Here is a 72,089-nt window from a genome sequence, read left to right as displayed (position 1 = left end):
ATGAGAAAAATTATCCAATCTTGTTTTACCCATAACTTCTTCATTTTAAATCCGTTTTGAGTGAATCAAATTGCTATGGTTTCATATTGAACTCTATTTTATGAATCTAAACAGAAAAAGTATAGGTTTATAGTCGAAAAATAAGTTACAAGTCGTTTTTGTAAAGGTAGTCATTTCAGTCGAAAGAACGACGTCTAGATGACCATTTTAGAAAACATACTTCCACTTTGAGTTTAACCATAATTTTTGGATATAGTTTCATGTTCATAATAAAAATCATTTTCTCAGAATAACAACTTTTAAATCAAAGTTTATCATAGTTTTTAATTAACTAACCCAAAACAGCCCGCGGTGTTACTACGACGGCGTAAATCCGGTTTTACGGTATTTTTCGTGTTTCCAGGTTTTAAATCATTAAGTTAGCATTTCATATAGATATAGAACATGTGTTTAGTTGATTTTAAAAGTCAAGTTAGAAGGATTAACTTTTGTTTGCGAACAAGTTTAGAATTAACTAAACTATGTTCTAGTGATTACAAGTTTAAACCTTCGAATAAGATAGCTTTATATGTATGAATTGAATGATGCTATGAACATCATTACTACCTTAAGTTCCTTGGATAAACCTACTGGAAAATAGAAAAATGGATCTAGCTTCAACGGATCCTTGGATGGCTCGAAGTTCTTGAAGCAAAATCATGACACGAAAACAAGTTCAAGTAAGATCATCACTTGAAATAAGATTGTTATAGTTATAGAAATTAAACCAAAGTTTGAATATGATTATTAACTTGTATTAGAATGATAACCTACTGTAAGAAACAAAGATTTCTTGAGGTTGGATGATCACCTTACAAGGTTGGAAGTGAGCTAGCAAACTTGAAAGTATTCTTGATTTTATGTAACTAGAACTTGTAGAATATATGAAGAACACTTAGAACTTGAAGATAGAACTTGAGAGAGATCAATTAGATGAAGAAAATTGAAGAATGAAAGTGTTTGTAGGTGTTTTTGGTCGTTGGTGTATGGATTAGATATAAAGGATATGTAATTTTGTTTTCATGTAAATAAGTCATGAATGATTACTCATATTTTTGTAATTTTATGAGATATTTCATGCTAGTTGCCAAATGATGGTTCCCACATGTGTTAGGTGACTCACATGGTCTGCTAAGAGCTGATCATTGGAGTGTATATACCAATACTACATACATCTAAAAGCTGTGTATTGTACGAGTACGAATACGGGTGCATACGAGTAGAATTGTTGATGAAACTGAACGAGGATGTAATTCTAAGCATTTTTGTTAAGAAGAAGTATTTTGATAAGTGTATTGAAGTCTTTCAAATGTGTATAAATACATATTAAAACACTACATGTATATACATTTTAACTGAGTCGTTAAGTCATCGTTAGTCGTTACATGTAAGTGTTGTTTTGAAACCTTTAGGTTAACGATCTTGTTAAATGTTGTTAACCCAATGTTTATAATATCAAATGAGATTTTAAATTATTATATTATCATGATATTATCATGTATGAATATCTCTTAATATGATATATATACATTAAATGTCTTTACAACGATAATAGTTACATATATGTCTCGTTTAAAAATCATTAAGTTAGTAGTCTTGTTTTTACATATGTAGTTCATTGTTAATATACTTATTGATATGTTTACTTATCATAGTATCATGTTAACTATATATATATCCATATATATGTCATCATATAGTTTTTACAAGTTTTAACGTTCGTGAATCACCGGTCAACTTGGGTGGTCAATTGTCTATATGAAACATATTTCAATTAATCAAGTCTTAAAAAGGTTGATTGCTTAACATGTTGGAAACATTTAATCATGTAAATATCAATCTCAATTAATATATATAAACATGGAAAAGTTCGGGTCACTACAATACCTACCCGTTAAATAAATTTTGTCCCGAAATTTTAAGCTGTTGAAGGTGTTGACGAATCTTCTGGAAATAGATGCGGGTATTTCTTCTTCATCTGATCTTCATGCTCCCAGGTGAACTCGGGTCCTCTAAGAGCATTCCATCGAACCTTAACAATTGGTATCTTGTTTTGCTTAAGTCTTTTAACCTCACGATCCATTATTTCGACGGGTTCTTCGATGAATTGAAGTTTTTCGTTGATTTGGATTTCATCTAACGGAATAGTGAGATCTTCTTTAGCAAAACATTTCTTCAAATTCGAGACGTGGAAAGTGTTATGTACAGCCACGAGTTGTTGAGGTAACTCAAGTCGGTAAGCTACTGGTCCGACACTATCAATAATCTTGAATGGTCCAATATACCTTGGATTTAATTTCCCTCGTTTACCAAATCGAACAACGCCTTTTCAAGGTGCAAATTTAAGCATGACCATCTCTCTAATTTCAAATTCTATATCTTTTCTTTTAATGTCAGCGTAGCTCTTTTATTGACTTTGGGCGGTTTTCAACCGTTGTTGAATTTGGATGATCTTCTCGGTAGTTTCTTGTATAATCTCCGGACCCGTAATCTGTCTATCCCCCACTTCATTCCAACAGATCAGAGACCTGCACTTTCTACCATAAAGTTCTTCAAACGGCGCCATCTCAATGCTTGAATGGTAGCTGTTGTTGTAGGAAAATTCTGCTAACGGTAGATGTCGATCCCAACTGTTTCCGAAATCAATAACACATGCTCGTAGCATGTCTTCAAGCGTTTGTATCGTCCTTTCGCTCTGCCCATCAGTTTGTGGATGATAGGTAGTACTCATGTCTAGACGAGTTCCTAATGCTTGCTGTAATGTCTGCCAGAATCTTGAAATAAATCTGCCATCCCTATCAGAGATAGTAGAGATTGGTATTCCATGTCTGGAGACGACTTCCTTCAAATACAGTCGTGCTAACTTCTCCATCTTGTCATCTTCTCTTATTGGCAGGAAGTGTGCTAATTTGGTGAGACGATCAACAATTACCCAAATAGTATCAAAACCACTTGCAGTCCTTGGCAATTTAGTGATGAAATCCATGGTAATGTTTTCCCATTTCCATTCCGGGATTTCGGGTTGTTGAAGTAGACCTGATGGTTTCTGATGCTCAGCTTTGACCTTAGAACACGTCAAACATTCTCCTATATATTTAGCAACATCGGCTTTCATACCCGGCCACCAAAAATGTTTCTTGAGATCCTTGTACATCTTCCCCGTTCCAGGATGTATTGAGTATCTGGTTTTATGAGCTTCTCTAAGTACCATTTCTCTCATATCTCCAAATTTTGGTACCCAAATCCTTTCAGCCCTATACCGGGTTCCGTCTTCCCGAATATTAAGATGCTTCTCCGATCCTTTGGGTATTTCATCCTTTAAATTTCCCTCTTTTAAAACTCCTTGTTGCGCCTCCTTTATTTGAGTAGTAAGGTTATTATGAATCATTATATTCATAGATTTTACTCGAATGGGTTCTCTGTCCTTCCTGCTCAAGGCATCGGCTACCACATTTGCCTTCCCCGGGTGGTAATGAATCTCAAAGTCGTAATCATTCAATAATTCAATCCACCTACGCTGCCTCATATTCAGTTGTTTCTGATTCAATATGTGTTGAAAACTTTTGTGGTCGGTATATATAATACTTTTGACCCCATATAAGTAGTGCCTCCAAGTCTTTAATGCAAAAACAACCGCGCCTAATTCCAAATCATGCACCGTATAATTTTGTTCGTGAATCTTCAATTGTCTAGACGCATAAGCAATCACCTTCATTCCTTGCATTAATACACAACCGAGACCTTGCTTTGATGCGTCACAATAAATCACAAAATCATCATTCCCTTCAGGCAATGACAATATAGGTGCCGTAGTTAGCTTTTTCTTCAATAACTAAAACGCTTTCTCTTGTTCATCATTCCATTCAAATTTCTTCCCTTTATGCGTTAATGCAGTCAAGGGTTTTGATATTCTGGAAAAGTCTTGGATGAACCTTCTGTAGTAACCAGCTAGTCCTAAAAACTGGCGTATGTGTTTCGGAGTTTTCGGGGTTTCCCACTTTTCAACAGTTTCTATCTTTGCCAGATCCACCTTAATACCTTCTTTGTTCACTATATGACCGAGGAATTTAACTTCTTCCAACCAAAATGCACACTTTGAAAACTTAGCGTACAATTCTTCCTTCCTCAATACTTCTAACACCTTTCTCAAATGTTCACCATGTTCTTGGTCATTCTTTGAGTAAATAAGTATGTCATCAATGAAAACAATGACAAACTTGTCAAGGTATGGTCCACACACTCGGTTCATAAGGTCCATGAACACATCTGGTGCATTAGTTAAACCAAACGGCATGACCATAAACTCGTAATGACCGTAACGTGTTCTGAAAGCAGTCTTTGGAATATCATCTTCTTTCACCCTCATTTGATGATACCCGGAACGTAAGTCAATCTTTGAATAAACAGACGAGCCTTGTAGTTGATCAAATAAGTCGTTGATTCTCGGTAGTGGGTAGCGGTTCTTGATGGTAAGTTTGTTCAACTCTCGGTAGTCGATACACAACCTGAATGTACCATCTTTCTTCTTGACAAACTAAACAGGAGCTCCCCACGGTGATGTGCTTGGTCGAATGAAACCACGCTCTAAAAGTTCTTGTAATTAGCTTTGCAGTTCTTTCATCTCGCTGGGTGCGAGTCTGTAAGGAGCACGAGCTATTGGTGTAGCTCCTGGTACAAGATCTATTTGAAATTCAACGGATCGATGTGGGGGTAATCCCGGTAATTCTTTCGGAAATACATCGGAAAATTCTTTTGCAATGGGAACATCATTGATTCTCTTTTCTTCAGTTTGTACTTTCTCGACGTGCGCTAGAACAGCATAGCAACCTTTTCTTATTAGTTTTTGTGCCTTCAAATTACTAATAATATGTAGCTTCGTGTTGCCCTTTTCTCCGTACACCATTAAGGGTTTTCCTTTTTCTCGTATAATGCGAATTGCATTTTTGTAACAAACGATCTCTGCTTTCACTTCTTTCAACCAGTCCATACCGATTATCACATCAAAACTCCCTAACTCTATTGGTATCAAATCAATCTTAAATGTTTCGCTAACCAGTTTAATTTCTCGATTCCGACATATATTATCTGCTGAAATTAATTTACCATTTGCTAATTCGAGTAAAAATTTACTATCCAAAGGCGTCAATGGACAACTTAATTTAGCACAAAAATCTCTACTCATATAGCTTCTATCCGCACCCGAATCAAATAAAACGTAAGCAGATTTATTGTCAATAAGAAACGTACCCTTAACAAGCTCCGGGTCTTCCTGTGCCTCTGCCGCATTAATATTGAAAACTCTTTCGCGGCCTTGTCCATTCGTGTTCTCCTGGTTCGGGCAATTTCTAATAATGTGGCCCGGTTTTCCACATTTATAACAAACTACATTGGCATAACTTGCTCCGACACTACTTGCTCCGCCATTACTCGTTCCGACACCATTTGTTCCTTTCGTTCTATTAACCCCTGGTCCGTAGACCTCACACTTCGCCGCGCTATGACCATTTCTTTTACACTTGTTGCAAAATTTGGTGCAGAACTCCGAGTGATACTTTTCACACCTTTGGCATAGCTGCTTCTGATTGTTGTTGTTGTTGCGGTTATTATTGTTGTTGGGATGATTGTTGTAGTTGCTGTTGTTGTTGTTGTTGTTGTTGTTGTTGTTGTTGGGCCGTTTGTTGTAGTTGCGATTGATGTTGCGATTGTTGGGATAATTGTTGCGATTATTGTTGTAATTGCTGTTGTTGTTTTATTGGTGATTCTTATCACCGTTTTCCTCCCACTTTCTTTTGACTTGCTTCACATTGGCCTCTTCATCAGTCTGTTCTTTAATTCTTTCTTCAATCTGTTTCACTAGTTTGTGAGCCATTCTACATGCCTGTTGTATGGAGGCGGGCTCGTGTGAACTTATATCTTCTTGGATTCTTTCCGGTAATCCTTTCACAAACGCGTCGATCTTCTCTTCCTTATCTTCAAATGCTCCCGGACACAATAGGCACAATTCTGTGAATCGTCTTTCGTACGTGGTAATATCAAATCCTTGGGTTCGTAACCCTCTAAGTTCTGTCTTGAGCTTATTGACCTCAGTTCTGGGACGGTACTTCTCGTTTATCAAGTGCTTGAATGCTGACCACGGTAGTACGCATCGTCTTGTCCCACTTGCTCTAGATAGGTATTCCACCATGTTAACGCAGAACCTGTAAAGGTATGCGTAGCGTACTTCACTTTGTCCTCTTCAGTATACTTACTTATGGCAAACACTGATTCGACCTTCTCGGTCCACCATTTCAATCCGATCGGTCCTTCGGTTCCATCAAATTCCAAAGGTTTGCAGGCAGTGAATTCTTTGTAGGTGCATCCTACACGATTTTCTGTACTGCTAGATCCAAGGTTATTGTTGGTATGTAGCGCAGCCTGTACTGCGGCTATGTTTGAAGCTAGAAAAGTACGGAATTCCTCTTCATTCATATTCACGGTGTGTCGAGTAGTCGGTGCCATTTCCTTCAAAATAGTCAAATGGAACAAGTTAATCATACAGAATATTAAGAGTAGTTAATAGTATTTCGTAGCATAATATGAACTCATTTATAAAAGCTTTTTCTTCATATTAGCGTTTTATAAGTTTAAATTCGGGTAGTACCTACCCGTTAAGTTCATACTTAGTAGCTAATATACAATTCAACTACTACAATTCTATATGAAAAACTGATTATAATAATATTTCGCGTTCAAACTTTTACACAATATTTTATAAACTTACAATACCGCTTATTTTACATATAGCATGAAATATAGCACACAATAAATTTGATACAAGATGGTTGTGAAGATAATTCTAGCTAGTACACAAGTCGTTCAGCAAAGGCAATAAAGACACGTAATTCATATGTCCAGAAACAAGTCATGCATTCTGGTTTTACTAGGATTACTTCCCATCCTTGGTCTTGTGGAACATAACCGTAATGGCCGTTGATAAGACAGCGTGTTGTAACGTCGTCAAAGGGACGAGGGTTACGTAATGTCCAACAGTCCCGTAACAATCTAAAAACCTCATTTCTTACCCCAATTACCGACTCCGTCACTTGTGGGAACGTTTTGTTTAATAGTTGTAGCCCGATGTTCTTGTTCTCACTTTGGTGAGAAGCGAACATTACTAATCCGTAAGCATAACATGCTTCTTTATGTTGCATGTTAGCCGCTTTTTCTAAATCACGAAGTCCAATATTCGGATATATTGAGTCAAAATAATTTCTTAACCCATTGCGTAAAATAGCATTTGGGTTCCCCGCAATATATACGTCAAAGTAAACACATCGTAACTTATGGATTTCCCAATGTGATATCCCCATCTTTCGAACGAAAGCCTTTTATAAACCAAGGCATTCTTGGAACGTTCTTCGAATGTCTTACAAACTGATCTCGCCTTAAATAGTTGTGCCGAAGAATTCTGACCGACTCTAGACAAGATTTCATCAATCATGTCTCCGGGTAGGTCTCTTAAAATATTGGGTTGTCTATCCATTTTGTGTTTTTATACTCTAAAATAGACAAGAGTTAGATTCATAAAAAAAAATACTTATTAATACAAGCAATTTTTACATATATCATAAAGCATAAGCACACTATATTACATATATTACACCACACGAATACAACTATCTTATTCCGACTCGCTTGTTTCTTCTTCTTCGGTTTTGGCTCGTTTTGCCAAGTTTCTAGGGATATATGATGTTCCCCTAATACGAGCCGTCGTTTTCCACATTGGTTTAGAAAAACCTGGTGGTTTAGAGGTTCCCGGGTCATTGTTACAACTTAAGGACTTCGGGGGTTGACGATACATATAAAGTTAATCGGGGTTGGAATTAGATTTCTCTATTTTTATGCCCTTTCCCTTATTATTTTCTTTTGCCTTTTTAAATTCAATTGGGGTAATTTCTATAACATCATCGGAATTCTCGTCGGAATCCGATTCATCGGAGAATTGGTAATCCTCCCAATATTTTGCTTCCTTGGCGGAAACACCATTTACCATAATTAACCTTGGTCGGTTGGTTGAGGATTTTCTTTTACTTAACCGTTTTATTATTTCCCCCACCGGTTCTATTTCTTCATCCGGTTCCGATTCTTCTTCCGATTCCAACTCTTCTTCCGGTTCCTCTTCGGGAACTTGTGAATCAGTCCACGAATCATTCCAATTTACATTTGACTCTTCATTATTATTAGGTGAGTCAATGGGACTTGTTCTAGAGGTAGACATCTATCACATAATATCAAACGCGTTAAGAGATTAATATATCACATAATATTCACATGTTAAAAATATATAGTTTCCAACAAAATTTGTTAAGCAATCATTTTTCAAGTAAACACGGTCGAAGTCCAGACTCACTAATGCATCCTAACAAACTCGATAAGACACACTAATGAAAAATTCTGGTTCTCTAAGACCAACGCTTGGATACCAACTGATTTGTCCCGTTCTTATTGATTAAAAACGTTCCATATTAATTGATTTCGTTGCGAGGTTTTGACTTCTATATGAGACATTTTTCAAAGACTGCATTCATTTTAAAACAAACCATAACCTTTATTTCATCAATAAAGGTTTAAAAAGCTTTACGTAGATTATCAAATAATGATAATCTAAAATATCCTGTTTACACACGACCATTACATAATGGTTTACAATACAAATATGTTACAACAAAATAAGTTTCTTGAATGCAGTTTTTACACAATATCATACAAGCATGGACTCCAAATCTCGTCCTTATTTAAGTATGCGACAGCGGAAGCTCTTAATAATCACCTGAGAATAAACATGCTTAAAACGTCAACAAAAATGTTGGTGAGTTATAGGTTTAACCTATATATATCAAATCATAATAATAGACCACAAGATTTCATATTTCAATACACATCCCATACATAGAGATAAAAATCATTCATATGGTGAACACCTGGTAACCGACATTAACAAGATGCATATTTAAGAATATCCCCATCATTCCGGGACACCCTTCGGATATGATATAAATTTCGAAGTACTAAAGCATCCGGTACTTTGGATGGGATTTATTAGGCCCAATAGATCTATCTTTAGGATTCGCGTCAATTAAGGTGTCTGTTCCCTAATTCTTAGATTACCAGACTTAATAAAAAGGGGCATATTCGATTTCGATAATTCAACCATAGAATGTAGTTTCACGTACTTGTGTATATTTTGTAAATCATTTATAAAACCTGCATGTATTCTCATCCTAAAAATATTAGATTTTAAAAGTGGGACTATAACTCACTTTCACAGATTTTTACTTCGTCGGGAAGTAAGACTTGGCCACTGGTTGATTCATAAACCTATAAAAATATATACATATATATCAAAGTATGTTCAAAATATATTTACAACACTTTTAATATATTTTGATGTTTTAAGTTTATTAAGTCAGCTGTCCTCGTTAGTAACCTACAACTAGTTATCCAAAGTTAGATGTACAGAAATAAATCGATAAATATTATCTTGAATCAATCCACGACCCAGTGTATACGTATCTCAGTATTGATCACAACTCAAACTATATATATTTTGGAATCAACCTCATCCCTGTATAGCTAACTCCAACATTCACATATAGAGTGTCTATGGTTGTTCCGAAATATATATAGATGTGTCGACATGATAGGTCGAAACATTGTATACGTGTCTATGGTATCTCAAGATTACATAATATACAATACAAGTTGATTAAGTTATGGTTGGAATAGATTTGTTACCAATTTTCACGTAGCTAAAATGAGAAAAATTATCCAATCTTGTTTTACCCATAACTTCTTCATTTTAAATCCGTTTTGAGTGAATCAAATTGCTATGGTTTCATATTGAACTCTATTTTATGAATCTAAAAAGAAAAATTATAGGTTTATAGTCAGAAAAATAAGTTACAAGTCGTTTTTGTAAAGGTAGTCATTTCAGTCGAAAGAACGACGTCTAGATGACCATTTTAGAAAACATACTTCCACTTTGAGTTTAACCATAATTTTTGGATATAGTTTCATGTTCATAATAAAAATCATTTTCTCAGAATAACAACTTTTAAATCAAAGTTTATCATAGTTTTTAATTACCTAACCCAAAACAGCCCGCGATGTTACTACGATGGCGTAAATCCGGTTTTACGGTGTTTTTCGTGTTTCCAGGTTTTAAATCATTAAGTTAGCATATCATATAGATATAGAACATGTGTTTAGTTGATTTTAAAAGTCAAGTTAGAAGGATTAACTTTTGTTTGCGAACAAGTTTAGAATTAACTAAACTATGTTCTAGTGATTACAAGTTTAAACCTTCGAATAAGATAGCTTTATATGTATGAATCGAATGATGTTATGAACATCATTACTACCTTAAGTTCCTTGGATAAACCTACTGGAAAAGAGAAAAATGGATCTAGCTTCAACGGATCCTTGGATGGCTCGAAGTTCTTGAAGCAAAATCATGACACGAAAACAAGTTCAAGTAAGATCATCACTTGAAATAAGATTGTTATAGTTATAGAAATTGAACCAAAGTTTGAATATGATTATTACCTTGTATTAGAATGATAACCTACTGTAAGAAACAAAGATTTCTTGAGGTTGGATGATCACCTTACAAGGTTGGAAGTGAGCTAGCAAACTTGAAAGTATTCTTGATTTTATGTAACTAGAACTTGTAGAATATATGAAGAACACTTAGAACTTGAAGATAGAACTTGAGAGAGATCAATTAGATGAAGAAAATTGAAGAATGAAAGTGTTTGTAGGTGTTTTTGGTCGTTGGTGTATGGATTAGATATAAAGGATATGTAATTTTGTTTTCATGTAAATAAGTCATGAATGATTACTCATATTTTTGTAATTTTATGAGATATTTCATGCTAGTTGCCAAATGTTGGTTCCCACATGTGTTAGGTGACTCACATGGGCTGCTAAGAGCTGATCATTGGAGTGTATATACCAATAGTACATACATATAAAAGCTGTGTATTGTACGAGTACGAATACGGGTGCATACGAGTAGAATTGTTGATGAAACTGAACGAGGATGTAATTCTAAGAATTTTTGTTAAGAAGAAGTATTTTGATAAGTGTATTGAAGTCTTTCAAAAGTGTATAAATACATATTAAAACACTACATGTATATACATTTTAACTGAGTCATTAAGTCATCGTTGGTCGTTACATGTAAGTGTTGTTTTGAAACCTTTAGGTTAACGATCTTGTTAAATGTTGTTAACCCAATGTTTATAATATCAAATGAGATTTTAAATTATTATATTATCATGATATTATTATGTATGAATATCTCTTAATATGATATATATATATATACATTAAATGTCTTTACAACGATAATCGTTACATATATGTCTCGTTTAAAAATCATTAAGTTAGTAGTCTTGTTTTTACATATGTAGTTCATTGTTAATATACTTAATGATATGTTTACTTATCATAGTATCATGTTAACTATATATATATCCATATATATGTCATCATATAGTTTTTACAAGTTTTAACGTTCGTGAATCACCGGTCAACTTGGGTGGTCAATTGTCTATATGAAACATATTTCAATTAATCAAGTCTTAACAAGTTTGATTGCTTAACATGTTGGGAACATTTAATCATGTAAATATCAATCTCAATTAATATATATAAACATGGAAAAGTTCGGGTCACTACATGTAACACTCCGTTTTTCTAAACATGACGCTCGGGGCATCATTTGAAGTCCAAGAATGATTAATTAATGTTTTGGATGTAATTAGTTGACCACGTTGGACCTTGGGATGTTTTAAAAGTGAAATTGGAGAAAATCAGGTAAACTGTCGAGTTCGGGTGTGTTTTGTCGCGTTCTGGTCTGTCGTGATCCGTGACAAACATGACCGAAACGAGACAACTTCTGATACATGGTTTCTGTCTTTCTGTCGCGTTTGAGTATTTTTGTCACGTCCTGGTGTCGCGAAACGCGACAAAGTGTCGCGAAACGCGACAAATGTCGCTGTAATGTCATTTTTGACCCATTTTAATGGAATCTTTTGAAGGTGTTTTGGTAAATTCACATGTGGACGAGTTTTATACCCCAAATCAGTTCCAATGCTTATCTTATCTCCATTTTCACATCCAAACACTCTCATCTTCAAAGTTTAGAGAGAGAGGGAGATTCTAGAGAGAGATTTGGAGTTTTTATGATGAAGAAGCATGAATCGATCAAAGGTGCGAGTGATAAAGTTGTTCCTTTCGTTCTCGGCTACGTTTTGATTGTTATGGTAAATTCTAAATCCGAATTTCATTGTTTGATTTGAGATTTCATGTTAGGGTTTTGATTTTGTTATTTGTAAAACCCATTTAGATGATGAAGAGGGTTTTGGAAACTCACTATTTTGATATTTTGCGGGTTTTGGGTTGGTTAATGATTTAAGCATGTTTAAGGTTTGTAAGTAGGGTATAATCACTAGTATTAGTGATTTTAGGAGTGTTGAAACTTGTAAGACCCATTTGGGGGTAAAATGGGTGAATTTGGGTTATGTTGAGATAAGGAAACCCTAGTAGCTATGATCTAGGGTTTGGCCATGTGAATTGAAGTTGTAAGTGTTAAATTGTGTTGATTAGTCACTACTACACTTGTAAATGATGGAAGAATTGTAAATGGGTCATGTTTGGCTAAAATGGTATGTATAAGTGTTGAAATGGGTCAAATGAGTTAAGGTTGACCTAATTGGGTGAAATGGGTATGAAATACCCTAAGTTTGCGTTAATTGGTGTTAGTAGACTTACATCACTAGTTTTAGTAATTAAAGATGAGTCTTGGCCATTTATGGGCGGTTTTGGGTGTAAGTGAGTTATTTAATGCTTTTGGGTAATTAAATGCTCGAGAGTGAGTATTGTGGTTAATTCCACAAGTTGTGTATTGAATGTGTACTTATGTATTAGGTACCTTGCTCGAAGCATACAGAAGTGCTAAATCACCACCGACCTGATAATGTGAGTGGAATAATTATATATGTATGTATATGATTTATTTGCTTGTGGGGTATGGATTTAAAGTTCGTTGTTGACGATGCCATACCATTATTGTTTGTTGGATGAGGGTTTAAAGTTCGTTGTTGACGATACCTCATGTATGAAATTAAAGTTCGATGTTGACAATGCCATACGACTATTGTAGTGACGTTCGATGAGGGTTTAAAGTTCGTTGTTGACGATACCTCATATGTGGGTTTTAAGTTCGATGTTGACGATACCACATTAATTGGGACGGATGGGATTTAAGTTCGATGTTGACGATACCATTCGCAGAGCTAGCCTTGAAACTTGAATACTAATGGATGTTGTGAACATCAATGTTTATGTATTATAGTGTAGCATATTGTTTTATTCGCGTTATATGTTATTGTTGTGCTAGCATGCTTATTGAAGATTTTAGCGTTATACTTGCGATGGTATGCTAATTAAAATGCCAGCTTGTATTCATTGATATGCGGAATTTTATGCATGGTTACGTAAGTGGGTGCAAGTAGGTAAATTGTATATGTATATATATAATTATTGCATTCACTAAGCTTTATGCTTACCCCTCTCGTTGTTTACCTTTTACAGGTATCGTGTATTGAAGCTAACTAGTTGTTAGACTAGATGCTTAGGAGCGCTTGGGCTCAATGGGGTAGCTTTTGGAGTTTTGGACGCGGATTGGGGATTTGGTAGTCCCCGGGATTATGCTCTTGGTATCGGGTTGGGTTATTGTGTACTAACCCGTATTTCTTGTGTTCGGGTCATTATTACAAATGATATTGTAAAGTGTAATTTGTGTACCAAGGGTCATGATAAATTGTTAAACGTATCATTACGATGTTATGTTTTGATTAAAACAGAGTTGAAAATGTATTGTATTAATGAGATCTAACTTATAAAAAAAAAATGTGCTCCGTTTTTGGTTAAACGGATTGGGGTTGTTTCACATATAGAATATCCCCATCATTCCGGGACTCACATCGGACATGATAAATCGAAGTACTATAGCATCCGTAACTCGGATGAGGCTTGTTGGGCCAAATAGATCTATCTTTAGGATTCGCGTCAATTGGTGGCAATTGTCATAAACACCAATTCTTAGGCTACCAAGCTAAAAAGGGGCATATTCGGTTCGATAATTCAACATAGAATGTAATTTTGATCACTTGTGTCTATTTTGTAAAACGTTTATAAAACTGCATGTATTCTCATCCCAAAAATAATAGATTTTAAAAGTGGGACTATAACTCACTTTCATAGATTTATACTTCGTCAGGAAGTAAGACTTGGCCACGGGTTAATTCACGAACCTATAAAAAATGTATACATATATATCAAAGTATGATCGAAATATATTCACAATATTTTTTTATTAAGTTTTAACGATTTAAGTTTGTTAAGTTAGCAGTCCAACGATAGTAATCTACAACTAGTTGTCCACAGTTAGATGTACACAAATAAAACAATATATATTATCTCGAATCAATCTACGACCCAGTATATACAAGTCTCAGGCTAGATCACAACTCAAAGTATATATATTATTTTGGAATCAACCTCAACCCTGTATAGCTAACTCAAGCATTACTGCATATAGAGTGTCTATGGTTGTTCCGAAATATATATATAGATGGGTCGATATGATATGTCAAAACATTCTATTCATGTCTATGGTATCCCAAGATTACATAATATATGTTATAATACATACAATACAATATAAGTTAGTTAAGTTATGATTTGTATAGATTTGTTACAAATTTCACGTAGCTACAACAAGCAAAATTATACAATCTTGTTTTATCCATAACTTCTTCGTTTTAAATCCGTTTTGAGTGATTCAAGTTGCTATGGTTTCATAATGAACTGAAATTTATGAAACTAAACAGAAAAAGTATAAGTTTATAGTTGGAAATGCAGGTAACAAGTCAATATTGTAAGAGGTAGTCATTTCAGTCGAAAGAACGACGTCTTGATGACCATTTTGAAAAATATACTTTCACTTTGAGTTTAACCATGATTTTTGGATATAGTTTCATGTTAATAAGAAAAATCATTTTCCCAGAATACCAACTTTTAAATCAAAGTTTATCATAGTTTTTAATTATCAAACCCAAAACAGCCCGCGGTTTTACTACGACGGCGTATGTCCGGTTTTACGGTGGCTTTCGTGTTTCCAGGTTTTAAATCATTAAGTTAGCATATCATATAGATATAGAACATGTGTTTAGTTGATTTTAAAAGTCAAGTTAGAAGGATTAACTTTATTTGCGAATAAGTTTAGAATTAACTAAACTATGTTCTAGTGATTACAAGTTTAAATCTTCGAATATGATAGTTTTATATGTATGAATTGAATGATGTTATGAACATCATTACTACCTCAATTTTAGTAGGTAAACCTACTGGAAGTGACAAAATTTGATATAGCTTCAAAGGTTTCTTGGATGGTTTGAAAGTTCTTGAAGTAGAATCATGACACGAAAAACAAGTTCAAGTAAGATTTCCACTCGAAATAAGATTGTTATAGTTATAGAAATTGAATCAAAGTTTGAGTATGAGTATTACCTTGAATTAGAAAGATATCTTACTATAAATAAGAAAGATTTCTTGAGATTGGATGATCACTTGAAATGGATTTGCAAGATTGGAAGTAAGCTAGTAAACTTGAAAGTGTTCTTGGTGTGTTCTTGAGTTGTTGTTTTGTATGTTGATCTAGGTTAGGATTTATGAGCTAGATTGAGCTAAATTTTGATGAAGATGATGAAGAACACTTAGAACAATGGAATAACACTTGAGAGAGAGTTGTTTAATGCATGAAAGTTGTGATCAAAATGTGTTTGTGTGTGTGTGCATATTCACTTGAACTAGGGGTGTTCATAAAGGCTCCATTAGTTTGTAATTTTGTGTAATCATTCATGCTAGTTGCCAAATGATGGTTCCCACATGTGTTGGTGACTTACAAGGGCTGCTAAGAGTTGAATTATTATGTGTATATACCAATAGTATATACGTCTAGGAGCTGGGTATTGTACGTGTACGAATACGGGTGCATACGAGTAGGATTGTTGATGAAAATGAATGAGAATGCAAATGCAAGAATTTTTGTTAAATAGAAGTACTTTGATATGTGTCTTGAAGTCTTTCAATAGTGTATGAATACATCTTAAAATACTACATGTATATACATTTTAACTGAGTCGTTAAGTCATCGTTAGTCGTTACATGTAAACGTTGTTTTGAAACCTTTAAGTTAACGATCTCATTTAATATTGTTAACCCATTGTTTATTATATCTAATGAGATGTTAAATTATTACATTATCATGATATTAAGATGTATGAATATATCTTAATATGATATATACACATTAAAGTTTCGTTACAACGATAATCGTTATATATATGACTCGTTTTGAAATCCTTAAGTTAGTAGTCTTGTTTTACATATGTAGTTCATGGTTAACATACTTAATGATATAAATAATTATCATTTTATCATGTTAAATATAGTGTAACAATATCTTAATATGATACATATGTACTTAGTAAGACGTTGTCATAACGATAATCGTTATATATATCATTTCTAGTTTCTTAATTCAGTAGTCTCATTTTATGTATATAACTCATTGTTAATATACCTAGTGAGATACTTTCTTATCATAATATCATGTTAACTATATATATATATATATATATATATATATATATATATATATATATATATATATATATATATATATATATATATATATATATATATATATATATATATATATATATATATATATATATATATATATATATAACATCATATAATTTTACAAGTTTTAATGTTCGTGAATCGCCGGTCAACTTGGGTGGTCAATTGCCTACATGAAACTCATTTCAAATAATCAAGTCTTAACAAGTTTGATTGCTTAACATGTTGAAAATATTTAATCATGTAAATATACCAATTTCATTATATATATATATATATATATATATATATATATATATATATATATATATATATATATATATATATATATATATATAAACATGGAAAAGTTCGGGTCACTACACATTAATCTGGCTGGTAGAGATTTTGAGATAGATTTGATACCGATTGACCTAGGCAGTTTTGACGTTGTTATTGGTATGGATTGGTTGTCTGCAAATCGTGCTGATATTGTGTGTTATGAGAAATCTATCCATATTACTAATGTGGTTGGAGAGCCGCTGATGGTTTTTGGGGATAAGAAATGCAGACAGTTAAATCTTATTAGCTGTTTAAAAGTTCATAAACATCTTCACAAAGGCTGTCATGCTATTCTAGCCCATGTTATTGATTCTGATAGAGAAGAGAAGAGCGTTGGTCATGTTCATATTGTTAGAGATTTTCCAGAGGTATTTCTCGAAGATTTACCTGGCCTTCCGCCGCAACACGCGGTAGAATTTCAAATCGATCTTGTTCCAGGTGCTGCTCCTGTAGCACGTGCTCCTTACCGACTTGCACCGTCCGAACTTCAAGAATTGTTGAGTTAACTCCGTGAGTTGTTATACAAGGGTTTTATTCGTCCTAGTTCGTCCCCTTGGGGAGCTCCTGTCCCGTTTGTTAAGAAGAAAGATGGTTCGTTTCGTTTGTGCATTGATTATCGTGAATTGAACAAGCTTACTGTTAAAAACCGTTACCCTCTTCCTAGAATTGATGATCTGTTCGATCAGCTTCAAGGTTCATCTATTTATTCTAAGATTGATTTTCGTTCCGGTTATCATCAACTGCATGTTAAAGAATCTGATGTTCTGAAAACCGCTTTTCGCACCCGTTATGGTCACTACGAATTCCTTGTTATGCCGTTCGGATTGACAAATGCACCTGTTGTGTTCATGGACCTCATGAACCGTGTGTGTAGACCCTATCTGTACAAATTCGTTATTGTTTTCATTGACGAAATTCTTATTTATTCCAAGGGTGATGAAGAGCACGAAGAACATTTGAAGTTGGTGCTTAATTTGTTGAGGAAAGAAGAGTTGTACGCTAAGTTCTCTAAGTGTGCTTTCTGGTTGAGAGAAGTTCAATTCCTTGGGACATATTGTTAATAAACAGGAAATACAAGTTGATCCTGCCAAGATTGAGGCAATTGAGAAGTGAGAAATTCCGAAGACTCCTACTCAGATTTGTCAGTTCCTTGGGTTGGCAGGTTATTATAGGAGGTTCATTCAAGACTTCTCTCGTATAGCGAAACCTCTGACTGCTTTAACCCACAAGGGGAAGAAGTATGAGTGGAAGTATGAACAAGAGACTGCTTTTCAAACTCTGAAGAAGAAGTTGACCACCGCTCCGATATTGTCGCTACCTGAGGGTAATGATGATTTTGTCGTCTATTGTGATGCATCGCGTCAGGGCTTTGGTTGTGTTTTGATGCAACGAAAGAAAGTTATTACGTAAACGTCACGTCTGTTGAAGATTCACGAGTAGAATTATACAACCCATGATTTAGAGTTGGGAGCTGTTGTGTTTACGCTTAAGATTTGGAGACATTATCTTTATGGGGTCAAAAGTACGGTGTACACTGATCACAAAAGTCTTCAACATATCCTTGATCAAAAAAGCTGAATATGAGGCAACGAAGATGGGTTGAGACGTTGAATGATTATGATTGCGAACATTTATATCATCCGGGGAAGGCCAATGTTGTGGCCGATGCGTTAATTCAAAAAGAGAGGGTAGAACCTCACAGATTTAGAGCTTTGAATATGACAATTCGAACAAACCTCGCAAGGCAGATTTTAAGGCACAACAATAAACCTTGAAGGAGGAGAATTTTGTGAACGAGAAAGTCAGAGGCATGGCTAAGAAGTTTGAGGTACGAGCAGATGGTACTAGATACTTTGCGGGACGCCTTTGGGTTTTGAAATTTGGCGATCTGCGACAACTTGTTTTGGATGAGGCTCATAAGTCTAGGTACTCTATTCATCCTGGTTCAAGAAAGATGTATCATGATCTTAAGGAGCTGTATTGGTTGCCTAATTTGAAAAATGATGTGGCTACATATGTGGCTAAGTGTTTGACCTGTGCTAAGGTTAAAGCAGAACATCAGAAACCGTCTGGACTTTTGGTGCAACCTGAGATTCCCGATTGGAAGTGGGAAGGTATTACGATGGATTTTATTACGAAGTTACCGAGAACTGTGGGTGGTTATGATACCATTTGGGTGATTGTTGACCGACTCACTAAGTCAGCTCACTTTTTGCCGATTAAGGAAATAGATTCGATGGAGAAGCTTACTTGTTTGTATTTGAAGGAGATTGTTTCTAGACATGGTCTTCCCGTATCAATCATTTCAGACCGAGACAGTTAATTTATATCGAGGTTTTGGCAATTCTTATAGGAATCTTAAGGAACTAAGTTGAATATGAGCACCGCTTATCACCCTCAGACGGATGGTCAGAGTGAAAGGACCATTCAAACGTTAGAAGACATGTTACGAGCTTGTGTTATTGATTTTGGTAATGGGTGGGATAGGTATTTGCCACTAGCTGAATTTTCTTATAACAACAGCTATCATGCAAGTATTAAAGCCGCACCGTTCGATGCTCTGTACGGTAGAAAGTGTAGGTCTCCTATCTGTTGGAATGAGGTTGGGGATGCTCAACTCACAGGCCCAGAGATTATTCATGAGACTATCGAGAAGATCGTATAGATTAAAGAAAGATTGAAAACTATAGTGACCCGCACTTTTCCATGTTTATATATATAATAAATGAAATTGTTATTTACATTATTAAGTGTTTCCAACATGTTAAGCAATCAAACTTGTTAAGACTTGATTAATTGAAATAGGTTTCATATAGACAATTGACCACCCAAGTTGACCGGTGATTCACGAACGTTAAAAATTGTAAAAACTATATGATGACATATATATGGATATATATATAGTTAACATGATATTATGATAAGTAAACATATCATTAAGTATATTAACAATGAACTACATATGTAAAAGCAAGACTACTAACTTAATGATTTTGAAACGAGACATATATGTAACGATTATAGTTGTAACGACATTTAATGTATATATATATATCATATTAAGAGATTTTCATACATCATAATATCATGATAATATAATAATTTAAAATCTCATTTGATATTATAAACATTGGGTTAACAACATTTAACAAGATCGTTAACCTAAAGGTTTCAAAACAACACTTACATGTAACGACTAACGATGACTTAACGACTCAGTTAAAATATATATACATGTAGTGTTTTAATATGTATTCATACAATTTTGAAAGACTTCAAGACACTTATCAAAATACTTCTACTTAACAAAAATGATTACAATTACATCCTCATTCAGTTTCATCAACAATTCTACTCGTATGCACCCGTATTCGTACTCGTACAATACACAGCTTTTAGATGTATGTACTATTGGTATATACACTCTAATGATCAGCTCTTAGCAGCCCATGTGAGTCACCTAACACATGTGGGAACCATCATTTGGCAACTAGCATGAAATATCTCATAAAATTACAAAAATATGAGCAATCATTCATGACTTATTTACATGAAAACAAAATTACATATCCTTTATATCTAATCCATACACCAACGACCAAAAACACCTACAAACACTTTCATTCTTCAATTTTATTCATCTAATTAATCTCTCTCAAGTTCTATCTTCAAGTTCTAAGTGTTCTTCATAAATTCTACAAGTTCTAGTTTCATAAAATCAAGAATACTTCCAAGTTTGCTAGCTTACTTCCAATCTTGTAGAGTGATCATCCAACCTCAAGAAATCTTTCTTATTTACAGTAATATATCTTTCTAATGTAATATAATACTCATATTCAAACTTTAATTCAATTTCTATAACTATAACAATCTTATTTCGAGTGGAAATCTTACTTGAACTTGTTTTCGTGTCATGATTCTACTTCAAGAACTTTCAAGCCATCCAAGATCCTTTGAAGCTAGATCCATTTGTCTCTTTTCCAGTAAGTTTATCCATAAAACTTGAGGTATTAATGATGTTCTTAACATCATTCGATTCATACATATAAAGCTATCTTATTCGAAGGTTTAAACTTGAAATCACTAGAACATAGTTTAGTTAATTCTAAACTTGTTCGCAAACAAAAGTTAATCCTTCTAACTTGACTTTTAAAATCAACTAAACACATATTATATATCTATATGATATGATAACTTAATGATTTAAAACCCGGAAACACGAAAAACACCGTAAAACTGGACATATGCCGTCGTAGTAACACCGCGGGCTGTTTTGGGTTTGATAATTAAAAACTATGATAAACTTTGATTTAAAAGTTTTTCTTCTGGGAAAATGATTTTTCTTATGAACATGAAACTATATCCAAAAATCATGGTTAAACTCAAAGTGGAAGTATGTTTTTCAAAATGGTCATCAAGACGTCGTTCTTTCGACTGAAATGACTACCTCTTACAAAAACGACTTGTAACTTATATTTAAGACTATAAACCTATACTTTTTCTGTTTAGATTCATAAAATAGAGTTCAATATGAAACCATAGTAATTTTATTCACTCAAAACGAATTTAAAATGAAGAAGTTATGGGTAAAACAAGATTGGATATTTTTTGATTTTTGTAGCTACGGGAAATATTAACAATTCTATACAAATCATATCCTAGCTAACTTATATTGTATTATACATGTATTCTAATATATTATGTAATCTTGGGATGCCAGATACATGTATGCAAATGTTTTGACATATCATATCGACCCATGTATATATATTATTTGGAACAACCATAGACACTCTATATGCAGTAATGTTGGAGTTAGCTATACAGGGTTGAGGTTGATTCCAAAAATATATATACTTTGAGTTGTGATCTAGCCTGAGACGTGTATACACTAGGTCGTGGATTGATTCAAGATAATATATATCGATTTATTTCTGTACATCTAACTGTGGACAACTAGTTGCAGGTTACTAACGAGGACAGCTGACTTAATAAACCTAAAACATCAAAATGTATTAAAAGTGTTGTAAATATATTTTGAACATACTTTGATATATATATATATATATATATACATATTTGTTATAGGTTCGTGAATCGACCGGTGGCCAAGTCTTATTTCCCGACGAAGTAAAAATCTGTGAAAGTGAGTTATAGTCCCACTTTTAAAATCTAATATTTTTGGGATGCGAATACATGCAGGTTTTATAAATGATTTACAAAATAGACACAAGTACGTGAAACTACATTCTATGGTTGAATTATCGAAATCGAATATGCCCCTTTTTATTAAGTCTGGTAATCTAAGAATTAGGGAACAGATACCCTAATTGACGCGAATCCTAAAGATAGATCTATCGGGCCTAACAAACCCCATCCAAAGTACCGGATGCTTTAGTACTTCGAAATTTATATCATTTCCGAAGGGTGTCCCGTAATGATGGAGATATTCTTACATATGTATCTTGTTAATGTCGGTTACCAGGTGTTCACCATATGAATGATTTTTATCTCTATGTATGGGATGTGTATTGAAATATGAAATCTTGTGATCTATTGTTACGATTTGATATATATAGGTTAAACCTATAACTCACCAACATTTTTGTTGACATTTAAAGCATGTTTATTCTCAGGTGAATATTAAGAGCTTCCGCTGTTGCATACTAAAATAAGGACAAGATTTAAAGTCCATGTTTGTATGATATTGTGTAAAAACTGCATTCAAGAAACATATGTCGATGTAATATATTTCTATTGTAAACCATTATGTAATGGTCGTGTGTAATCAGTATATTTTAGATTATCATTATTTGATAATCTACGTAATGTTTTTTTTTTAAAAACCTTTATTGATAAAATAAAGGTTATGGTTGTTTTAAAAATGAATGCAGTCTTTGAAAAATGTCTCATATAGAGGTCAAAACCTCGCAACGAAATCAATTAATATGGAACGTTTATAATCAATATGAACGGGACATTTCAGTTGGTATCCGAGCGTTGGTCTTAGAGAACCAGAATTTTGCATTAGTGTGTCTTATCGAGTTTGTTAGGATGCATTAGTGAGTCTGGACTTCGACCGTGTTTACTTGAAAGATGATTGCTTAACAAATTTTGTTGGAAACTATATATTTTTAACATGTGAATATTATGTGATATATTAATCCCTTAACCTGTTTGATATTATGTGATAGATGTCTACCTCTAGAACAAGTCTCATTGACTCACCTAATAATAATGAAGAGTCAAATGTAAATTGGAATGATTCGTGGACTGATTCACAAGTTCCCGAAGAGGAACCGGAAGAAGAATCGGAACCGGAAGAAGAAATAGAACCAGTGGGGGAAATAATAAAACGGTTAAGTAGAAGAAAATCCTCAACCAACCGACCAAAGTTAATTATGGTCAATGGTGTTTCCGCCAAGGAAGCAAAATATTGGGAGGATTACCAATTCTCCGATGAATCGGATCCCGACAAGGATTCCGATGATGTTATACAAATTACCCCAACACAATTTAATAAGGCAAAAGAGAACAATAAGGGAAATGGCATAAAAATAGAGAAATTTGATTCCAAACCCGATGAACTTTATATGTATCGTCAACACTCGTATTTCTTAAGTTGTGACAAAAACCCGGGAACCTCTAAACCACCAGTTTTTTCTAAACCAATGTGGAAAACGACGGCTCGTATTAGGGGAACATCATATATCCCTAGAAACTTAGCAAAATGAACCAAAACCGAAGAAGAAGAAACGAGCGAGTCGGAATAAGATAGTTGTATTCGTGTGATGTAATATATGTAATATAGTGTACTTATGCTTTATGATATATGTAAAAATTGCTTGTATTAATAAGTATTTTTTTATGAATCTAACTCTTGTCTATTTTACAGTATAAAAACATAAAATGGATAGACAACCCAATATTTTAAGAGACCTACCCGGAGACATGATTGATGAAATCTTGTCTAGAGTGGGTCAGAATTCCTCGACACAACTATTTAAGGCGAGATCAGTTTGTAAGACATTCGAAGAACGTTCCAAGAATGCCTTGGTTTATAAAAGGATTTCGTTCGAAAGATGGGGGATATCACATTGGGAAATCCATAAGTTACGATGTGTTTACTTTGATGCATATATTGCGGGGAACCCAAATGCTATTTTACGCAATGGGTTAAGAAATTATTTTGACTCAATATATCCGAATATAGGACTTCGTGATTTAGAAAAAGCGGCTAACATGCAACATAAAGAAGCATGTTACGCTTACGGGTTAGTAATGTTCGCTTCTCACCAAAGTGAGAACAAGAACATCGGGCTACAACTATTAAACAAAACGTTCCCACAAGTGACGGAGTCGGTAATTGGGGTAAGAAATGAGGTTTTTAGGTTATTACGAGACTGTTGGTCATTACGAAACCCTCGTCCTTTTGACGACATTACAACATGCTGCCTAGCTAATGGTCATAACGGTTATTTTCCACAAGACCAAGGATGGGAAGTCGTCTTAGTAAAACCAGAATGCATGACTTGTTTCTGGACTTATGAATTACGTGTCTTTATTTCCTTTGCTGAACAACTTGCGTATTAACTAGATTTATCTTCAAAACTGTCCTGTATCATAGTGTACTATATTTCATGTTATATGTAATATAGAGAAGTTATAAGTTTGAAGAATATTTGTATGTGATATATTATTATAATCAGTTTTTTATATGGAATTGTAGTAGTTGAATTGTATATTAGCTACTAAGTATGAACTTAACGGGTAGGTAGTACCCGAATTTAAACTTATAAAATGCTAATATGAAGAAAAAGCTTTTATAAATGAGTTCATATTATGCTACGAGATACTATTGACTACTCTTAATATTCTGTATGATTAAATTGTTTCATTTGACTATTTTGAAGGAAATGGCACCGACTACTCGACACACCTTGAATATGAGCGAAGAGGAATTTCGTGTCTTTCTTGCTTCAAACATAGCCGCAGTACAGGCCGCGCTACATACCAACAATAACTCTAAATCTAGCAATACAGCTAACGGCGCAAGAAATCGTGTAGGATGCTCCTACAAGGAATTCACTAACTGCAAACCTTCAGAATTTGATGGGACCGAAGGACCAATCGGATTGAAACGGTGGACCGAGAAAGTTGAATCGGTGTTTGCCATAAGTAAGTGTACTGAAGGAGAGAAAGTGAAGTATGCTACGCATACCTTCACAGGTAGTGCGTTAACATGGTGGAATACCTATCTAGAGCAAGTGGGATAAGATGCTGCTTACGCGCTACCAAGGTCAGCATTCAAGCACTTGATGAACGAGAAGTACCGTCCCAGAACCGAGGTCAATAAGCTCAAGTCAGAACTTAGAGGGTTACGAACACAGGGATTCAATATTACTTCGTAAGAAAGACGATTCACAGAATTGTGCCTATTGTGTCCGAGAGCGTTCGAAGATGAGGAAGAGAAGATCGACGCGTTTGTGAAAGGGTTACCGGAGAGAATCCAAGAAGATATAAGTTCACACGAGCCTGCCTCCATACAAAAGGCATGTAGAATGGCTCACAAACTAGTGAACCAGATTGAGGGAAGAATTAAAGAACAGGCGACCGAAGAGGCCAACGTGAAGTTAGTCAAAAGAAAGTGGGAGGAAAACGGTGATAAGAGTCACCAAAACAACAACAACTATCCCAACAATCGCAACATCAATCGCAACTACAACAAACGGCACAACAACAACAACAACAACAACAACAACAACAACAACTACAACAATCATCCCAACAACAATAACAACTGCAACAACAACAACAATCAGAAGCAGCTATGCCAAAGGTGTGAAAAGTATCACTCGGGGTTCTGCACCAAATTTTGCAACAAGTGCAAAATAAATGGTCATAGCGCGGTGAAGTGTGAGGTCTACGGACCAGGGGTTAACAGAACGAAAGGAACAAATGGTGTCGGAACGAGTAATAGCGGAGCAAGTAGTGTCGGAGCAAGTTATGCCAATGTAGTTTGTTATAAATGTGGAAAACCGGGCCACATTATTAGAAATTACCCGAACCAGGAGAACACGAATGGACAAGGCCACGGAAGAGTTTTCAATATTAATGTGGCAGAGGCACAGGAAGACCCGGAGCTTGTTACGGGTACGTTTCTTATTGACGATAAATCTGCTTATGTTTTATTTGATTCGGGTGCGGATAGAAGCTATATGAGTAGAGAATTTTGTGCTAAATTAAGTTGCCCATTGGCTCCTTTGGATAGTAAATTTTTACTCGAATTAGCAAATGGTAAATTAATTTCAGCAGATAATATATGTCGGAATCGAGAAATTAAACTGGTTATCGAAACATTTAAGATTGACTTGATACTAGTAGAGTTAGGGAGTTTTGATGTGATAATCGGTATGGACTGGTTGAAAGAAGTGAAAGCAGAGATCGTTTGTTACAAAAATGCAATTCGCATTATACGAGAAAAAGGAAAACCCTTAATGGTGTACGGAGAAAAGAGTAACGCAAAGTTAAATCTTATTAGTAACCTGAAGGAACAAAAACTAATAAGAAAAGGTTGCTATGCTGTGCTAGCACACGTCGAGAAAGTCAATTTCGAAGAAAAGAACATCAATGATATTTCTGTCGCAAAAGAATTTCCCGATGTATTTCCGAAAGAATTACCGGGACTACCTCCACACCGATCAATTGAATTTCAAATAGACCTTATACCGGGAGCTGCACCAATAGCTCGTGCTCTATACAGACTCGCACCTAGCGAAATGAAGGAACTTCAGAGCCAATTACAAGAACTTTTAGAGCGTGGTTTCATTCGACCAAGCACATCACCGTGGGGAGCTCCTATTTTGTTTGTCAAGAAGAAAGATGGTACATTCAGGTTGTGTATCGACTACCGAGAGTTGAACAAACTTACCATCAAGAACCGCTACCCACTACCGAGAATCGACGACTTATTTGATCAACTACAAGGCTCGTCTGTTTATTCAAAGATTGACTTACATTCCGGGTATCATTAAATGCGGGTGAAAGAAGATGATATTCCAAAGACTGCTTTCAGAACACGTTACGGTCATTACGAGTTTATGGTCATTCCGTTTGGTTTAACTAATGCACCAGCTGTGTTCATGGACCTTATGAACCGAGTGTGTGGACCATACCTTGATAAGTTTGTCATTGTTTTCATTGATGACATACTTATTTACTCAAAGAATGACCAAGAACAAGGTGAACATTTGAGAAAGGTGTTAGAAGTATTGAGGAAGGAACAATTGTACGCTAAGTTTTCAAAGTGTGCATTTTGGTTGGAAGAAGTTCAATTTCTCGGTCACATAGTGAACAAAGAAGGTATTAAGGTGGATCCGGCAAAGATAGAAACTGTTGAAAAGTGGGAAACCCCGAAAACTCCGAAACACATACGCCATTTTTAGGACTAGCTGGTTACTACAGAAGGTTCATCCAAGACTTTTCCAGAATAGCAAAACCCTTGACTGCATTAACGCATAAAGGGAAGAAATTTGAATGGAAGGATGAACAACAGAAAGCATTTCAGTTATTGAAGAAAAAGTTAACTACGGTGCCTATATTGTCATTACCTAAAGGGAATGATGATTTTGTGATATATTGTGATGCCTCAAAGCAAGGTCTCGGTTGTGTATTAATGCAACGAACGAAAGTAATTGCTTATGCGTCTAGACAATTGAAGATTCACGAACAAAATTATACGACGTATGATTTGGAATTAGGTGCGCGCGTTTTTGCATTAAAAACTTGGAGGCACTACTTATATGGGGTCAAAAGTATTATATATACCGACCACAAAAGTCTTCAACACATATTTAATCAGAAACAACTGAATATGAGGCAGCGTAGGTGGATTGAATTGTTGAATGATTTCGACTTTGAGATTCGTTACCACCCGGGGAAGGCAAATGTGGTAGCCGACGCCTTGAGCAGGAAGGACAGAGAACCCATTCGAGGAAAATCTATGAATATAATGATTCACAATAACCTTACTACTCAAATAAAGGAGGCGCAACAAGGAGTTTTAAAAGAGGGAAATTTAAAGGATGAAATACCCAAAGGATCGGAGAAGCATCTTAATATTCGGGAAGACGGAACCCGGTATAGGGCTGAAAGGATTTGGGTACCATAATTTGGAGATATGAGAGAAATGGTACTTAGAGAAGCTCATAAAACCAGATACTCAATACATCCTGGAACGGGAAAGATGTACAAGGAACTCAAGAAATATTTTTGGTGGCCGGGTATGAAAGCCGATGTTGCTAAATACGTAGGAGAATGTTTGACGTGTTCTAAGGTCAAAGCTGAGCATCAGAAACCATCAGGTCTACTTCAATAACCCGAAATCCCAAAATGGGAATGGGAAAACATTACCATGGATTTTATCACTAAATTGCCAAGGACTGCAAGTGGTTTTGATACTATTTGGGTAATAGTTGATCGTCTCACCAAATCAGCACACTTCGTGCCAATAAGAGAAGATGACAAGATGGAGAAGTTAGGACGACTGTATTTGAAGGAAGTAGTCTCCAGACATGGAATACCAATCTCTATTATCTCTGATAGGGATGGAAGATTTATTTCAAGATTCTGGCAGACAATACAGCAAGCATTAGGAACTCGTCTTGATATGAGTACTACCTATCATCCACAAACTGATGGCAGAGTGAAAGGACGATACAAACGCTTGAAGACATGCTACGAGAATGTGTTATTGATTTCGGAAACAGTTGGGATCGACATCTATCGTTAGCAGAATTTTCCTACAACAACAGCTACCATTCAAGCATTGAGATGGTGCTGTTTGAAGCACTTTATGGTAGAAAGTACAGGTCTCTGATTTGTTGGAGTGAAGTGGGGGATAGACAGATTACGGGTCCGGAGATAATACAAGAAACTACCGAGAAGATCATCCAAATTCAACAACGGTTGAAAACCGCCCAAAGTCGACAAAAGAGCTACGCTGACATTAAAAGAAAAGATATAGAATTTAAAACTGGAGAGATGGTCATGCTTAAAGTTGCACCTTGGAAAGGCGTTGTTCGATTTGGTAAACGAGGGAAATTAAATCCAAGGTATATTGGACCATTCAAGATTATTGATCGTGTCGGACCAGTAGCTTACCGACTTGAGTTACCTCAAGAACTCGCGGCTGTACATAACACTTTCCACGTCTCGAATTTGAAGAAATGTTTTGCTAAAGAAGATCTCACTATTCCGTTAGATGAAATCCAAATCAACGAAAAACTTCAATTCATCGAAGAACCCGTCGAAATAATGGATCGTGAGGTTAAAATACTTAAGCAAAACAAGATACCAATTGTTAAGGTTCGATGAAATGCTCGTAGAGGACCCGAGTTCACCTGGGAACGAGAAGATCAGATGAAGAAGAAATACCCGCATTTATTTCCAGAAGATACGTCAACACCTCCAACTGCTTAAAATTTCGGGACGAAATTTATTTAACGGGTAGGTATTGTAGTGACCCGAACTTTTCCATGTTTATATATATAATAAATGAAATTGTTATTTACATGATTAAGTTTTTCCAACATGTTAAGCTATCAAACTTGTTAAGACTTGATTAATTGAAATAGGTTTCATATAGACAATTGACCACTCAAGTTGACCGGTGATTCACGAACGTTAAAACTTGTAAAAACTATATGATGACATATATATGGATATATATATATATAGTTAACATGATATTATGATAAGTAAACATATCATTAAGTATATTAACAATGAACTACATATGTAAAAGCAAGACTACTAACTTAATGATTTTGAAACGAGACATATATGTAACGATTATCGTTGTAACGACATTTAATGTATATATATCATATTAAGAGATTTTCATACATCATAATATCATGATAATATAATAATTTAAAATCTAATTTGATATTATAAACATTGGGTTAACAACATTTAACAAGATCGTTAACCTAAAGGTTTCAAAACAACACTTACATTTAACGACTAACGATGACTTAACGACTCAGTTAAAATGTATATACATGTAGTGTTTTAATATGTATTCATACAATTTTGAAAGACTTCAAGACACTTATCAAAATACTTCTACTTAACAAAAATGATTACAATTACATCCTCGTTCAGTTTCATCAACAATTCTACTCGTATGCACCCGTATTCGTACTCGTACAATACACAGCTTTTAGATGTATGTACTATTGGTATATAAACTCCAATGATTCGCTCTTAGCAGCCCATGTGAGTCACCTAAAACATGTGAGAACCATCATTTGGCAACTAGCATGAAATATCTCATAAAATTACAAAAATATGAGTAATCATTCATGACTTATTTACACGAAAACAAAATTACATATCCTTTATATCTAATCCATACACCAACGACCAAAAACACCTACAAACACTTTAATTCTTCAATTTTCTTCATCTAATTGATCTCTCTCAAGTTCTATCTTCAAGTTCTAAGTGTTCTTCATAAATTCTACAAGTTCTAGTTTCATAAAATCAAGAATACTTCCAAGTTTGCTAGCTTACTTCCAATCTTGTAGAGTGATCATCCAACCTCAAGAAATCTTTCTTATTTATAGTAAGATATCTTTCTAATATAAGGTAATACTCATATTCAAACTTTGATTCAATTTCTATAACTATAACAATCTTATTTCGAGTGGAAATCTTACTTGAACTTGTTTTCGTGTCATGATTCTACTTCAAGAACTTTCAAGCCATCCAAGATCCTTTGAAGCTAGATCCATTTGTCTCTTTTCCAGTAGGTTTATCCACAAAACTTGAGGTAGTAATGATGTTCTTAACATCATTCGATTCATACATATAAAACTATCTTATTCGAAGGTTTAAACTTGAAATCACTAGAACATAGTTTAGTTAATTCTAAACTTGTTCGCAAATAAAAGTTAATCCTTCTAACTTGACTTTTAAAATCAACTAAACACATGTTCTATATCTATATGATATGATAACTTAATGATTTAAAACCTGGAAACACGAAAAACACCGTAAAACTGAACATACGCCGTCGTAGTAACACCGCGGGCTGTTTTGGGTTTGATAATTAAAAACTATGATAAACTTTGATTTAAAAGTTGTTCTTCTGGGAAAATGATTTTTCTTATGAACATGAAACTATATCCAAAAATCATGGTTAAGCTCAAAGTGGAAGTATGTTTTTCAAAATGGTCATCAAGACGTCTTTCTTTCGACTGAAATGACTACCTCTTACAAAAACGACTTGTAACTTATATTTCTGACTATAAACCTATACTTTTTCTGTTTAGATTCATAAAATAGAGTTCAATATAAAACCATAGCAATTTTATTCACTCAAAACGGATTTAAAATGAAGAAGTTATGTGTAAAACAAGATTGGATATTTTTTGATTTTTGTAGCTACGGGAAATATTAACAATTCTATACAAATCATATCCTAGCTAACTTATATTGTATTATACATGTATTCTAATATATTATGTAATCTTGGGATACCATAGACATGTATGCAAATGTTTTGACATATCATGTCGACCCATGTATATATATTATTTGGAACAACCATAGACACTCTATATGCAGTAATGTTGGAGTTAGCTATACAGGGTTGAGGTTGATTCCAAAAATATATATACTTTGAGTTGTGATCTAGCCTGAGACGTGTATACACTGGGTCGTGGATTGATTCAAGATAATATATATCGATTTATTTCTGTACATCTAACTGTGGACAACTAGTTGTAGGTTACTGACGAGGACAGCTGACTTAATAAGCTTAAAACATCAAAATGTATTAAAAGTGTTGTAAATATATTTTGAACATACTTTGATATATATGTACATATTTGTTATAGGTTCGTGAATCGACCGGTGGCCAAGTCTTACTTCCCGACGAAGTAAAAATCTGTGAAAGTGAGTTATAGTCCCACTTTTAAAATCTAATATTTTTGGGATGAGAATACATGCAGGTTTTATAAATGATTTACAAAATAGACACAAGTACGTGAAACTACATTCTATGGTTGAATTATCGAAATCGAATATGCCCCTTTTTATTAAGTCTGGTAATCTATGAATTAGGGAACAGACACCCTAATTGACGCGAATCCTAAAGATAGATCTATCGGGCCTAACAAACCCCATCCAAAGTACCGGATGCTTTAGTACTTTGAAATTTATATCATATCCGAAGGGTGTCCCGGAATGATGGGGATATTCTTACATATGCATCTTGTTAATGTCGGTTACCAGGTGTTCACCATATGAATGATTTTTATCTCTATGTATGGGATGTGTATTGAAATATGAAATCTTGTGGTCTATTGTTACGATTTGATATATATAGGTTAAACCTATAACTCACCAACATTTTTGTTGACATTTAAAGCATGTTTATTCTCAGGTGAATATTGAGAGCTTCCGCTATTGCATACTAAAATAAGGACAAAATTTGAAGTCCATGTTTGTATGATATTGTGTAAAAACTGCATTCAAGAAACGTATGTCGATGTAATATATTTCTATTGTAAACCATTATGTAATGGTCATGTGTAATCAGTATATTTTAGATTATCATTATTTGATAATCTACGTAATGTTTTTTTTTTAACCTTTATTGATAAAATAAAGGTTATGGTTGTTTTAAAAATGAATGCAGTCTTTGAAAAACGTCTCATATAGAGGTCAAAACCTCGCAACGAAATCAATTAATATGGAACGTTTATAATCAATATGAACGGGACATTTCAAAAACCGCCAGAAGTCGGCAAAAGAGTTATGCCAATAAGAGAAGGAACGATATTGAATTTCAGGTCGGTGATCGTGTTATGTTGAAGGTATCACCTTGGAAGGGAGTGATACATTTTGGTAAAAGGGGAAAGTTGAATCCTCATTTTGTTGGACCATTTGAGATTATTGAGAGAGTTGGACCCGTGGCTTATCGTTTGAAATTGCCACAAGAACTCAGTGCTGTTCATGACGTTTTTCATGTGTCGAATTTAAAGAAGTGTTTGGCCGAGGCCGATGAAACCATTCCTCTGGAGGAGCTTCATGTTGATAAACAACTCCATTTTATTAAGGAACCTGTTGAGATTATGGATCGGGAAGTTAAGACACTCAAGCAGAGTAGAATCCCTATTGTACGAGTTAGATGGAATGCCAGACGCGGTCCCGAGTTCACTTGGGAGCGTGAAGATCAGATGAAGCAGAAGTACCCGCATTTGTTCCCAGATGCTGAGTCAACCCCTGCACCTACTTAAATTTCGGGACGAAATTTCCGTAACGGGAAGGTATTGTAACGACCCTACTTTTTCCGTTATCTTTTACCGTTTATTATTTAACGTCCGTTAATTGTTATTCGTGCCACGTCATTTCTATGAAATATATTATTATTTTAGTAATAATATATTAATTATTTTGTGATATGTGAATATTTGTATTCATATTTTAAATCGTACGTTTATACGAATCGTGGATTTCTATCCGGCGAACCTTTTCGATTTTCAAACCAACGGTCAAGCTTTCGGGATTTTTAAGTCCTAATTATTTTAAATATGATATTTTAATGTTATATGTTTATATATAGTGTTTATATATATATATATATATATATATATATATATATATATATATATATATATATATATATATATATATATATATATATATATATTTCGTCTCATATTTGTTATCTCTCTGAATTTTCAATCCCGTAGTCGTGTTTTCATGTTTCGGGTTTCGTTCGAGCGTTCGGGCCACAAGGAATTAATCAAAATACAAAATTGGGCTAAGTGGGCCCCAACCCACTCACCCATTCGGCCAAACACAAGGGGGTATACCCTTGTGATTTTCCACAACTTCATTTCATAATTTCATTTTATCAAAACACCTAACCTAAATCTTTTTCTCTCAAACATTTCTCCATCTCCCTCTCTTGTTGAGCCGTCGCCACCATCACACCATGCCATCATCATCCTTCATCAATTTTAAGCTTGGATCATCTAATCGTTTGCATAATCGGATTCTACACATTCTCCTCTACGCGTCTACATTAATCTTTTCTCGATTAGGGTATAAACCCTAACCCTAGATTTTTAATTTTTCTTATATTTTACTAATTTTGTATGTTATATTGATTGTATGATGATTATATGTTATTGTATTGTTGATAGTATGCGTAGAAACGCTCGTTAATTCATGTTTTCGGTTTGATTGTTTTGGGACAGCTGATCATTTCTGTAAACATAACTGATATAAAAGTGAAATTAAAGTGTCTATATGTGTTCCTCTCATCAAGACATTGAATTTAGACTCAGAATTCATGTTATTTCGATTCCCGGAGCTTTGGTTATGATTAAAATGGTGTTTAATTGAAATTAAAATGTAAAAATGAATTGGTTCAGGTATGGTCCAACTTTGTGACCACTTTTGGAGTCTTTAGGGTGTACTAGTGTATTAGGATTGATGATTGGAAGAACTTTCATGTTCGGGTCATCGAAATCCGAGCCACGGATCACCCGTTATGACTAAAACATGTTTTTGAACGGATTAAAGCTCCAAGTTGATTAATAGCTGTAGGTCACGACTTGGTGGATGTTCTTGGGGTGTTCTTAAGCACACTAATGTGTCGGGTGGGTTGGTTAAGCGAAGATATATATAAGACTCACCGAAAACTGATTCCCGGGGCTCAAGTTATGACCCGATGAACTTTTAATTAAAACGTATGGTTATTAAATAAGACTTATGACATAAATAATGATTTTCATTATTAATAAATTACTTATGATATAAAAAGTAATTATTTTAATTTAAAACTTATGATATACATATTTATTATATCATTTATTAATTAATTATGATTTAATTAAACATTTAATTAAACTTATGATTAATAATACTTTTATTATTAATGATTAATACTTATGGTAAGTATTAAACTTATGTTATGAGATTATTATAATAAGACTTATAATAAAGATTAATTAATTATTTAATTATTATAAGGCTTAGTTATTATTTAATTATAATTTAATTATTAAATACTTATGATTTAATAATTATAATATAATACTTATGATATGATTAATAATTCATTATTAATTAATAATAATTATGATATGATTATAATATATTATTAATTAATAATACTTATATTATAATTAATATTTAATTAATTAATTAAATACTTACAATATATTAATTATATCATTTAAATTTATGTTAACCTTAATAATTCATTTTAATTTAATTAAACTTATGTTATGACATAATTATACATATATGACTTTAAATAACATTATAACTTATATTATTAATATAACTTATACTTTAAAATTCAATGTTGACTATGTTTGACCAAGGTTGACTTTTGAGTTGACTTTCAGTTGACTTTTGTTGACTTTCTAATTAAGGAAACTTTCCAAACTTATAAATATTCCAAAAATAGCAACTTTCTAAATATGGAAACTTTCCAAATATAGAAACTTTGTAAAAATAGAAACTTTCCTAAAATAGAAATTTTCCTAAAATAGAAATTTTCCAAAAATGGAAACCTGGTAAAAATAGAAACTTTCTAAAAATAGAAAGTACGTGTCCTTACGCTGTTCTGATCAAACCGAAGCATGTTGAGTGTTGTTCTATATTTACTTGCAACAAGTGCTATAGCTATCATATACTAAGACTTGACCTAAGTTAGTTATTTATATCGCCCTGCTTTATTTATAGGTCGGCGTTGTGATCATTCCTGATCACTTTACTTCGTTTGCTGTTCGCATTTTTGTGTGGTTACTTCATTTGCTTTAAGGTGAGTTATAGTCCCGTTTTTACATACTTTTCAAAATATATTTTTGGGATGTGATTACATGCATTTTATTTTACGTTTAGACACAAGTGGCAATTAAATTTAAATTATTCATTATGAGTTGAACGAAAATATTCCCTAGTCTGGTAACTGTAATCACTGGTTTCTACTGGTGAACGCGAATCTTATGGATAGATCTATCGGGTTTGACAACCCCATTTCGAGCTAGTCGCGCTAGCAATTTATAATCGGAATGTTTAGTACTTCGTATTTAGTTGAAGATACACTTGTTCAGTGTATATTATTTATTATGTTTGGCAAGGGTAAATAAAGGGTTAAGTGGTTACCAGGTGGCTCATTGATAATGGAATAATGTTTTATGTTTTCTAACATTTTAAATCTTGTGGTCTAAAGCTTATACATTTATTTAAACCTATAATTGACTCAACATTTTTGTTGATAGTTTACTCGCATATTTTCACAGGTACTTGAGTTTGTTTGATGCTTCCGCTGTGTTAGAAGAGTCTGCATGCATTTGGGCAGATTTTGCTAAACATTTATGAAACTTTGAACTTGCATTCTATTTTTGAATAATTTAAACTTGTGGATTTTGTTGACAATGTTTTAATGTCAACTTTGGTTATTAATATGATGGGTTGTTTAAACTACATATTTTGGTATGTTTTCTTTTTGGGAAACTTTTGAAATAAAAGAATGTAACATTGTTTATTAAATTCATTTAAGTTCGATCAAGCTGTGGGACCAAGTGACGGAGCCGTTAAGTGTATTGACGGGGCCATCACAAAATACAACCACTTTATTCCTGTTGCTCACCCATTTACGGCATCTCAGGTGGCTAGAGTGTTTCTCGACAATGTTTATAAACTACATGGGCTACCCAACGTTATTGTTAGTTATCGAGACAAAATCTTCATTAGCTTGTTTTAGAAGGATCTCTTTAAAATGTTGAAGGTTGAATTGCATTTGTCAACGGCTTATCATCCCCAAACCAATGGGCAAACTGAGATCGTTAACAAAGGCTTGGAGTCTTATCTTCGTTATATGACAAGTGATTGACCGAAAGAGTGGGTGAAATGGTTATCGCTAGCCGAATATTGGTATAACACAAACTATCATACCTCGATTTGCACTATATCATATGAGGTGGTATATGGGCAATCACCTCCAATGCCGATTTCTTACACTCCTGGAGAAAGTAATGTGGAAGCAATTGACCGGTCATTAACAGCAAGGGAAGAGGTAACCAGCATCTTAAAATTCCACCTCAAGCGTGCACAAGATCGAATGAAACATTTTGCGGATAAGCATCGTACGGATCGGGAGTTTAATATTAAAGATTAGGTGTACGTTAAATTGCAACCTCGCCGTCAAGTAACGCTAAGACGTGGAAAACAACATAAGCTGTCACCTAAATACTCTGGCCCGTTTGAGATACTTGAACGTGTTGGGAAGGTGGCATATAAACTTTTGTTACCAGAAATGTCTAAGGTCCACCCGGTCTTTCATGTCTCACAATTGAAACATCATTATGGAAGCACGACACGTATGATGGGTACACTGCCACGCTTGGATGAAACTGGAGTAATCACTAACCTACCCTTGAAGATATTGGACCGTAGAATGGTTAAACGCAACAACATACCGGTGATATATGGTCTAATTCAGTGGGTCAACGGGACAATTGAAGATGCGATGTGGGAGCCACTCGAAGACATTATGATTCCTTTTCCAGATTTAGATGTTTTGTCTAATGATTCTTGAGGACAAGAATCGTATTAAGGGGGAGAGATTGTTACGAGATCAATTGAGCTGCACCTGGTTCTGAGTCACAAGAGAAGCACGTGACAAGCAATAACTGAAAGTTTGTTAGTAACAGACCTAGCCTCCAAAAGTAGTGACCTTAGCTTAGTTAAATAGCTGTAATTCTGTTACATTAACTAGTTATCAGTTGTAATTCTCTTTCTAGATTCTTTCTAAACATTTATACCCAATTTTGGCAAGTATCAATAAACAGCGATATTCTTGGCTCTGTTTCAATCTTGAGCTATAGTTCGTTGTTCAGTCGTTCGATCTCGATTCCAGCAATCCAAATCGAACCATAACAATATTCACCTTACTGGCACCGCCCGTGGTTACGGTTACGTGTTATATTTACGTCTTACGTATACGTTTCACATTTTATGTTTAATGCTTACGTTTAATTTAAGGTTTAGAGTTTACGTCTACTATTTACGTTTTACGTTTAAGATTTTACGTGTTTTACGTTTTACATGTACGCAATACGCTTTACAATTTATGTTACACGTTTTCTTTTTACACTTTGTGTTTATATTTTATGTTTTACTTTTACGTTTACGTATATTTATTACATTCTACGTTTTACAAATTTCGGAATTTCAAATTCCTAAAACAAGCACGTAAGATTTCAAATCCTAAAATTTCAAATTTATGAAATTCAAAATCCTGAGATTTCAAATCTTAGAACCAAACATCCGCTAAGTTAACTTCTTTTCTTCTCAACTACCACATCAAATAACACTACATTCAAGAATAATATAGTGGACATTCGAGTCCCACCCGCATATGTTATCATCTGAATCTTATTTTAAAGCCATGTTAGAGAACGACTGGGTAACCATTACTAACTAATTTATTTTTTTAACAGCGACAGAATCCAATCCAATTTATATACAATCCAAATAGCAATGCCATGTTAGAATACGACCTGGTAACAACCCTCCTTAATTTACTCATTCTTTATTACGGAGTAATAGTCTCGAACAGGTACCTAATTTGACTTGTGTGGTACTGTGGTGTGTGTAAGTACCAAAACAGGTTACGAACGAGAATTAAAAAAAGAAACAGAATTGTGTTAACTTTTAGTGACATACGGAGTATTTTTTATAACAAATTATAATATAATTTAATATGATTTATTGTCCTTAAAGAATAAGAGTTAAAAAATCACAAATTGCATGTTAATTATTAGATAACATGAACATTCACATATTTGCATGCAAATATGCATATGTGTAGAAACAACTATACATTTGATTCTGAATGTAATTTAGAGATTTTCTCATATTATTTTAGATTAAAATTAAATCTTAATCTACACCAATATTCATAAGTAATTTAATACCTACATGTCAAAATTATTATTATAATTTGAAGACAAATCATTGGATCGCAATAATTTCATCAAGAAATAGTCACAAAATAAGGTGGCAAGTTAATTTCACCAATAACATTGTTTTCTTGCTTCTCTCATGATTTTCTTTATTCATTTTATTGATAGTAAGAGCATGAGGAGTTGTAATATCATTTAGCGCCTTGCTAAGGATCGTTTTTAATGAAATTTCGTTCTTTTAACCGTAAAAAAAAAGTAAGAGCATGAGGGGTGACGACATTCTAAAAGCAAAGTGTATGAAAAAGAAAAATTAAATCTTTAAAAATGATTTAGTGAAGAAGTAGTTCAGTGTTTTAGAATATATTTGTTATAAATTACTAATATTTTTCTTACTAACTTAAAATATAAATAAACATTAAAAAATGAAATAAAACTTTTATTAGTAAACAAAAAGTTACATTTCATGAAAAATAATCAAAATGAATAAAAAATACAAATCATTGAGTTTTACGGAGCAACCAGGGAACATAGTTGGAGTTGGGAGGGGTGGCTGCTCCTGCTGAAATTTGAGTTCTTATTAATAATTTTAGTGGTTCTGTACATAAATGCAACTGGAACAGTCGTTCTTCTTGAATTAGAAGTATCCTGAATGCTTTTTTGCGGGGGTTCAATCCCTCTTGCCATCAATTCTATTGCTTTTCTAGTTAGTAGTCACTGATTATTTTCCAGCTTATGTGAAATCTGTCTTTTTCATACTAACATAAAGGAGTTTGAAGTTATTTTTTATTTTTATGTGTAACCATAATAAAAAATTCAGCTGATTTATAGAGGCAATCTATTATTTATTTTCTTTTCAAATAAACGACATTAATAATATGATAGTAGTACTTTGTAAATATGAATACTTATAGTAACGTTGTGTAGCTTTATACTATATCATAATTAAATTAAATCATTGTATTTAATACTCGGTATATTTGTTTTCGAAAGCAAGCTAACATACCCCATATAAAATTTTCTACAAATATATATACTCGGTATATTTGTTTTTGAGCCTGTGCGTTGCACGGGTGTGTAAAAAACCGTGCATAAAAATGTAATTTGCAGTTCATATTGGTATGTAAATAGCGATATCAAAAGATAGAAAAAGTATAAGAATTATTTAAGAGCCCGTGGTGTTGAAAAATTTTAAAAATTATTTTGAGTTTAAGAGCCCGTGGTGTTGAAAAATTTTATTTTGAGTTTAAGAGTCCGTGGTGTTGACAAATTTTAAAAATTCCTTTTGAGTTTAAGAGCTTGTGGTGTTGAAGAATTTTAAAGGGTCTTTTGAGTTTAAAACCCCGTAGTGTTGACAAATTTTAAAAGGTCTTTTGAGTTTAAGAGCCCGTAATGTTGAAAAATTTTATATGTGGCTTTTAGTGATGTTAGTAACTTAACGTCCACAAAATTTTTTATTTTTCACCATTAATATCCTTTTAATTATATATAAATATATTATATAGTACGTAATATTTAGAGAAAATATGAGTTATATTATATATATATATATATATATATATATATATATATATATATATATATATATATATATATATATATATATATATATATATATATATATATATATATATATATATATATATATATATTATGAGCCCGTGCATTGAAATTATTTTAACTTTAATTGATAAATAATCGATATACACCAAACACGAGCTTATAAAAAGTTGTTTTAAAACTGATCGTTAATAATAATATTTTATGTATATCTTTAATTGTATATATAATTTTAGTACAAACTTTTTTATTATTTTATTAATTATTAAGTTAATAATTAATAATAAAATACAAGTAAACTAATCAGTTAATTAATTAGTTACTTCCTTCGATCTATGTGTATCATCTTTTATCATTTGATATAAACACAAAAATTATATATTAGAAAATGTGTATACGTATCTTATCTATCTATATATTATCTTCGAGGTATATTGTATTTCACGTATATTATCAATTTAATTTAAATATTTTAATTAACGTATATTTAGAGAGGTACGGGGATATTTTGTTTAGATTTTTTATTTATTGTTTTATATATAATATAATAATTGTAATAAATAATTTATATAATCTATACATATAATCTATACATATAACAATCCATAAATAACTTTCAACCACAATCAAGAATAACTTTTTCTTATATATATATATATATATATATATATATATATATATATATATATATATATATATATATATATATATATATGAATGTTCATCTTTAGACTTGAGTATACAAATTTTTGCTTGTTAGGTATCTCAATTGTAGTGACCCGAACTTTTCCATGTTTACATATATTAAATGAAATTGATATTTACATGACTAAATGTTTCTAACATGTTAAGCAATCAAACTTGTTAAGACTTGATTAATTGAAACGGATTTTGTGTTAACATTTGACCACCCAGTTTGTCCGATGATTCACGAACGTTATAACTTGTATATGACATGATATTATATATATGAACATATATATATGTTTAACATTATGAAATGATAAGTAAGTATCTTATTATGTATATTAACAATGAACCTTATACATAAAACAAGACTACTAACCTAAAAAATTCAAAACGATATCTATACGTAACGATTATCGTTGTAATAACGTCTTAATATTTATATATAATATTAAGTTATATTAGTACATCATGTTATCATAATAATGTAATAATTTAACATCTCATTAGATATAATAACAATGGGATTAATTACATTTAATGAGATCGTTAACTTAAAGGTTTCAAAACAACACTTACATGTAACGACTAACGATAACTTAACGACTCAGTTAAAATGTATAAACATGTAGTATATTAAGATATATTAGTACACTTTTGAAAGACTTCAAGACACATATCAAAGTACTTCTACTTAACAAAAATGCTTACAATTACATTCTCATTCATTTTCATCAACAATTCTACTCGTATGCACCCGTATTCGTACTCGTACAATACACAGCTCCTAGATGTACATACTATTTGTAGTGACCCGAACTTTTCCATGTTTATATATATATTAAATGAAATTGTTATTTACATGATTAAGTGTTTCCAACATGTTAAGCAATCAAACTTGTTAAGACTTGATTAATTGAAATAGGTTTCATATAGACAATTGACCACCCAAGTTGACCGGTGATTCACGATTGTTAAAACTTGTAAAAACTATATGATGACATATATATGGTTATATATATAGTTAACATGATATTATGATAAGTAACCATATCATTAAGTATATTAACAATGAACTACATATGTAAAAACAAGACTACTAACTTAATGATTTTGAAACGAGAGATATATGTAACGATTATCGTTGTAACGACATTTAATGTATATATATATATCATATTAACAGATATTCGTACATCATAATATCATGATAATATAATAATTTAAAATCTCTTTTGATATTATAAACATTGGGTTAACAACATTTAACAAGATCGTTAACCTAAAGGTTTCAAAACAACATTTACATGTAACGACTAACGATGACTTAACGACTCAGTTAAAATGTATATACATGTAGTGTTTTGATATGTATTCATACACTTTTGAAAGACTTCAAGACACTTATCAAAATACTTCTACTTAACAAAAATGCTTACAATTACATCCTCGTTCAGTTTCATCAACAATTCTACTCGTATGCACCCGTATTCGTACTCGTACAATACACAGCTTTTAGATGTATGTACTATTGGTATATACACTCTAATGATCAGCTCTTAGCAGCCCATGTGAGTCACCTAACACATGTGGGAACCATCATTTGGCAACTGGCATGAAATATCTCATAAAATTACAAAAATATGAGTAATCATTCATGACTTATTTACATGAAAACAAAATTACATATCCTTTATATCTAATCCATACACCAACGACCAAAAACACCTACAAACACTTTTACTCTTCAATTTTATTCATCTAATTGATCTCTCTCAAGTTCTATCTTCAAGTTCTAAGTGTTCTTCATAAATTCCAAAAGTTCTAGTTTCATAAAATCAAGAATACTTCCAAGATTGCAAGTTTACTTCCAAGTTTTCTAAATCCATTCCAAGTAATCATCCAAGATCAAGAAACCTTTGTTACTTACAGTAGGTTATCTTTCTAATACAAGGTAATAATCAGATTCAAACTTTAATTCAATTTCTATAACTATAACAATCTTATTTCGAGTGGAAATCTTACTTGAAATTGTTTTCGTGTCATGATTCTGCTTCAAGAACTTTCAAGCCATCCAAGGATCCTTTGAAGCTAGATCTATTTTTCTCATTTACAGTAGGTTTATACAAGGAACTTGAGGTAGTAATGATATTCATAACATCATTCGATTCATACATATAAAGCTATCTTATTCGAAGGTTTAAACTTGTAATCACTAGAACATAGTTTAGTTAATTCTAAACTTGTTCGCAAATAAAAGTTAATCCTTCTAACTTGACTTTTAAAATAAACTAAACACATGTTCTATATCTATATTATATGCTAATTTAAAGATTTAAAACCTGGAAACACGAAAAACACCGTAAAACCGAATTTACGCTGTCGTAGTAACACCGCGGGCTGTTTTGGGTTAGTTAATTAAAAACTATGATAAACTTTGATTTAAAAGTTGTTATTCTGGGAAAATGATTTTTATTATGAACATGAAACTATATCCAAAAATTATGGTTAAACTCAAAGTGGAAGTATGTTTTCTAAAATGGTCATCTAGACGTCGTTCTTTCGACTGAAATGACTACCTTTACAAAAATGACTTGTAACTTATTTTTCTGACTATAAACCTATACTTTTTATGTTTAGATTCATAAAATAGAGTTCAATATAAAACCATAGCAATTTGATTCACTCAAAACGGATTTAAAATGAAGAAGTTATGGGTAAAACAAGATTGGATAGTTTTTCTCATTTTAGCTACGTGAAAATTGGTAACAAATCTATTCCAACCATAACTTAATCAACTTGTATTGTATATTATGTAATCTTGAGATACCATAGAAACGTATACAATGTTTCAACCTATCATTTCGACACATCTATATATATTTCGGAACAACCATAGACACTCTATATGTGAATGTTGGAGTTAGCTATACAGGGTTGAGGTTGATTTCAAAATATATATAGTTTGAGTTGTGATCAATACTGAGATACGTATACACTGGGTCGTGGATTGATTCAAGATAATATTTATCGATTTATTTCTGTACATCTAACTGTGGACAACTAGTTGTAGGTTACTAACGAGGACAGCTTACTTAATAAACTTAAAACATCAAAATATATTAAAAGTTTTGTAAATATATTTTGAACATACTTTGATATATATGTATATATTGTTATAGGTTCGTGAATCAACCAGTGGCCAAGTCTTACTTCCCGACGAAGTAAAAATCTGTGAAAGTGAGTTATAGTCCCACTTTTAAAATCTAATATTTTTGGGATGAGAATACATGCAGGTTTTATAAATGATTTACAAAATAGATACAAGTACGTGAAACTACATTCTATGGTTGAATTATCAAAATCGAATATGCCCCTTTTTATTAAGTCTGGTAATCTAAGAATTAGGGAACAGACACCCTAATTGACGCGAATCCTAAAGATAGATCTATTGGGCCTAACAAACCACATCCAAAGTACCGGATGCTTTAGTACTTTGAAATTTATATCATATCCGAAGGGTGTCCCGGAATGATGGGGATATTCTTATATATGCATCTTGTTAATGTCGGTTACCAGGTGTTCACCATATGAATGATTTTTATCTCTATGTATGGGATGTGTATTGAAATATGAAATCTTGTGGTCTATTGTTACGATTTGATATATATAGGTTAAACCTATAACTCACCAACATTTTTGTTGACGTTTAAAGCATGTTTATTCTCAGGTGAATACTAAGAGCTTCCGCTGTTGCATACTAAAATAAGGACAAGATTTGGAGTCCATGTTTGTATGATATTGTGTAAAAACTACATTCAAGAAACTGATTTCGATGTAACATATTTGTATTGTAAACCATTATGTAATGGTCGTGTGTAAACAGGATATTTTAGATTATCATTATTTGATAATCTACGTAAAGCTTTTTTTAACTTTTATTTATGAAATAAAGGTTATGGTTTGTTTTAAAAATGAATGCAGTCTTTGAAAAACGTCTCATATAGAGGTCAAAACCTCGCAACGAAATCAATTAATATGGAACGTTTTTAATCAATAAGAACGGGACATTTCAGTTGGTATCCAAACGTTGGTCTTAGAGAACCAGAAATTTGCATTAGTGTGTCTTATCGAGTTTGTTAGGATGCATTAGTGAGTCTGGACTTCGACCGTGTTTTCTTTAAAAATGATTGCTTAACATTTTTGTTGGAAACTATATATTATTAACATGCATATATTATGTGATATATTAATCTCTTAACATGTTTAATATTGTGTGATAGATGTCTACCTCTAGCACAAATCCCATTGACTCACCTAATAATAATAAAGAGTCGAATATATATTGGACTGATTCACAAGTTCCCGAAGAAGAACCGGAAGAAGAATCAGAACCGGAAGAAGAATCAGAACCGGAAGAGGAGGAACCGGAGGAGGAAATAGAACCGGTGGGGGAAATAATTAAACGGTTAAGTAAAAGAAAATCCTCAACCAACCGACCAAGGTTAATTATGGTCAATGGTGTTTCCGACAAGGAAGCAAAATATTGGGAGGATTACCAATTCTCCGATGAATTGGATTCCGACGAGAATTCCGATGATGTTATAGAAATTACCCCAACTGAATTTAAAAAGGCAAAAGAAAATAATAAGGGAAAGGGCATAAAAATAGAGAAATCTAATTCCAACCCCGATGAACTTTATATGTATCGTCAACCCCCGAAGCCCTTAAGTTGTAACAATGACCCGGGAACCTCTAAACCACCAGGTTTTTCTAAACCGTTGTGGAAAACGACAGCTCGTATTAGGGGAACATCATATATCCCTAGAAACTTGGCAAAACGAACCAAAACCGAAGAAGAAGAAACGAGCGAGTCGGAATAAGATAGTTGTATTCGTGTGGTGTAATATATGTAATATAGTGTGCTTATGCTTTATGATATATGTAAAAATTACTTGTATTAATAAGTATTTTTTTTTATGAATCTAACTCTTGTCTATTTTACAATATAAAAACACAAAATGGATAGATAACCCAATATTTTAAGAGACCTACCCGGAGACATGATTGATGAAATCTTGTCTAGAGTCGGTCAGAATTCTTCGGCACAACTATTTACAGTGAAATCAGTTTGTAAGACATTCGAAGAACGTTCCAAGAATGTCTTGGTTTATAAGAGACTTTCGTTTGAAAGATGAGGGATATCACATTGGAAAACCCATAAGTTACGATGTGTTTACTTTGACGCATATATTGCGGGGAACCCAAATGCTATTTTACGCAACGGGTTAAGAAATTATTTTGACTCAATGTATCCGAATATAGGACTTCATGATTTAGAAAAAGCGGCTAACATGCAACATAAAGAAGCATGCTATGCTTACGGGTTAGTAATGTTCGCTTCTCACCAAAGTGAGAAAAAGAACATCGGGCTACAACTATTAAACAAAACGTTCCCACAAGTGACGGAGTCGGTAATTGGGGTAAGAAATGAGGTTTTTAGGTTATTACGAGACTGTTGGTCATTACGTAACCCTTGTCCCTTTGACGACGTTACAACACACTGTCTTATCAACGGCCATAACAGTTATGTTCCACAAGACCAAGGATGGGAAGTAGTCCTAGTAAAACCGGAATGCATGACTTGTTTCTGGACGTACGAATTACTTGTCTTTATTGCCTTTGCTGAACGACTTGTGTACTAGCTAGAATTATCTTCACAACTATCTTGTATCAAAGTTATTGTGTGCTATATTTCATGCTTTATGTAAAATAAGCGGTATTGTAAGTTTGTAAAATATTGTATAAAAGTTTGAACTTGAAATATTATTATAATCAGTTTTTCATATAGAATTGTAGTAGTTGAATTGTATATTAGCTACTAAGTATGAACTTAACGGGTAGGTACTACCCGAATTTAAACTTATAAAACGCTAATATGAAGAAAAAGCTTTTATAAATGAGTTCATATTATGCTACGAAATACTATTAACTACTCTTAATATTCTGTATGATTAACTTGTTCCATTTGACTATTTTGAAGGAAATGGCACCGACTACTCGACACACCGTGAATATGAATGAAGAGGAATTCCGTACTTTTCTAGATTCAAACATAGCCGCAGTACAGGCTGCGCTACATACCAACAATAACCTTGGATCTAGCAGTACAGGAAATCGTGTAGGATGCACCTACAAAGAATTCACTGCCTGCAAACCTTTGGAATTTAATGGAACCGAAGGACCGATCGGATTGAAACGGTGGACCGAGAAGGTCGAATCGGTGTTTGCCATAAGTAAGTGTACTGAAGAGGACAAAGTGAAGTACGCTACGCATACCTTCACAGGTTCTGCGTTAACATGGTGGAATACCTATCTAGAGCAAGTGGGACAAGATGATGCGTACGCACTACCGTGGTCAGCATTCAAGCACTTGATGAACGAGAAGTACCGTCCCAGAACCGAGGTCAATAAGCTCAAGACAGAACTTAGAGGGTTACGAACCCAAGGATTTGATATTACCACGTACGAAAGACGATTCACAGAATTGTGCCTATTGTGTCTGGGAGCATTCGAAGATGAGGAAGAGAAGATCGACGCGTTCGTGAAAGGATTACCGGAAAGAATCCAAGAAGATATAAGTTCACACGAGCCCGCCTCCATACAACAGGCATGTAGAATGGCTCACAAACTAGTGAACCAGATTGAGGAAAGAATTAAAGAACAGACGGCTGAAGAGGCCAATGTGAAGCATGTCAAAAGAAAATGGGAGGAAAACGGTGATAAGAATCACCAATACAACAACAATAGCAATTACAATAATAATCGCAACAATTATCCCAACAATCGCAACATCAATCGCAACTACAACAAACGGCCCAACAACAACAACAACAACAACAACAACAACAACAACAACAACAACAACAACAACAACAACAACAGCAACTACAACAATCATCCCAACAACAACAACAACCGCAAAAACAACAACAACAATCAGAAGCAGCTATGCCAAAGGTGTGAAAAGTATCACTCGGGGTTCTGCACCAAATTTTGCAACAAGTGTAAAAGAAATGGTCATAGCGCGGCGAAGTGTGAGGTCTACGGACCAGGGGTTAACAGAACGAAAGGAACAAATGGTGTCGGAACGAGTAATGGCGGAGCAAGTAGTGTCGGAGCAAGTTATGCCAATGTAGTTTGTTATAAATGTGGAAAACTGGGCCACATTATTAGAAATTGCCTGAACCAGGAGAACACGAATGGACAAGGCCACGGAAGAGTTTTCAATATTAATGCGGCAGAGGCACAGGAAGACCCGGAGCTTGTTACGTGTACGTTTCTTATTGACAATAAATCTGCTTACGTTTTATTTGATTCGGGTGCGGATAGAAGCTATATGAGTAGAGATTTTTGTGCTAAATTAAGTTGTCCATTGACGCCATTGGATAGTAAATTTTTACTCGAATTAGCAAACGGTAAATTAATTTCAGCAGATAATATATGCCGGAATCGAGAAATTAAACTGGGTAGCGAAATATTTAAGATTGATTTGATACCAGTAGAGTTAGGGAGTTTTGATGTAATACTTGGCATGGACTGGCTGAAGAAGGTGAAAGCAGAGAAGGTATGTTATAAAAATGCAATTCGCATTCTACGAGAAGAAGGAGAACCCTTAATGGTGTACGGAGAAAAGGGCAACATGAAGCTACATCTTATTAGTAATTTGAAGGCACAAAAACTAATAAGAAAAGGTTGCTATGCTGTTCTAGCACACGTCGAGAAAGTACAAACTGAAGAAAAGAGCATCAATGATGTTCCCGTCACAAAAGAATTTCCCGATGTATTTCCGAAAGAATTACCGGGACTACCTCCACATCGATCTGTTGAATTTCAAATAGATCTTGTACCAGGAGCTGCACCAATAGCTCGTGCTCCTTATAGACTCGCACCCAGCGAGATGAAAGAACTGCAAAGCCAACTGCAAGAACTATTAGAACGTGGTTTCATTCGACCAAGCACATCACCATGGGGAGCTCCTGTTTTGTTTGTCAAGAAGAAGGATGGTACATTTAGGTTGTGTATTGACTACAGAGAGTTGAACAAACTTACCATCAAAAACCGTTATCCACTGCCGAGAATTGACGACTTATTTGATCAACTACAAGGCTCGTCGGTTTATTCGAAGATCGATTTACGTTCTGGATATCATCAAATGCGAGTAAAGGAGGATGATATTCCAAAAACTGCTTTTAGGACGCGTTATGGTCATTACGAGTTTATGGTTATGCCGTTTGGATTGACTAACGCACCAGCTGTGTTCATGGACCTTATGAACCTAGTGTGTGGGCCATATCTTTATAAGTTTGTCATTGTTTTCATCGATGACATACTTATTTACTTAAAGAATGATCAAGAGCACGAAGAACATTTGAGAAAAGTGCTAGAAGTATTGAGGAAAGAAAAACTGTACGTTAAGTTTTCAAAGTGTGCATTTTGGTTGGAAGAAGTTCAATTCCTCGGTCACATAGTGAACAAAGAAGGTATCCAGGTGGACCCAGCAAAGATCGAAATTATTGAAAAGTGGGAAACCCCAAAAACTCCGAAGCATATACGTCAATTTTTAGGATTGGCTGGTTATTACAGAATATTCATCCAAGATTTCTCCAAAATAGCAAAACCCTTGATTGCATTAACGCATAAAGGGAAGAAATTTGAATGGAAGGATGAACAAGAGAAGGAGTTTCAATTATTGAAGAAAAAGCTAACTACGGAACCTATATTGTCATTGCCTGAAGGGAATGATAATTTTGTGATTTATTGTGACGCATCAAAGCAAGGTCTCGGTTGTGTATTAATGCAACGGACGAAGGTGATTGCTTATGCGTCTAGATAATTGAAGATTCACGAGCAAAATTATACGACGCATGATTTGGAATTAGGCGCGGTTGTTTTTGCATTAAAGACTTGGAGGCACTACTTATATGGGGTCAAAAGTATTATATATACCAACCACAAAAGTCTTCAACACATATTTAATCAGAAACAACTGAATATGAGGCAGCGTAGGTGGATTGAATTGTTGAACGATTATGACTTTGAGATTCGTTACCACCCGGGGAAGGCAAATGTGGTAGCCGATGCCTTGCGCAGGAAGGACAGAGAACCCATTCGAGTAAAATCTATGAATATAATGATTCACAATAACCTTACTACTCAAATAAAGGAGGCGCAACAAGGAGTTTTAAAAGAGGGAAATTTAATGGAGGAAATACCCAAAGGATCGGAGAAGCATCTTAATATTCGGGAAGACGGAACCCGGTATAGGGCTGAAAGGATTTGGGTACCAAAATTTGGAGATATGAGAGAAATGGTACTTAGAGAAGCTCATAAAACCAGATACTCAATACATCGTGGAACGGAGAAGATGTACAAGGATCTCAAGAAACATTTTTGGTGGCCGGGTATGAAAGCCGATGTTGCTAAATACGTAGGAGAATGTTTGACGTGTTCTTAGGTCAAAGCTGAGCATCAGAAACCATCAGGTCTACTTCAACAACCCGAAATCCCGGAATGGAAATGGGAAAACATTACCATGGATTTCATCACTAAATTGCCAAGGACTGCAAGTGGTTTTGATACTATTTGGATAATAGTTGATCGTCTCACCAAATCAGCACACTTCCTGCCAATAAGAGAAGATGACAAGATGGAGAAGTTAGCACGACTGTATTTGAAGAAAGTCGTCTCCAGACATGGAATACCAATCTCTATTATCTCTGATAGGGATGGCAGATTTATTTCAAGATTCTGGCAAACATTACAGCAAGCATTAGGAACTCGTCTAGACATGAGTACTGCCTATCATCCACAAACTGATGGGCAGAGCAAATGGACGATACAAACGCTTGAAGACATGCTACGAGCATGTGTTATTGATTTCGGAAACAGTTGGGATCGACATCTACGGTTAGCAGAATTTTCCTACAACAACAGCTACCATTCAAGCATTGAGATGGCGCTGTTTGAAGCACTTTATGGTAGAAAGTGCAGGTCTCCGATTTGTTGGAGTGAAGTGGGGGATAGACAGATTACGGGTCTGGAGATAATACAAGAAACTACCGAGAAGATCATCCAAATTCAACAACGGTTGAAAACCGCCCAAAGTCGACAAAAGAGCTACGCTGACATTAAAAGAAAAGATATAGAATTTCAAATTGGAGAGATGGTCATGCTTAAAGTTGCACCTTGGAAAGGCGTTGTTCGATTTGGTAAACGAGGGAAATTAAATCCAAGGTATATTGGACCATTCAAGATTATTGATCGTGTCGGACCAGTAGCTTACCAACTTGAGTTACCTCAACAACTCGCGGCTGTACATAACACTTTCCACGTCTCGAATTTGAAGAAATGTTTTGCTAAAGAAGATCTCACTATTCCGTTAGATGAAATCCAAATCAACGAAAAACTTCAATTTATCGAAGAACCCGTCGAAATAATGGATCGTGAGGTTAAAAGACTTAAGCAAAACAAGATACCAATTGTTAAGGTTCGATGGAATGCTCGTAGAGGACCCGAGTTCACCTGGGAATGAGAAGATCAGATAAAGAAGAACTACCCGCACTTATTTCCAGAAGATACGTCAACACCTCCAAGTGCTTAAAATTTCGGGACGAAATTTATTAAACGGGTAGGTACTGTATTGACCCGAACTTTTCCATGTTTATATATATTAAATGAAATTGTTATTTACATGATTAAGTGTTTCTAACATGTTAAGCAATCAAACTTGTTAAGACTTGATTAATTGAAATAGGTTTCATATAGACAATTGACCACCCAAGTTGACCGGTGATTCACGAACGTTAAAACTTGTAAAAACTATATGATGACATATATATGGTTATATATATAGTTAACATGAAATTATTATAAGTAAACATATCATTAAGTATATTAACAATGAACTACATATGTAAAAACAAGACTACTAACTTAATGATTTTGAAACGAGAGATATATGTAACGATTATCGTTGTAACGACATTTAATGTATATATATCATATTAAGAGATATTCGTACATCATAATATCATGATAATATAATAATTTAAAATCTCTTTTGATATTATAAATATTGGGTTAACAACATTTAACAAGATCGTTAACCTAAAGGTTTCAAAACAACACTTACATGTAACGACTAACGATGACTTAACGACTCAGTTAAAATGTATATACATGTAGTGTTTTGATATGTATTCATACACTTTTGAAAGACTTCAAGACACTTATCAAAATACTTCTACTTAACAAAAATGCTTACAATTACATCCTCGTTCAGTTTCATCAACAATTCTACTCGTATGCACCCGTATTCGTACTCATACAATACACAGCTTTTAGATGTATGTACTATTGGTATATACACTCCAATGATCAGCTCTTAGCAGCCCATGTGAGTCACCTAACACATGTGGGAACCATCATTTGGCAACTGGCATGAAATATCTCATAAAATTACAAAAATATGAGTAATCATTCATGACTTATTTACATGAAAACAAAATTACATATCCTTTATATCTAATCCATACACCAACGACCAAAAACACCTACAAACACTTTTACTCTTCAATTTTCTTCATCTAATTGATCTCTCTCAAGTTCTATCTTCAAGTTCTAAGTGTTCTTCATAAATTCCAAAAGTTCTAGTTTCATAAAATCAAGAATACTTCCAAGATTGCAAGTTTACTTCCAAGTTTTCTAAATCCATTCCAAGTAATCATCCAAGATCAAGAAACCTTTGTTACTTACAGTAGGTTATCTTTCTAATACAAGGTAATAATCATATTCAAACTTTAATTCAATTTCTATAACTATAACAATCTTATTTCGAGTGGAAATCTTACTTGAAATTATTTTCGTGTCATGATTCTGCTTCAAGAACTTTCAAGCCATTCAAGGATCCTTTGAAGCTAGATCTATTTTTCTCATTTAAAGTAGGTTTATCCAAGGAACTTGAGGTAGTAATGATTTTCATAACATCATTCGATTCATACATATAAAGCTATCTTATTCGAAGGTTTAAACTTGTAATCACTAGAACATAGTTTAGTTAATTCTAAACTTGTTCGCAAATAAAAGTTAATCCTTCTAACTTAACTTTTAAAATCAACTAAACACATGTTCTATATATATATGATATGCTAACTTAAAGATTTAAAACCTGGAAACACGAAAAATACCGTAAAACCGGATTTACGCCGTCGTAGTACCACCGCGGGCTGTTTTGGGTTAGTTAATCAAAAACTATGATAAACTTTGATTTAAAAGTTGTTATTCTGGGAAAATGATTTTTATTATGAACATGAAACTATATCCAAAAATTATGGTTAAACTCAAAGTGGAAGTATGTTTTCTAAAATGGTCATCTAGACGTCGTTTTTCGACTGAAATGACTACCTTTACAAAAATGACTTGTAACTTATTTTTATGACTATAAACCTATACTTTTTCTGTTTAGATTCATAAAATAGAGTTCAATATGAAACCATAGCAATTTGATTCACTCAAAACGGATTTAAAATGAAGAAATTATGGGTAAAACAAGATTGGATAATTTTTCTCATTTTAGCTACGTGAAAATTGGTAACAAATCTATTCCAACCATAACTTAATCAACTTGTATTGTATATTATGTAATCTTGAGATACCATAGACACGTATACAATGTTTCAACCTATCATGTCGACACATCTATATATATTTCGGAACAACCATAGACACTCTATATGTGAATGTTGGAGTTAGCTATACAGGGTTGAGGTTGATTCTAAAATATATATAGTTTGAGTTGTGATCAATACTGAGATACGTATACACTGGGTCATGGATTGATTCAAGATAATATTTATCGATTTATTTCTGTACATCTAACTGTGGACAACTAGTTGTAGGTTACTAACGAGGACAGCTGACTTAATAAACTTAAAACATCAAAATATATTAAAAGTGTTGTAAATATATTTTGAACATACTTTGATATATATGTATATATTGTTATAGGTTCGTGAATCAACCAGTGGCCAAGTCTTACTTCCCGACGAAGTAAAAATCTGTGAAAGTGAGTTATAGTCCCACTTTTAAAATCTAATATTTTTGGGATGAGAATACATGCAGGTTTTATAAATGATTTACAAAATAGACACAAGTACGTGAAACTACATTCTATGGTTGAATTATCGAAATCGAATATGCCCCTTTTTATTAAGTCTGATAATCTAAGAATTAGGGAACATACACCCTAATTGACGCGAATCATAAAGATAGATCTATTGGGCCTAACAAACTCCATCCAAAGTACCGGATGCTTTAGTACTTCGAAATTTATATCATATCCGAAGGGTGTCCCGGAATGATGGAGATATTCTTATATATGCATCTTGTTAATGTCGGTTACCAGGTGTTCACCATATGAATGATTTTTATCTCTATGTATGGGATGTGTATTGAAATATGAAATCTTGTGGTCTATTATTACGATTTGATATATACAGGTTAAACCTATAACTCACCAACATTTTTGTTGACGTTTAAAGCATGTTTATTCTCAGGTGAATACTAAGAGCTTCCGCTGTTGCATACTAAAATAAGGACAAGATTTGGAGTCCATGTTTGTATGATATTGTGTAAAAACTGCATTCAAGAAACTGATTTCGATGTAACATATTTGTATTGTAAACCATTATGTAATGGTCGTGTGTAAACAGGATATTTTAGATTATCATTATTTGATAATCTACGTAAAGCTTTTTTAACTTTTATTTATGAAATAAAGGTTATGGTTTGTTTTAAAAATGAATGCAGTCTTTGAAAAATGTCTCATATAGAGGTCAAAACCTCGCAACGAAATCAATTAATATGGAACGTTTTTAATCAATAAGAACGGGACATTTCACTATTGGTATATAAACTTCAATGATCAGCTCTTAGTAGCCCTTAATGAGTCATCAAACATGTGGGAACCATTCTTTGTAATCTAGTATGAATTATTTAGCAAGATTACAAAAATATTATTAATCATTCATGACTTATTTACAAGAAAACAAACTTACATATCCTTTATATGTAATCCATATATCACCACCTAAAACACATACAAACACCTTCATTCTTCAATTTTCTTCATCTAATTGAACTCTCTCAAGTTCTATCTTCAAGTTCTAAGTATTCTTCATAAATTCTATAAGTTCTAGTTTCATAAAATCAAGAATACTTTCAAATTTGCAAGTATACTTTCAAGCTTTCTAATCCATTCCAAGTAATCATCTAAGATCAAGAAACCTTTGTTATTTACAGTAGGTTATCATTCTAATTCAAGGTAATACTCATATTCAAACTTTGATTCAATTTCTATAACTATAACTATGTTAATTCGAGTAAAAAATCTTACTTGAACTTGTTTTTGTGTCATGATTCTACTTCAAGAACTTCCAAGCCATCCAAGATCCTTTGAAGCTCTAGATCTTTTCTTGTTATTTCCAGTAGGTTTACCTACTATACTTGAGGTAGTAATGATGTTCATAAAATAATTCGATTCATATATATATATATATAACTCTCTTATTCGAAGATTTAAACTTGTAATCACTATAACATAGTTTAGTTAATTCTAAACTTGTTCGCAAACAAAGTTAATCCTTCTAACTTAACTTTAAAATCAAATAAACACATGTTCTATATCTATATGATATGTTAACTTAATGATTTAAAACCTGGAAACACGAAGAACACCGTAAAACCGGACATACGCCGTCGTAGTAAAACCGGGGGCTGTTTTGGGTTAGATAATTAAAAACTATGATAAACTTTGATTTAAAAGTTGTTCTTCTGGGAAAATGATTTTTCTTATGAACATGAAACTATATCCAAAAATTATGGTTAAACTCAAAGTGGAAATATGTTTTTCAAAATGGTCATCAAGACGTCGTTTTGAAATGACTACCTCTAAAAAAACGACTTGTAACCTATATTTTTGACGATAAACCTTTACTTTTTCTGTTTAGTTTCATAAAATACAGTTCAATATGAAACCATAGCAAGTTGATTCACTCAAAACGGATTTAAAACGAAGAAGTTATAGGTAAAACAAAATTGGTTAAAAATGGTTAATTTGACTACGGGATGAATTCACAAAAATCTATACTAACCATATCCTAACTAACTTATATTATATTATACATGTATTTTAACATATATTATGTAATCTTGATAGACCATAGACACGTATACTATGTTTTGACATACCATATCGACGTCATCTATATATATTATTTGGAACAACCATAGACACTCTATATGCGATAATGTTCGAGTTAGCTATACAGGGTTGAGGTTGATTCCAAAATAATATATATAATTTAAGTTGTGATCGAGTCTGAGACTTGTATACACTGGGTCATGGATTGATTCGAGATAATATATATTGATTTATTTCTGTACTACTAACTGTGGACAACTAATTGTGGACTACGAACGTTGAACTGTTAACTTAACAAACTTAAATCGTTAAAACATAATAAAACATATTATGAATATATTTCGGTCATACTTTGATATATATGTATATATTTGTTATAGGTTCGTGAATCGACCAGTGGCCAAGTGTTATTTTCCGACGAAGTGATAATCTGTGAAAGTGAGTTATAGTCCCATTTTTACTATCAGATATTTTTGTGATGAGAATACATGCAGTTTTGTAAATGATTTACAAAATAGACACAAGTACTTGAAAATTACATTCTATGATTGAATTATCTTATTGAATATCACCTTTTTGCTTGGTAACCTAAGAATTAGTGAACGCCACTAATTGACGTGAATCCTGAAGATAGATCTATGAGCCTAACGAACCCCATCCAGGTTATGGATGCTTTAGTACTTCGATTTTTATATACAGAAGAGTGTACCTGTATATTTGGGGATATTCTATATGCATTTGTTAATGTCGGTTACTAGGTGTTCTTCATATGAATGATTTTTATACAGATGAGTGTTCCTGTATTATATTTTTTGCAGATGAGTGTTCCTGCAGTTAATTATGAAAAATGAAATCTTGTGGTCTATTAATATAATTTGATATATAGGTTAAACCTATAACTCACCAACATTTTTGTTGACGTTTAAAGCATGTTTATTCTCGGGTGATTATTAAGAGCTTCTGCTGTTGCATGCTAAATAAAGACAGGATTGGAGTCTGCATGCTTGTACAATGTTGTTTAAAAACTGCATTCGAAGACTTAAGTTGTTGTGTAATATTATTGTAAACTATTATGTAATGGTCGTGTGAAAACGCTACATTTTAGATTATCATTATTTGATAATCTTCGTAATATTTTAAACCTTTATCGCAAATATAAAGGTTATGGTTTGTTTCAAAAATCGAATGCAGTCTTTGAAAAACGTCTCATATAGAGGTCAAAACCTCGCAACGAAATCAATTAATATGAAACGTTTATAATTATTATGAACAGGACATATCAGTTGGTATCTGAGCGTTTGTCTTAGAGTACCAGAAATCATTAGTGTGTCGTATCGAGTTTGTTAGGATGCATTAGTGAGTCTGGACTTCGACCATGTTTTCTTTAAAAACGATTGCTTAACACTTTTTGTTGGAAACTACAAATTGTTAACATGTAAATATTATGTGATATATTAATCTGTTAACGTGTTTGATATTGTGTGATAGATATCTACCTCTAGTACAAATCCCATCGACTAACCAAATAATAATGAAGATTCGAATATATATTGGGAAGATTCACAAATTCTCGAAGAGGAACCGAAAGAAGAGGAACCGGAAGAATAAGAGGTTCCGGAAGAGGAAATATTAGGAATCACAGAAAAACAGATAAATAAAAGAAAATTCTCAACCAATGGACCAAAGTTAAAAATGGTCAATGGTGTTTCCATCGAGGAAGCAAAATATTGGGAAAATTACCAATTTTCTGATGAATCGGATTCCGATGAGGATTCCAATGATGTTATAGAAATTACCCCGACCAAATTTGAAAAAGCAAAAGAAAACAATAAGGGAAAAGGCATCAAAATAGAAAAATCTAATTCCAACCCCGATGAACTTTATGTTAACATGAAATATCCCGATGAGAAATACCGTCGACACCCGTATTTCTTAAGTTTTAACTATAACCCAGGGACATCTAAGCCCCCAGGTTTTTCTAAACCATTTGTGAAAACAATGTCTCGTATTAGAGGAACACCATATATCCCTAGGAAATTATCGAAACGAACCAAGTCCGAAGAGGAAGAAACAAGTGAGTCAAAATGAAGAGTAGTAATCATATTGTGTAATATATGTGTTGTAGTGTGTTTGTACTTCGATGTTATATGTAAAAATTGCTTGTATTGTTTGTTAATTATCTTTTACAAATCTAATCCTTGTCTATTTTACAGTATAAAAAACACAATGAAAGTTAAGGATAGACAACCAAAAAATTTAGAAGACCTACCAGGGGATATGATTGACGAAATCTTGTCTAGAGTCGGTCAGAATTCATCGGCACAATTATTTACGGCGAAATTAGTTTATTGAACATTTGAAAGACGTTCCAAGCATGCCTTAGTTTATAAAAGGCTTTCCTTTGAAAGATGGGGTATATCACATTGGGGAAACCTTAAGTTACACCGTGTTTTCTTTAAGGCATTAAATGCGGGAAACCCAGATGCAATTTTACGCTACGGGTTGAGAACCTATTTTGACTCCACATATCCCAACATAGGACTTCGTTCTTTAGAAAGAGCTTCAAACATGCAACATAAAGAAGCATGTTATGTTTACGGGTTAGTGATGTTCGCTTCTCACCAAATTGAGAAAAAGAATATCGGATTGCAACTGTTAAATAAAACATTCCCACAAGTGACGGATTCTGTAGTTGGGGTGAGAAATAAGGTTTTTAGATTGTTACGGGGCTGTTGGGCATTACGTAACCCTCGTCCTTTTGACGACGTTACAACATGCTGTCTTGCCAACGACCACAACGGTTATTTTCCACAAGACCAAGGATGGGAAATAATACTAGTAAAACGCGAATGCATGACTTGTTTCTGGACTTATGAATTACGTGTCTTTATTGCTTTTGCTGAAAGACTTGCGTATTAACTAGAATTGTCTTCACAACTGCCTTGTATCAAAGTTATTGTGTAATATATTTCATGCTATATGTAAAATAGCGGTATTGTAAGTTGTAATATTTTTTATAATAGTTTGAACGCGAAATATTATTGTAATCAGTTTTTCATATAGAATTGTAGTAGTTGAATTGTATATTAGCTACTAAGTATGAACTTAACGGGTAGGTACTACCCGAATGGAAAATTATAAAACGCTAATATGAATAAAAAGCTTTTATAAATAAGTTCATATTATGCTACGAAATACTATTGACTACTCTTAATATTCTATATGATTAAGTTAATTCTTTTGGCTATTTTTGAAGAAAATGGCACCGACTACTCGTCAGAACTTGAACATGAACGAGGAAGACTTCCGTATTTTCCTTACAGCAAACATAGCCGCAGTGCAGGCCGCAATGCAAAATAACAACAATAACTCTGGATCTAGCAGTGGAACTAAGTCCACAAGAAATCGTGTGGGATGTTCCTACAAAGAATTCACTGCTTGTAAACCTCTGGAATTCGATGGAACCGAGGGTCCAATCGGATTAAAACGGTGGACCGAGAAGGTCGAATCGGTGTTTGCCATAAGTAAGTGCACTGAAGAAGACAAAGTAAAGTACGCTACGCATACCTTCACAGGTACTGCGTTAACATGGTGGAACACCTATCTCGAGCATGTGGGACAAGATGCTGCTTACACACTACCGTGGTCAGCATTCAAGCACTTGATGAACGAACAGTACCGTCCCAGAAACAAGGTCAATAAGCTCAAAGTAGAGCTTAGAGGATTACGAACGCAAGGTTTTGACATTACCAAGTACGAATGACGATTCACAGAGTTGTGCCTATTGTGTCCAAGAGCGTTCGAAGATGAAGAAGTGAAGATCGATGCATTTGTAAAAGGGTTACCAGAAAGGATTCAATAAGATGTGAGTTCACACGATCCCGCCTCCATACAAAAGGCAAGTCGAATGGCTCACAAACTCGTAAATCAAATTGATGGAAGGATTAAAGAACAGGAGGCCGAAGAAGCCAACACGAAACAAGTCAAGAGAAAGTGGGAAGAAAACAGTGACAAAAGTCACCAGCACAACAACAGTAACAATCACCTCAACAATCATCACAACAATAATCACAAATTCAATCGCACCATTTATCGCAACAACAAACGCCCCAACAACAACAATAACCACTACAATAACCGTCCCAACAACAATTTCAACCGCAACAACAACCCCAACAATAACAACAACAACAACAAGAGGCAGAAAAATCGATGCCTAAGGTATGAGAAATATCATTCGGATGATGTTTGTAGGGAGTTATTCACCAAATGCAATAGAACGGGTCACAGTGCTACAAAGTGTGAAGTCTACGGTCCAGTGGATAACAGAAATAAAGGAACGTATAACACCGGAACAAGTATTGCCAACGTTACATGTTTCGGATGCGGGAAGAAGGGTCATTACAGAAATACGTGTCCAAACCCGGGGAATAATAATGGTCAAGGCCGAGGAAGAGTCTTCAACATAAATGCGGTTGATGCACAGGAAGACCCGGAGCTTGTTACGGGTACGTTCCTTATTGATGAAAAACCTGCTTATGTTTTATTTGATTCGGGTGCGGATAGAAGCTATATGAGTAGAGATTTTTGTGCTAAATTAAGTTGTCCATTGACGCCTTTGGATAATAATTTTTTACTCAAATTAGCAAACGGTAAATTAATTACAGCAGATAAAATATGTCGGAATAGAGAAATTAAACTGGTTAGTGAAACGTTTAAGATTGATTTGATACCAATAGAGTTAGGGAGTTTTGATGTGATAATTGGCATGGACTGGTTGAAAGAGGTGAAAGCAGAAATCGTTTGTAACAAAAATGCAATTCGCATTATGCGCGAAAAGAGAAAACCCTTAATGGTGGACGGAGAAAAGAGCAACGCGAAGTTAAATCTTATTAGTAACCTGAAGGCGCAAAAACTAATAAGAAAAGGTTGCTATGCCATTCTAGCACACGTCGAGAAAATACAAACCGAAGAGAAGAACATCAATGATGTTCCTGTCGCAAAAGAATTTCCCGATGTATTTCCGAAAGAATTACCGGGACTACCTCCACACCGATCTGTGGAATTTCAAATAGATCTTGTACCAGGAGCTGCACCAATAGCTCGTGCTCCATACAGACTCGCATCCAGTGAAATGAAGGAATTACAAAGTCAACTACAAGAACTTTTAGAACGTGGTTTCATTCAACCAAGCACATCACCATGGGGAGCTCATGTCTTGTTTGTCAAAAAGAAGGATGGTACATTCAGGTTGTGTATTGACTACCGAGAGTTGAACAAACTTACTATCAAGAACCGTTACCCACTACCGAGAATCGATGACTTATTTGATCAAATACAAGGCTCGTCGGTTTATTCGAAGATTGATTTATTTTCCGGGTATCATCAAATGCGGGTGAAGGAGAATGATATTCCGAAGACTGCTTTCAGGACGCGTTACGGTCATTACGAGTTTATGGTTATGCCGTTTAGTTTGACTAACACAACAGATATGTTCATGGACCTCATGAACCAAGTATGTGGTGAAATGTCCCGTTCTTATTGATTAAAAATGTTCCATATTAATTGATTTCGTTGCGAGGTTTTGACCTCTATATGAGACGTTTTTCAAAGACTGCATTCATTTTTAAACAAACCATAACCTTTATTTCATCAATAAAGGTTTAAAAAGCTTTACGTAGATTATCAAATAATGATAATCTAAAATATCCTGTTTACACACGACCATTACATAATGGTTTACAATACAAATATGTTACAACAAAATAAGTTTCTTGAATGCAGTTTTTACACAATATCATACAAGCATGGACTCCAAATCTTGTCCTTATTTAAGTATGCGACAGCGGAAGCTCTTAATAATCACCTGAGAATAAACATGCTTAAAACGTCAACAAAAATGTTGGTGAGTTATAGGTTTAACCTATATATATCAAATCGTAACAATAGACCACAAGATTTCATATTTCAATACACATCCCATACATAGAGATAAAAATCATTCATATGGTGAACACCTGATAACCGACAATAACAAGATGCATATATAAAAATATCCCCATCATTCCGGGACACCCTTCGGATATGATATAAATTTCGAAGTACTAAAGCATCCGGTACTTTGGATGGGGTTTGTTAGACCCAATAGATCTATCTTTAGGATTCGCGTCAATTAGGGTGTCTGTTCCCTAATTCTTAGATTACCAGACTTAATAAAAAGGGGCATATTCGATTTCGATAATTCAACCATAGAATGTAGTTTCACGTACTTGTGTCTATTTTGTAAATCATTTATAAAACCTGCATGTATTCTCATCCCAAAAATATTAGATTTTAAAAGTGGGACTATAACTCACTTTCACAGATTTTTACTTCGTCAGGAAGTAAGACTTGGCCACTGGTTGATTCACGAACCTATAACAATATATACATATATATCAAAGTATGTTCAAAATATATTTACAACACTTTTAATATATTTTGATGTTTTAAGTTTATTAAGTCAGCTGTCCTCGTTAGTAACCTACAACTAGTTGTCCACAGTTAGATGTACAGAAATAAATCGATAAATATTATCTTGAATCAATCCACGACCCAGTGTATACGTATCTCAGTATTGATCACAACTCAAACTATATATATTTTGGAATCAACCTCAACCCTGTATAGCTAACTCCAACATTCACATATAGAGTGTCTATGGTTGTTCCGAAATATATATAGATGTGTCGACATGATAGGTCGAAACATTGTATACGTGTCTATGGTATCTCAAGATTACATAATATATAATACAAGTTGATTAAGTTATGGTTGGAATAGATTTGTTACCAATTTTCACGTAGCTAAAATGAGAAAAATTATCCAATCTTGTTTTACCCATAACTTCTTCATTTTAAATCCGTTTTGAGTGAATCAAATTGCTATGGTTTCATATTGAACTATATTTTATGAATCTAAACAAAAAAAGTATAGGTTTCTAGTCGGAAAAATAAGTTACAAGTCGTTTTTGTAAAGGTAGTCATTTCAGTCGAAAGAACGACGTCTAGATGACCATTTTAGAAAACATACTTCCACTTTGAGTTTAACCATAATTTTTGGATATAGTTTCATGTTCATAATAAAAATCATTTTCTCAGAATAACAACTTTTAAATCAAAGTTTATCATAGTTTTTAATTAACTAACCCAAAACAGCCCGCGGTGTTACTACGACGGCGTAAATCCGGTTTTACGGTGTTTTTCGTGTTTCCAGGTTTTAAATCATTAAGTTAGCATATCATATAGATATAGAACATGTGTTTAGTTGATTTTAAAAGTCAAGTTAGAAGGATTAACTTTTGTTTGCGAACAAGTTTAGAATTAACTAAACTATGTTCTAGTGATTACAAGTTTAAACCTTCGAATAAGATAGCTTTATATGTATGAATCGAATGATGTTATGAACATCATTACTACCTTAAGTTCCTTGGATGAACTTACTGGAAAAGAGAAAAATGGATCTAGCTTCAATGGATCCTTGGATGGCTCAAAGTTCTTGAAGCAAAATCATGACACGAAAACAAGTTCAAGTAAGATCATCACTTGAAATAAGATTGTTATAGTTATAGAAATTGAACCAAAGTTTGAATATGATTATTACCTTGTATTAGAATGATAACCTACTGTAAGAAACAAAGATTTCTTGAGGTTGGATGATCACCTTACAAGATTGGAAGTGAGCTAGCAAACTTGAAAGTATTCTTGATTTTATGAAACTAGAACTTTTGGAATTTATGAAGAACACTTAGAACTTGAAGATAGAACTTGAGAGAGTTCAATTAGATGAAGAAAATTGAAGAATGAAAGTGTTTGTAGGTGTTTTTGGTCGTTGGTGTATGGATTAGATATAAAGGATATGTAATTTTGTTTTCATGTAAATAAGTCATGAATGATTACTCATATTTTTGTAATCTTATGAGATATTTCATGCTAGTTGCCAAATGATGGTTCCCACATGTGTTAGGTGACTCACATGGGCTGCTAAGAGCTGATCATTGGAGTGTATATACCAATAGTACATACATCTAAAAGCTGTGTATTGTACGAGTACGAATACGGGTGCATACGAGTAGAATTGTTGATGAAACTGAACGAGAATGTAATTGTAAGCATTTTTGTTAAGTAGAAGTATTTTGATAAGTGTATTGAAGTCTTTCAAAAGTGTATAAATACATATTAAAACACTACATGTATATACATTTTAACTGAGTCGTTAAGTCATCGTTAGTCGTTACATGTAAGTGTTGTTTTGAAACCTTTAGGTTAACGATCTTGTTAAATGTTGTTAACCCAATGTTTATAATAACAAAAGAGATTTTAAATTATTATATTATCATGATATTATGATGTACGAATATCTCTAATATGATATATATACATTAAATGTCGTTACAACGATAAACGTTACATATATGTCTCGTTTCAAAATCATTAAGTTAGTAGTCTTGTTTTTACATATGTAGTTCATTGTTAATATAATTAATGATATGTTTACTTATCATAATATCATGTTAACTATATATATAACCATATATATGTCATCATATAGTTTTTTTACAAGTTTTAACGTTCGTGAATCACCGGTCAACTTGGGTGGTCAATTGTCTATATGAAACCTATTTCAATTAATCAAGTCTTAACAAGTTTGATTGCTTAACATGTTGGAAACATTTAATCATGTAAACATCAATCTCAATTAATATATATAAACATGGAAAAGTTCGGGTCACTACAGTACCTACCCGTTAAATAAATTTCGTCCCGAAATTTTAAGCTGTTGAAGGTGTTGACGAATCTTCTGGAAATAGATGCGGGTATTTCTTCTTCATCTGATCTTCACGCTCCCAGGTGAACTCGGGTCCTCTACGAGCATTCCATCGAACCTTAACAATTGGTATCTTGTTTTGCTTAAGTCTTTTAACCTCACGATCCATTATTTCGACGGGTTCTTCGATGAATTGGAGTTTTTCGTTGATTTGGATTTCATCTAACGGAATAGTGAGATCTTCTTTAGCAAAACATTTCTTCAAATTCGAGACGTGGAAAGTGTTATGTACAGCCGCGAGTTGTTGAGGTAACTCAAGTCGGTAAGCTACTGGTCCGACACGATCAATAATCTTGAATGGTCCAATATACCTTGGATTTAATTTCCCTCGTGTACCAAATCGAACAACGCCTTTCCAAGGTGAAACTTTAAGCATGACCATCTCTCCAATTTCAAATTCTATATCTTTTCTTTTAATGTCAGCGTAGCTCTTTTGTCGACTTTGGGCGGTTTTCAACCGTTGTTGAATTTGGATGATCTTCTCGGTAGTTTCTTGTATAATCTCTGGACCCGTAATCTGTCTATCCCCCACCTCACTCCAACAAATCAGAGACCTGCACTTTCTACTATAAAGTGCTTCAAACGGCGCCATCTCAATGCTTGAATGGTAGCTGTTGTTGTAGGAAAATTCTGCTAACGGTAGATGTCGATCCCAACTGTTTCCGAAATCAATAACACATGCTCGTAGCATGTCTTCAAGCGTTTGTATCGTCCTTTCACTCTGCCCATCAGTTTGTGGATGATAGGCAGTACTCATGTCTAGACGAGTTCCTAATGCTTGCTGTAATGTCTGCCAGAATCTTGAAATAAATCTGCCATCCCTATCAGAGATAATAGAGATTGGTATTCCATGTCTGGAGACGACTTCCTTCAAATACAGTCGTGCTAACTTCTCCATCTTGTCATCTTCTCTTATTGGTAGGAAGTGTGCTGATTTGGTGAGACGATCAACTATTACCCAAATAGTATCAAAACCACTTGCAGTCCTTGGCAATTTAGTGATGAAATCCATGGTAATGTTTTCCCATTTCCATTCCGGGATTTCGGGTTGTTGAAGTAGACCTGATGGTTTCTGATGCTCAGCTTTGACCTTAGAACACGTCAAACATTCTCCTACGTATTTAGCAACATCGGCTTTCATACCCGGCCACCAAAAATATTTTCTGAGATCCTTGTACATCTTCCCCGTTCCAGGATGTATTGAGTATCTGCTTTTATGAGCTTCTCTAAGTACCATTTCTCTCATATCTCCAAATTTTGGTACCCAAATCCTTTCAGCCCTATACCGGGTTCCGTCTTCCCGAATATTAAGATGCTTCTCCGATCCTTTGGGTATTTCATCCTTTAAATTTCCCTCTTTTAAAACTCCTTGTTGTGCCTCCTTTATTTGAGTAGTAAGGTTATTATGAATCATTATATTCATAGATTTTACTCGAATGGGTTCTCTGTCCTTCCTGCTCAAGGCATCGGCTACCACATTTGCCTTCCCCGGGTGGTAACGAATCTCAAAGTCGTAATCATTCAATAATTCAATCCACCTACGCTGCCTCATATTCAGTTGTTTCTGGTTAAATATGTGTTGAAGACTTTTGTGGTCGGTATATATAATACTTTTGACCCCATATAAGTAGTGCCTCCAAGTCTTTAATGCAAAAACAACCGCGCCTAATTCCAAATCATGCGTCGTATAATTTTGTTCGTGAATCTTCAATTGTCTAGACGCATAAGCAATCACCTTCGTTCGTTGCATTAATACACAACCGAGACCTTGCTTTGATGCATCACAATAAATCACAAAATCATCATTCCCTTCAGGCAATGACAATATAGGTGCCGTAGTTAGCTTTTTCTTCAATAACTGAAACGCTTTCTCTTGTTCATCATTCCATTCAAATTTCTTCCCTTTATGCGTTAATGCAGTCAAGGGTTTTGCTATTCTGGAAAAGTCTTGGATGAACCTTCTGTAGTAACCAGCTAGTCCTAAAAACTGGCGTATGTGTTTTGGAGTTTTCGGGGTTTCCCACTTTTCAACAGTTTCTATCTTTGCCGGATCCACCTTAATACCTTCTTTGTTCACTATGTGACCGAGGAATTGAACTTCTTCCAACCAAAATGCACACTTTGAAAACTTAGCGTACAATTCTTCCTTCCTCAATACTTCTAACACCTTTCTCAAATGTTCACCGTGTTCTTGGTTATTCTTTGAGTAAATAAGTATGTCATCAATGAAAACAATGACAAACTTGTCAAGGTATGGTCCACACACTCGGTTCATAAGGTCCATGAACACAGCTGGTGCATTAGTTAAACCAAACGGCATGACCATAAACTCGTAATGACCGTAACGTGTTCTGAAAGCAGTCTTTGGAATATCATCTTCTTTCACCCGCATTTGATGATACCCGGAACGTAAGTCAATCTTTGAATAAACAGACGAGCCTTGTAGTTGATCAAATAAGTCGTCGATTCTCGGTAGTGGGTAGCGGTTCTTGATGGTAAGTTTGTTCAACTCTCGGTAGTCGATACACAACCTGAATGTACCATCTTTCTTCTTGACAAACAAAACAGGAGCTCCCCATGGTGATGTGCTTGGTCGAATGAAACCACGCTCTAAAAGTTCTTGTAATTGGCTTTGCAGTTCTTTCATCTCGCTGGGTGCGAGTCTGTAAGGAGCACGAGCTATTGGTGCAGCTCCTGGTACAAGATCTATTTGAAATTCAACGGATCGATGTGGGGGTAATCCTGGTAATTCTTTCGGAAATACATCGGGAAATTCTTTTGCAATGGGAACATCATTGATGCTCTTTTCTTCAGTTTGTACTTTCTCGACGTGTGCTAGAACAGCATAGCAACCTTTTCTTATTAGTTTTTGTGCCTTCAAATTACTAATAAGATGTAGCTTCGTGTTGCCCTTTTCTCCGTACACCATTAAGGGTTTTCCTTTTTCTCGTATAATGCGAATTGCATTTTTGTAACAAACGATCTCCGCTTTCACTTCTTTCAACCAGTCCATACCGATTATCACATCAAAACTCCCTAACTCTACTGGTATCAAATCAATCTTAAATGTTTCGCTAACCAGTTTAATTTCTCTATTCCGACATATATTATCTGCTGAAATTAATTTACCATTTGCTAATTCGAGTAAAAATTTACTATCCAAAGGCGTCAATGGACAACTTAATTTAGCACAAAAATCTCTACTCATATAGCTTCTATCCGCACCCGAATCAAATAAAACGTAAGCAGATTTATTGTCAATAAGAAACGTACCCGTAACAAGCTCCGGGTCTTCCTGTGCCTCTACCGCATTAATATTGAAAACTCTTCCACGTCCTTGTCCATTTGTGTTCTCCTGGTTCGGGCAATTTCTAATAATGTGGCCTGGTTTTCCACATTTATAACAAACTACATTGGCATAACTTGCTCCGACACTACTTGCTCCGCCATTACTCGTTCCGACACCATTTGTTCCTTTCGTTCTATTAACCCCTGGTCCGTAGACCTCACACTTCGCCGCGCTATGACCATTTCTTTTACACTTGTTGCAAAATTTGGTGCAGAACCCCGAGTGATTCTTTTCACACCTTTGGCATAGTTGCTTCTGATTGTTGTTGTTGTTGCGGTTATTATTGTTGTTGGGATGATTGTTGTAGTTGCTGTTGTTGTTGTTGTTGTTGGGCCGTTTGTTGTAGTTGCGATTGATGTTGCGATTGTTGGGATAATTGTTGCGATTGTTGTTGTAATTGCTGTTGTTGTTGTATTGGTGATTCTTATCACCGTTTTCCTCCCACTTTCTTTTGACTTGCTTCACATTGGCCTCTTCAGCAGTCTGTTCTTTATTTCTTTCTTCAATCTGGTTCACTAGTTTGTGAGCCATTCTACATGCCTGTTGTATGGAGGCGGGCTCGTGTGAACTTATATCTTCTTGGATTCTTTCCGGTAATCCTTTCACAAACGCGTCGATCTTCTCTTCCTCATCTTCGAATGCTCCCGGACACAATAGGCACAATTCTGTGAATCGTCTTTCGTACGTGGTAATATCAAATCCTTGGGTTCGTAACCCTCTAAGTTCTGTCTTGAGCTTATTGACCTCGGTTCTGGGACGGTACTTCTCGTTCATCAAGTGCTTGAATGCTGACCACGGTAGTGCGTACGCATCATCTTGTCCCACTTGCTCTAGATAGGTATTCCACCATGTTAACGCAGAACCTGTGAAGGTATGCGTAGCGTACTTCACTTTGTCCTCTTCAGTACACTTACTTATGGCAAACACCGATTCAACCTTCTCGGTCCACCGTTTCAATCCGATCGGTCCTTCGGTTCCATCAAATTCCAAAGGTTTGCAGGCAGTGAATTCTTTGTAGGTGCATCCTACACGATTTCCTGTACTGCTAGATCCAAGGTTATTGTTAGTATGTAGCGCAGCCTGTACTGCGGCTATGTTTGAAGCTAGAAAAGTACGGAATTCCTCTTCATTCATATTCACGGTGTGTCGAGTAGTCGGTGCCATTTCCTTCAAAATAGTTAAATGGAACAAGTTAATCATACAGAATATTAAGAGTAGTTAATAGTATTTCGTAGCATAATATGAACTCATTTATAAAAGCTTTTTCTTCATATTAGCGTTTTATAAGTTTAAATTCGGGTAGTACCTACCCGTTAAGTTCATACTTAGTAGCTAATATACAATTCAACTACTACAATTCTATATGAAAAACTGATTATAATAATATTTCGCGTTCAAACTTTTATACAATATTTTACAAACTTACAATACCGCTTATTTTACATAAAGCATGAAATATAGCACACAATAACTTTGATACAGGATAGTTTTGAAGACAATTCTAGCTAGTACACAAGTCGTTCAGCAAAGGCAATAAAGACACGTAATTCATACGTCCAGAAACAAGTCATGCATTCTGGTTTTACTAGGACTACTTCCCATCCTTGGTCTTGTGCAACATAACCGTTATGGCCGTTGATAAGACAGCGTGTTGTAACGTCATCAAAGGGACGAGGGTTACGTAATGTCCAACAGTCCCGTAATAATCTAAAAACCTCATTTCTTACCCCAATTACCGACTCCGTCACTTGTGGAAACGTTTTGTTTAATAGTTGTAGCCCGATGTTCTTGTTCTCACTTTGGTGAGAAGCGAACATTACTAATCCGTAAGCATAACATGCTTCTTTATGTTGCATGTTAGCCGCTTTTTCTAAATCACGAAGTCCAATATTCGGATATATTGAGTCAAAATAATTTCTTAACCCGTTGCGTAAAATAGCATTTGGGTTCCCCGCAATATATGCGTCAAAGTAAACACATCGTAACTTATGGGTTTCCCAATGTGATATCCCCCATCTTTCAAACGAAAGTCTCTTATAAACCAAGACATTCTTGGAACGTTCTTCGAATGTCTTACAAACTGATCTCGCCTTAAATAGTTGTGCCGAAGAATTCTGGCCGACTCTAGACAAGATTTCATCAATCATGTCTCCGGGTAGGTCTCTTAAAATATTGGGTTGTCTATCCATTTTGTGTTTTTAAACTGTAAAATAGACAAGAGTTAGATTCATAAAAAAAATACTTATTAATACAAGCAATTTTTACATATATCATAAAGCATAAGAACACTATATTCCATATATTACACCACACGAATACAACTATCTTATTCCGACTCGCTCGTTTCTTCTTCTTCGGTTTTGGTTCGTTTTGCCAAGTTTCTAGGGATATATGATGTTCCCCTAATACGAGCCATCGTGATCCACATTGGTTTAGAAAAACCTGGTGGTTTAGAGATTCCCGGGTCATTGTTACAACTTAAGGACTTCGGGGGTTGACGATACATATAAAGTTCATCGGGGTTGGAATTAGATTTCTCTATTTTTATGCCCTTTCCCTTATTATTTTCTTTTGCCTTTTTAAATTCAGTTGGGGTAATTTCTATAACATCATCGGAATTCTCGTCGGAATCCGATTCATCGGAGAATTGGTAATCCTCCCAATATTTTGCTTCCTTGGCGGAAACACCATTGACCATAATTAACTTTGGTCGGTTGGTTGAGGATTTTCTTTTACTTAACCGTTTTATTATTTCCCCCACCGGTTCTATTTCTTCATCCGGTTCCGATTCTTCTTCCGGTTCCGATTCTTCTTCCGGTTCCGACTCTTCTTCCGGTTCCTCTTCAGGAACTTGTGAATCAGTCCACAAATCATTCCAAATTACATTTGACTCTTCATTATTATTAGGTGAGTCAATGGGACTTGTTCTAGAGGTAGACATCTATCACATAATATCAAACACGTTAAGAGATTAATATATCACATAATATTCATATGTTAAAAATATATAGTTTCCAACAAAAATGTTAAGCAATCATTTTTAAAGAAAACACGGTCGAAGTCCAGACTCACTAATGCATCCTAACAAACTCGATAAGACACACTAATGCAAATTTTCTGGTTCTCTAAGACCAACGCTCGGATACCAACTGAAATGTCCCGTTCTTATTGATTAAAAACGTTCCATATTAATTGATTTCGTTGCGAGGTTTTGACCTCTATATGAGACGTTTTTCAAAGACTGCATTCATTT

The 72,089-nt window shown here is 34.1% G+C and overlaps 1 protein-coding gene across 1 annotated transcript; it reads left to right on the top strand.

The window, feature by feature from the left end:
* Positions 1 to 37,153: 37,153 nt before the first annotated feature.
* LOC139870250 (uncharacterized) lies at positions 37,154 to 37,747 on the top strand. Its single transcript, XM_071858083.1, has 2 exons — positions 37,154 to 37,225; positions 37,328 to 37,747. Exons 1-2 carry the CDS (start codon positions 37,154 to 37,156, stop codon positions 37,745 to 37,747), a joined length of 492 nt encoding a protein of 163 aa, XP_071714184.1.
* Positions 37,748 to 72,089: the final 34,342 nt, after the last annotated feature.

Source organism: Rutidosis leptorrhynchoides, chromosome 10 (assembly GCF_046630445.1).
Source record: "Rutidosis leptorrhynchoides isolate AG116_Rl617_1_P2 chromosome 10, CSIRO_AGI_Rlap_v1, whole genome shotgun sequence".
Taxonomy (NCBI): Eukaryota; Viridiplantae; Streptophyta; class Magnoliopsida; order Asterales; family Asteraceae; genus Rutidosis; species Rutidosis leptorrhynchoides.
This window is presented reverse-complemented; position numbering and strand designations above follow the sequence as displayed.

Excerpts from the sequence above, each read along its gene's own strand:
- LOC139870250 (XM_071858083.1), top strand. The coding sequence starts at position 37,154 with ATGCCGATTTCTTACACTCCTGGAGAAAGTAATGTGGAAGCAATTGAC. Across the intron at positions 37,226-37,327 it reads CATTAACAGCAAGGGAAGAG|GTGTACGTTAAATTGCAACC; the intron begins GTAACCAGCATC and ends ATTAAAGATTAG.